At 37.0% G+C, this 72,089-nt stretch overlaps 1 protein-coding gene across 3 annotated transcripts; it reads right to left on the bottom strand.

The window, feature by feature from the left end:
- Nucleotides 1-52,211: 52,211 nt before the first annotated feature.
- Nucleotides 52,212-59,134, bottom strand: LOC105038904 (probable sodium/metabolite cotransporter BASS3, chloroplastic). Of its 3 annotated transcripts, XR_830804.3 has the most exons (6): nt 58,631-59,133; nt 56,813-56,908; nt 56,419-56,725; nt 53,829-54,076; nt 52,478-52,785; nt 52,212-52,405 (listed from the first exon to the last, which is right to left on the bottom strand). XR_830804.3 is itself a non-coding variant. In XM_010914821.3 (5 exons), exons 1-5 carry the CDS (start codon nt 59,008-59,010, stop codon nt 52,890-52,892), a joined length of 1,038 nt encoding a protein of 345 aa, XP_010913123.1. In that variant the 5' UTR covers nt 59,011-59,134; the 3' UTR covers nt 52,212-52,889. The 3 variants fall into 3 exon arrangements, 2 of the variants coding, with proteins under 2 accessions (XP_010913123.1, XP_010913121.1); XM_010914821.3 differs by having other exon boundaries at nt 52,212-52,896; nt 58,631-59,134; XM_010914819.4 differs by having other exon boundaries at nt 52,212-52,785.
- Between the last annotated feature and the right edge of the window lie 12,955 nt (nt 59,135-72,089).

A 72,089-nucleotide genomic window follows, 5' to 3' on the forward strand; every position in this document is an offset into this window, starting at 1 on the left:
CCATCTGATGGATTACCCTGGTCAAGATTTTACTAAATTGAAATACAGCGACTCATTTTTCTCCAACTCTTGGAGTAGTCAATCCCATCTCGATCACACTCTGACTTTGTAAGTACTTGACTGTGCTCAGAAGCCTTCCATCACTGAATTAAAAATTCAGTTAGTCCAGTACCAAAGCACAATGAGTTGCTTGCAAGTCACTGAGATGATCTCAGATCTAAGGGATACTTATACCTATATCCCATTAGAGATATTCTCGATAGCAGAATGCTCTGGAATTGATCACATTCAATGATGATGTACCCTTACATCTCACCTATATACCATACCAGTATCTCCACACTCCTTGGTTAAGAGGACAACTAACCCATATAGCTTACAACAACCTATGCTCGGTAGAAGCTGTCGTCCTTATTAACAGCCCATCATTTGGTCATGAATAGTTTTAAGGACTAATCGATAAATCCTCTCTTTATCGAATCTAAATAGCCCTAAGGACTTCATCACAACAATAGAGTTCATTAGAAGATGAAAACTTATGATGAAAATACCAAAAATATATTTTATTTATTAACAAATTAATTACAATACAAGGTTGCTCAACCGTCAACAGGTTGACGATTGACTTTTAGGACATATATCCCAACAACTCCCACTTGTCCGAAAGCCACCCAGCACAGTATCTAATACCCATCTTTGACTTGTGGTTGTCGAACTCCTTTATCATCAGGACTTTAGTGAAGGAGTTGGTCAGGTTCTTTTTTTCATCGATCTTCTGAAGGTCAACATCACCTCGATCTACGATCTTCTGGACCAGGTGGAAGCAGCATAAAATGTGCTTCATCTGCTGGTGTGCTTTGGATTCCTTCGCCTGAGCAATGGTACCAGTACAGTTGCAGTAGAGCAGGATCGGACCATCGATGGAGGGTGCTACTCTGAGATCGATGATGAATTTTCTCAGTCAAACAGCTTTCTTCACGGCATCCGATGCTACGATGTACTCTGCCTCACAAACAGAGTCTGCCACAGTATGCTGCTTGGAACTCTTCCAGCAGATGACTCCACCATTCAGAGTAAAGATATAACCTGACACGCTTCTGCTGTTATCATGGTCAGATTAAAAGATGGAGTCTGTGAACCCCACAAGTTTCAGATCTGACTCACCATAAACCAACCATTGGTCCTTAGTATTTCTCAAATACTTAAGGATGGCTTTAACCACTTTCCAGTGATTTTCTTTAGGATCAGATTGGTATCTACTCACTACTCCTAGTGAGTATGTCATATCTCATCTTGTACATGTCATGGCGTACATGATAGATCCCACAGTCGAAGCATATGAGACTCTACTCATACGCTCTCTCTCTTCAGGAGTTGTCGAACAATCTTTCTCAGAGAGAAAAATTTCATGGCCTATCGACAGATAGTCCTTCTTAGAATTCTCCATGCTGAACCTCTTCAACACAATGTCTATGTACACGGACTGGGATAACCCAAGCATCCTTTTAGATCTATCCCTATAGATCTTCATCCCTAGGATGTAGGATGCTTCATCTAAGTCCTTCATGGAGAACTACGATGACAACCAAACTTTTATTCCCTATAGTACAGGGATGTTATTTTCGATTAAGAGAATGTCATCCACGTACAAGATAAGGAATACCACAACTGGACCATTTGCCCATATATAAATGCAGGGTTCTTCTCCGTTCTTAATAAAGCCATATATTTTGATCACCTTGTCAAAATGCATGTTCCAACTCTAAGAAGCTTGCTTCAATCCATAAATAGATCTCTGAAGCTTGCATACCTTGGACTCATCTGTGGATGTAAACCCCTCAGGTTGTATCATATACATCTCTTCAGTCAGCTCTCCATTCAGAAAAGCTGCCTTTACATCCATCTACGAGATCTCATAATCCAGATGGGCTGCTATTGCAAGTATTATCCAAATAGATTTGAGCATTGCCACAGGAGAGAACGTCTCGTTATAGCCAATACCATAATGTTGACGATACCCCTTGGCAACCAGATGGACTTATAGGTCTCCACCTTTCCGTCTGTGCCCCTCTTCCTTTTGAAGATCGATTTACACCCAATGAGTTTAACCTCTTCAGGTGGGTCAACCAATGTCCATACATCGTTGACCTTCATGGACTCCATTTTGAATTTTATGGCTTCAAGCTATTTCTCAGAATCAGATCTTTGCATTGCATCCATATAGGTGATCGGATTCTCATCGTTCTCATCGAGTTCGATAGGATTACCGTTTCGGATCAAGAAACCGTAGTATCTATCCGACAGATGCGGTATTCTCTCGGATCATCTTAATGGTGCAGGTACATTAGGCTCTAGATCTGATCTAATCAAATCCGACTAAGGTTCAGCTATTGGTGTCGGTCCTTCTACCTGTTGAACTTCATCAAGTTCAACCTTAGAGACAACGGTTCCTTCATCAAGGAACTTCTTTTCTAAAAAAGTTGCCTTAAGGCTGACGAACACCTTTTGTTCATCAGCATGGTAGAAAAAAAATCCTTTGATCTCTTTGGGGTATCCTATGAATGTGCATTTATCAAATCTAGGTCCAAGTTTATCTGTAACTAATCATTTGACATAGGTCGAGCACCCCCAGACCCTAAGGTGTGAAAGTGCTGGCTTACGTCCTGTCCATATCTCATATGGAGTCTTAATTACAGACTTATTTGGAACCCCATTTAATAGATAACAGATCGATTCGAGTGCATATCTCCAGAAGGATATCAGCAAGCTGGCAAAATCCATCATAGATCGGACCATATCTAACAGAGTCCGATTTCTCCTTTCAGACACACCATTATGCTGTGGTGTTCTTGGAGGAGTTCATTGGGAGAGAATCCTATTCTCTCCTAGATATGTGAGAAACTCACTAGAAAGATTTTCCCTCCTCGATCAGATCGAAGAGTTTTAATGTTCTTTCCAGTTTATTTTTCTACTTCACTACGAAATCGTTTGAATATTTAAAATGAATCCGACTTATGTTTCATCAGATAGACATATCCATATCTGGATAGATCATCCGTGAAAGTGATGAAGTAGAAATATCCACCTCTAGCACTTGTACTCATGGGCCCGCATACATCAGTATGTGCTAGGCCCAAGAGCTCAGTAGCTCTCTCATCTTTTTCAATAAAAGGTGACTTGGTCATTTTATCAAGAAAACAGGATTTACAGGTTGGAAGTGATTCATAATCCCTAACTTTGAGGATTCTCTCTTGAGTCAACCAGTTTATCCTATTCTTATTTGTATGACCTAGCCTACAGTGCTATAAGTAGATATCTGATACACTATCTAATCTAGGGTGCTTGCCTATAGAATAGACTACGTTAACAGGTTGTGATAACATATACACATCATTGTTCAAATGTCCACACAAAATAGTAACATCATTCATAATGATTTACAAACTTGTTTCTTTATTGAAATTTTATAATCATTTTTGGCCAGAAAGCCTACAGAAATAATATTTAAAAAGAAACTAGGACAGAAATGACAATCATTAAGAACAATGGTACGGGACTCAAATACAAGTTTCAAGATTTCGAATGCTAGAATTGGAACTGATCTTCCATCTCCAATGTTAAGGAACCTCTCGCCTTGCTCGAATCTTCTACTGACCTGCAACCCCTACAATGAATTACAAATATGATAAGGGCTACCGGTATCCAATATCTAATCAGTTATGTTGGTGCAAAAATCCGTCGGCATCGAAGAAGCTAGAGTCGAGGGAGTCGCGGTCGCCATCGAGATCTGCAAAGAAAGTCTAAACCAAAGTTGGGGGTGCTCCGACAAGACCCTCCGACGCTCAAGTCAGTTCTCTGTCTCAACAAGAATGGAGTGCTCGAACAAAAACTTTAGCAGAGTTTTGAGATAGAGATTAGAGCTTAGAGAATAACGTATCTGGGGATCCCCTTTTTATAGGCGGAGGGCGTAACAGATTGACAGCGACATCGGTAATCGCCTGGTAGTGGGCCGTTCGGGGTCATGAGGAGTTTGTTACGGAGAGTAGTGGAGTGGAGTCGTGGCCATCGCCGTGGCCTGCCACGTAGAGCCTGTTGTGGAGAGTGGAGTGATATCTGTTATCGTGACTTGCCAGAGCATGATGGAGCCGCGTGGGATCCGTTACAGGAAGTGAAGCAGAGTCGTGGTCATTACTGTGGCCTGCCAGGGAGTCCAGGCCTGTCGGTCGAAGTACGGTTGGGGTGTCTGGTGGAGAGGGATAGCTCTCCATCTAAGAGGAGCTCGGATGTTGCTGGCGAGCCTTCTACCGTTGGGTGCCTTGGGTGCTAGTATTGCAGGCGAAGGTCATCTGCTGTAGAAGCTCGATCAGGGGCTTTCTGTGGACGAAGTTCGGTTTCATGCAGAATTCGGCAGAAGGTCGACCGACAGTGGATGTCGGATGGCGCTGGAGAGGTTCACCCACTGGAGGGGTTCGGCTGCTGGAGCCTGTGTGTCGTAGGAGTTCATCCGAAATCTGTTCGCTACAGAAGTTCAGTCAGAGTCTGATTCCCGTAGAAGTCCGGATGGGGATCATTTGTTGAGGAAGCTCGATCGAAGCCTGCTTGCAATAGAAGTTCGGAAGGAATTTGTTCACAATAGAAGCTCAGGTGGAGGCTTACAGTAGAAATCCGACGTGGACCGCTCGTAGTAGAAATTCGAAGTAGACCGCTTGTAGTGGTAGCTTGGAGTAGATCGCTTGTAGTAAAAGCTCGGAGTAGATCGCTTGCGGTGGGGGCTCGGAGTCCGGCCCTTGTAAGAATTCAGATGAGGTCTAACTGCAATAGGAGTTCGGGGAAGAAGTCCAGCTCCCGTAGGAGCTCGGATGAAATCCAAAAGGCAGTCGACCGTCGTAGAAACTTGGATGGAGTCCATCCGTCATGGAGATCTACTGTTGGGAAAGTTCGGCCACTGACGAACTGACGAAGTTCTGAAAGAAATTTGGATTGCAATCGATCGAATCCTGTTGGAAAAGATCTGGAAGAGGTCTAGAGAATGGTTGACCCTTGTAGGAGGTCGGTCGATAGTAGAATCCAGAGAGCACTTGGAGCAGCCTGATAGACGATCGAAGAAGCTTATCGCTGGAGAAGCCCGGGAGATGCGGCAGGAGTTCGTCTGTCGGGGGAACCCGATCGACACTTGTGGAAGAAGCTGTGGGAGTTTATCCGTCGGCAGAACTTGGGAATATTGTAGAAGCTCGGCCGCTGGAGAGGTTCGAAAAGATGTCGTTCTGGGTTGGACATCGGCAGAGTCCCGGGAGGTTCACTCCTGGTATGAACTTTGGCTGGAGGATATTTTATACCCAACACCAGTCTCCCTACTTCCGAGTTTGAGTTTTGAATGAAGAAAGTATAGAGAAATTTTCACAGCCGAAGTTACTCCCTTGAATTCTGCGCGCGATCGCCCTCAGATATCCTGGCATTTAATGCACACATGCCGAAGTCTTTTCAAATTGGGGCGATCCGAAGAGACTTTTCGAAATTCTCGCTGGAGCGCTGTCTCAAGTGCCACGCAATAATGGCCCCGCCAGCAGTCAACCATACGCCATGGTGAGTGGGACACATGGCGGGCATTGGTCGGCCTAGGAATATCCACCGTCATGACTGTGCCAGGCCCTGTTGCCTATTTAAACCCACTCCTTCCCTCTAGGGACTTCACTCCGCCTGAGAGTCCAGTTGGCGCCTTTCTTCTATCTGAGAGTTCTGCCGCCCATCGACGTCCTTTTCGACCCTAAGCGTTCTTTGCGTCAATCCCCGCCATCTCCGCCGGCTCCCCGCCTATGTCGGGCCAATCTAGGTTGGTCCCAAAACTTCTCTTATCATCGTTGTTGTTCTTTCCTCTTCTTGCTTTGTTTGTTTAGCTTTCGAGAGTTTATTCACAATCTTTCCCGATTTTTCGGGATTTTCTTCTTTCTTTTCTCTTGTTGCAGGCACGGACATAGAAGTTGCCCGGGTGGCCCTCACCGTCGACGTCCCTTACGACGTCAGGCCTTCAGTTCCCCGAGCCCTTTTGAGGAGTTCTCCCGCCAGGGCTTCTGCCCCGGAGGTCCATCTCGAGGGGATGCTACGGATCGAGAGGAGGTGGAGAAGGGAAATGGTGGCCCGCAAGTTCAGCGACTGCCGAGCTGCCACTGAAGGCTCCCACAGCTTCGAAGGGGACTCGAGGGAGAATTTCTTTAACAACAGGGATTTAATAACGAAACTGGCCGGTGAGTGCGTCCTGCCCGAGAATTTTGAAGTAGTTGAACGGGGCAACACCGGTCAAGGGGGTGGAGTTGCCATCATAAGCTGCGACGGGCTTCTTGACGTCGTCGGGGTCGAGGGACCAGAGGCGGTCGGCGCTGATGGCGGAACAGTAGAACTTGTTGCGGGGGCGGTGGAAGTAGCGCATGCTAACCTCGCCGAAGTACCTAGGATGGTAATTGTCAGAGAGAATATGGTCGTGGTGCATGCCTCCGGTGTTATCGTGGCCACCAGGGTACTTTCGGTTCTTCTTGAAGCAGGTCATCGTTGCCGCCGTCGTCGCCGCCGCCTTCCCTTAAGTTCTATCCCACCCTTTTCCCCTTAGGGTTAGGGTTTTGGCAATGGGATGGAACGATGTGAAGGGTGAGAGCCGATGGGTTCATCATACGTACTGAAAAATACTGCTGAGAAAGATGAAACTGGAAGGAGAAGTCGAAAGCTTGAAGCGGTCTCTAATGTATTCTTTTCAGGTCTTGTCGATTGTTCTTCTTTCTTTGGCCTTCAGGGCTTTGTAACGTATACCTTGTTAATCAAAATGAAAAGAAGATTTTTTGTTACCTTGTCCGCACTTTGTGTTAAATTGTCGTCCGTCGAACTTCTTTTATTTTTTTATCTCATTCGATGTCGATGTTGTCTGAAGGTTCCTGGTCGTTGCCACGTTGGTTTGCTTTTCTTGTCATCTTTCTTTTTCGACCTTTAGGGCTTTGTAACGTACACCTTGTTAATCAAAATGAAAAGAAAATTTTCCATTACCTCTTCTACTCATGTGTTGAGTTGTCGTTTGCCGAACTTCTTTCTGTTTTTGCTTTGCTCGATATCGATGTCATTTGAAGGTACCCAATCGTCGTCGCATTGACCTATCCCTTTTGTTTATGACCGTAGATTTGTCCGGGGCCACTTGAGTTTAACACTTCCTTTCGAAGCTCGAGCTCGGGGGTCTGAACTTCTCGTCGCCTTGAGGAAGCCGTCTTATCCTTGGCCTGTGTTGAGTTCCCTCTTAGAGACTGAGGGTTTTTAATGGGGGGTCTCCTTCTTCATTGAGGCGAGGTGCTTTGTGTCTTTGATATAGTTTGGCTTCCATTTTTCACTGGTGTAGTCTGTCACTTTTTCTTCGCATCTCCCTCCTCTTTTTAAGTAATGGTTCTCCCCAACTCTTTACGGGGTCGTGGGAGCGTAGAGGGGCCATCGAGAAGGTTCTCTTTTTTCTTATCAGGTCTTGAACGACTGGATCTTAGTTGGCGTCAGGACGAGGTTCTCCTCCTATTCCTGATGTAGTCGATTTCAGCTCAGATTAGGATGAGGTTCTCCTCCTGTTCTTAACAGGACTGTGGGGGCACATATGGGCGTTGCAGGGCCTCTCTCCCCATCTGGTCTAAAAGTAATCGGGCCTTCGACTTTGCTCATGTTAGGGTGAGGTTCTCCTCCTGTCCCTAACATGGCTGTGGGGGCACATAAGGGCATTGTAGGGCCTCTCCTCCCATCCGATTTAAAAATAACCGGGCCTTCGACTTTGCTCATGTTAGGGCGAGGTTCTCCTCCTGTCCCTATCATGACTGTGGGGGCACATGAGGACGTTGTAGGGCCTCTCCTCCCATCCGGTCTAAGGAGAATCGGGCCTTCGACTTTGCTCATGTTAGGACGAGGTTCTCCTCCTGTCCTTATCATGGCTGCGGGGGCGCATGAGGGCGTTGTAGGGCCTCTCCCCCCATCCAGTCTAAGGAGAATCGGGCCTTCGACTTTGCTCATGTTAGGGCGAGGTTCTCCTCCTGTCCCTAACATGGCTATGGAGGCACATAAGGGCATTGTCGGGCCTCTCCCCCCATCCGGTCTAAGGAGAATCGGGCCTTCGACTTTGCTCATGTTAGGGCGAGGTCCTCCTCCTGTTCCTAACATGGCCGTGGGGGCACATAAGGGCCGTTATATGGGCCTCTCTCCCTGTCCGATCTTAAAATAATCGGACTTCCAACTTTGCTCATGTTAGGATGAGGTTCTCGTCCTGTTCCTAACATGGCTATGAGGGCACATAAGGGCCATTATATGGGCCTCTCCCCCTGTCTGGTCTTAAAATAACCAGACTTCCAACTTTGCTCATGTTAGGATGAGGTTCTCCTCCTATTCCTAACATGGCTTTATTTTTGTTGTCTGAAGGGGTTATCCCCTGTCGTTACGAGTCCATGTCGAAAGGAAAAGATATGCAAATCTGAAAGGAATCTTGATTTAAAGCAAAGTTGTTAGTAATACATTTACAGGTTTTTCAAATCCCATGGTCGTAGAAGGTCTGCACCCCGTCGAGGTCCTCCAGAGATGGAGTTGATGATCCCGATTGGAGGTCGATCTCCGGGCTGCTCTTCCTTCCTCGGCGGCTCAGGTTGCGGTAGGACCCTTGGCCGATCCTCTCTGCCCTCAGATCGATGTCAAATGAACCTGTCGAGCTGACCTCGTCTGATGAGCTCCTCGATCTCATCTCGGAGTTGAATGCATTCCTTTGTGTCGTGGCCGTGGTTGCGATGGTAGAGGTAGAACTTGTTAGGATTGTACTTCTCGGGGTGTGTGCGCATCCTTTCTGGCCTTGGGAGCTGCTTCCTGACCTCCATCAGTACTTGGGTTTTCGATGCATTGAGGGGGGCATAGCTGCGGAATCTTCCTAGGGGAGAGCCCCGCCGAACTCTACGGTCCGGGCTTCTCTGTCTGCATGCTCGGGGAGGAGTCTGGATGCGCTTGTGCCTGGGAGGAGTCTGAGAACGTGGTCGAGCTTCACTCGGCCGTCTTTCAACTGTGGGCCTGCTGGAGTCGCCCACCTGCCGCTCCTTCACGGCCTCCTCGTCTTTCAGCTTGAAGGCTTCCTCCACTCGGGCATATCCTTCGGTCTGAGCTAGCAGATTGGCAAAGTCTCTAGGATACTTCTTTTCCAGGGAGAAGAGGAGGTCATTCTTTTGAAGGCCGTTCTTTAAGGCGGCCATTGCAATCGATTGGTCCAGGTTTCGGACCTCCAGGGCGGCGGTGTTGAAGCGGTTGACATAAGCTTGGATGGATTCTCTCTCCTTTTGCTTGATGTTAATGAGGGACACTGAACCTCGCCAGGGACGTCGGCTGCTGATGAAATGAGCCACGAACTGGTGACTCATCTGGTCAAAGAAGAAGATTGTACCCAGCTTTAGTGTTAAGTACCAGTTCCTTGCTGCTCCCTTCAAGGTAGATGGGGAAGCTCGACACAAGATGGCGTTTGGCGTGCCATGGAGCAGCATCATGGTTCAGAAGGCCTCCAGGTGGTCGACCGGGTCTGAGGTCCCATCGTAGCTCTCAAATTGGGGGAGCTTGAAGTTCGGCGGGATTGGTTTCTGCATGATCATTTGAGAGAAAGGAGGGTCAGTACAGATGTCCTCACCGTAAGTAGTGGGAGCGCGGTGCAGCTCTTCAATCTGCTGGTTCATCTCCTGGAATCTCTGATCCAGGAGGTCCTCTCGATTGCGAGCCTCGAGGGTCTTCTGGTGGAGCGGAGGTAGGGACTCTCTGGGGGTTGAATCATGATCAGACGGAGGACTCTCCGTCTTCTGTTTTTCTTTTCTGGGAAAGATAGGGCGGCTGGCCCATGTGGCCCGCCCGATCGTCGGATTCTGAAACTCCGACGATGCTCTTTCCAGCCGCATCGATGCCTGCGACTGCTGCGGCTGTTGCTGCATGGCCTGCACTGCTTCGATGAGGCGTCTGACCTGTTGAACCAGCAGGTCAAACTGCTCCATGCCGACTGCCGTCGTCGGAGGAAGAGAAGCCTGGAAAATCGGAGATGAGGCCGGGGCTTGCGGAGCTCGCTAAGATCTGGCCGTGGAGGCCGTTGACCGCCTGATGGATGCCCTTCGGGGAGGCATCAGGTGGAGGTCAGGCAGGCAACCGGAGGAGGAGATGTCGGAGAAGATGACCGGAGGTGGTCCCATTGAGCACTCCTTTAAGAACAAGGGTACTGCGAAGACACAGGCTCTTCCTCTAGCGCCAATCCTGTTGGTGCAAAAATCCATCGGCGTCGGAGAAGCTGGAGTCGAGAGAGTCGCGGTCGCCATCGGGACCTGCAAAAAAAGTCTAAACCGGAGTTAGGGGTGCTCCGGCAAGACCCTCCGACGCTCAAGTCAGTTCTCTGCCTCAACAAGAATGGAGTGCTCGAACGGAAACTTTAGCAGAGTTTTGAGATAGAGATTAGAGCTTAGAGAATAACATATCTGGGGGTCCCCTTTTTATAGGCAGAGGGCGTAGTAGATTGACAGCGACGTCGGTAACCACCTGATAGTGGGCCGTTTGGGGCCATGAGGAGTTTATTACGGAGAGTAGTGGAGTAGAGTCGTGGCCATCGCCGTGGCCTGTCACGTGGAGTCTGTTGTGGAGAGTGGAGTGATGTTCATTGTCGTGACTTGCCAGAGCATGATGGAGCCACGTGGGATCCGTTACAGGAAGTGGAGCAGAGTCGTGGCCATTACTGTGGCCTGCCAGGGAGTCCAGGCCTGTCGGTCGAAGCTCGATTGGAGTGTCTGGTGGAGAGGGGTAGCTCTCCATCTGAGAGGAGCTCGGATGTTGCTGGCGAGCCTTCTACCGTTGGGTACCTTGGGTGCTAGTACTGCAGGCGAAGGTCATCTGCTGTAGAAGCTCGGTCAGGGGCTTTTTGTGGACGAAATTCGGTTTCATACAAAATCTGGCAGAAGGTCGACCGGCAGTGGATGTCGGATGGCGCTGGAGAGGTTCACCCACTGGAGGGGTTCGGCTGCTGGAGCCCGTGTGTCGTAGGAGTTCGTCCAGAATCTGTCCGCTACAGAAATTCAGTCAGAGTCTGGTTCCCGTAGAAGTCTGGATGGGGATCATTTGTTGAGGAAGCTCGGTCGAAGCCTGCCTGCAATAGAAGTTCGGAAGGAATTCATTCACAATAGAAGCTCAGGTGGAGGCTTACAGTAGAAATCCGACGTGGACCGCTCGTAGTAGAAATTCGAAGTAGACTGCTTGTAGTGGTAGCTTGGAGTAGATCGCTTGTAGTAGAAGTTCGGAGTAGATCGCTTGCTGTGGGGGCTTGGAGTCTGGCCCTTATAAGAATTCGGATGAGGTCTACCTGCAATAGGAGTTTGGAAAAGAAGTCCGGCTCCCGTAGGAGCTCGGATGAAATCCAGAAGGCAGTTGACCGTCGTAGAAACTTCGATGGAGTCCGTCCGTCGTGGAGATCTATTGTTGGAAAAGTTCGGCCACTAACAAACTGACGAAGTTCTGGAAGAAATTCAGATTGGAGTCGATCGAATCCTGTTGGAAAAGATCTGGAAGAGGTCCGGAGAACGGTTGACCCTTTAGGAGGTCGGTCGATAGTAGAATCCAGAGAGCACTTGGAGCAGCCTGATAGACGACTGAAGAAGCTTATCACTGGAGAAGCCCGGGAGATGCGGCAGGAGTTCATCCGTCGGGGGAACCCGGTCAACACTTGTGGAAGAAGCCGTGGGAGTTTATCCATCGATAGAACTTGAGAATATTGCAGAAGCTCGACCGTCATAGAGGTTCGGAAAGATATCGCCCTGGGTTGGACGTCGGCAGAGTCCCGGAAGGGTCACTCCTGGTACGAACTTCGGCTGGGGGGTATTTTATACCCAACAAGTTATATCACAAATAGAGAAATTGCAATGAGTTATCATATAAATACCTTGCCCAGCAACAGCTTGCTTTTTTCTCTACCTGTTCTGGTCCAGAGAGGCAATGTACTGAGGATAGTTCCTATTCCAGTGCCTCCGCTTCTTGCAAAAGAAGCATTCAGCTTGACTCTTATCGGATTTGATTTTTCTGGTCTGGCCCTGCACTGATGTCCCAGCCTGAACTTGCACCTTTTTCACTTTCTTCTTCTTGTTCTTCTTTCCTTTCTCAAAGGGTCGTGAACCAGAAGATGAACCTCCCACTAAGTTCACCGACTCCTTGTGGAGTTGGTGATCCTTCTCAAAGTTCTGAATCAACCCCAGTAACCCATGGTAGTTTACTTCAGGCTTTGTCATTCTATAATGAGTGAGGAATGGGAGATAAGACTTGGGCAGCGAGTTCAGTATTGCATTTTTTCCAAGCTGCTCATGCAAAGAAAAGCTGAGCTTGCTCAAACGCTCCATCAGCTCGATCATGTACAATACATGATCAATGACAAAGGCACCATCCTGTATTTTGGCATTGAAGATGGCACAACTAGTCTTGTGCCTCTCCACATCATCGGATATGCTAAAGGCATCCTCCAACACTTGAAGCATGTCTTTTGGCTGAGCTGTCTCAAATCTATGACTGAACTCATTGCTCATGACAGCTAGTATGATGCAGCGCACTGTGGTCCAGTCACTGAGCGATTTTTGGTAAGTATCTCTGACTGTTCCACGTGTATTGGTAGCTGGCTCCTCAGGTGCAGGATCCGTTATCATATATAGAATCCGTTCATGCTTCAGGACTATCTTCAACTTTCGATACCAGCTACCAAAGTTGGATCCCACCAAATTATCATTGTCCAACAATGATCGAAGCGATAGAAAAGTGACCATATCTGTACAAAGAAAAATCATAACCTAATTAGTAATTGATTCATTAAACTTAAAGATTTGGACTTTAATCAAAAAGTTTCTCCCACTATTTTATTCGAATTGGTAGCCTCTACCTCTAATTCAAAGAATTACCCTAATTCTTTAGTGGGTACTAGAATCCACTTACACTGCAGACAAGCCCAACTTTGGTTGGCCAACCCATGTACATCTAACGGTAGGTTCATAACCAATTATTTCTCTAAATAATTTTTAATAATTTTAATTTTGCCCCGGTCCCTAATCAGTAGGCTTTGGCCTCCACTGAAAAGGTCTGGTTAGGTCCAACCATTAACATGACTATACTTGGCCTATCTAGCCAATGAATGATCAGGCCCAACTTTGGTTGGCCAACCTAACCACCATTTAGAAAGATGTAGTCAAAAAATCATATTATGAATGACAATTCCATCAGCCGATAAGCACCAGACCTTTGGGCCTCCAATGATTATCCAACTGATGAACCTATTATCATCCACTTAATGGGAGGCTATGATCTAGTTATCACCATAACTATTTCATTTTAAGGACTTAATAATTTTAAAAAAATTAATTAATTTAGAGGAGGAGGTCAGATGAACCAGCTTATCATGATCCTCTCACTGGCTTCACCAAGTCAGCTTAAGGGAGACCATTTAAAAGGACTGGTCTAGGAGCACCTAAATCAATCACACTGATTTACCTAGCTGACATGGGTCAGCTCGAATAGTCAAGTGATCCGATCAAAACATAATTTCACCAAGAGGTCAGGTAAGTTCGATCGGTGGGAGGGTCTGCTAAAGCTTGCCTTAGACACCATCAGAAATGGCCAGGTAAGCGGGCTGCCAATTAAAAATTATCAATCTGGTTTACCTTAGACACCAACTGGTTTAATTAGTTTTGATTAGATCAACCTAACAGTTCGTGCTAGATCGCTTAGCCAAGAATCAAGTCCATTTGGTTCTCGGTAAAGACATGGACTTGACCAACTACAACTATTGTAATTGATCTAGAGAATCCTTGACCTAATCTAAGACAATAATTGATTAGATTTAGTCAATTCTCTAATTAAGTCCATCTTTAATCTAACCTTAGGTCTAACCCAATTAATGGACCTAATTCTCACTAACCCATTAACCTAATATGTTATGGTTTGTCTTAGGTTCTTCAATTCACAATCTTAGAACCTAATCAAACAACTTCTTAATTCTCAATTAAGTTTTGGACTGAGGGTTGGGGTTCGGTTTTTAGAAAATAATTTTTATATTTGTAAAATATTTTTACAACATGGTTATACCAACCAAGTTGCATGTTTGATTCATAATCAAAAGCTTCGATTTTTGCCTAAAAAAAATATGTATTAAATTTTTTAAAAATTATTTATTATTTTGCTGCATAAATTATTCAATTAAGTCAACATCTATTTTTTATAAATATGCTCTAATTTTATATTTTTTTAAAATTATCTATTTTTGCAAGAAAATCTAATTAATTTATGAAATTAGATTTTTTAGAAGATGTTAGCAAAATAAATTATCAAAAATATCTATAATAAATACAAAAATATGCTACTTATCACTTCACTAAGAAGCCTAGGTCTTACCAGAAGTCTAAGTACATAGAGTAGCGATATACACGATTACCTTAAAAAGAAACATATCGAGGTACGAAGAGCAGACTCCACGAACAACGTGGTAGATCCACTAACAAAACAGTTGAGCCAACCCAAGATGGAAGTCTACCTTGAGAAGATGGGACTTAGATTAATGGCTAATTATGAAAGATTATTAGACGTATGTCCTAGAAGCCAATTTGGTTGATATATTATAATAAGTCTTGGGCATAATTTTATACTTAATATATTGATTTGATCAATAAATGGATAAGTTTTATTTTCATTCAAGTATGATGTGTCCTTGAATCATCTATGAAATTAAAATTTCGATACATATTCTCAAGGTGTTGAAAATTAGAGGCATGTATAATTAATTTCAAAATACTTTCGATCATAGTATCATCATGAGGATGGTGATCGATCTGAATAAACCGACATACAGATCGCTTCTTTCGAGGTAGATGAGTCTTTGGTCTATAGTGTAGAGACACTGAGCGATGAGTATTGATAGTTGTTAGAGAACAACTAGTAATGAGCATGACCATATAAGAGATCACTTGGATTTCTATTCAATCGTCAGTAATTGTCCCGATGCTATAGTTGTGTGAATGATCTTTTAATCTGTGATGGTATGACTGCTCATAGTGAGGCTACTAGAGTTTGACTAACAGATAAATATGATCTCAATGAGTCCTTATAGTAGATGTTAGGGATAATTGGTCCACTTTAGAAATAGAGTGCACATCTAGATGGAATCTATCGATCTTGATAGAAAGAAGTAGTCCTATGGAATTTGAGAGACTAAGTTTGAGAGTTTGTGGCCACAGCAATATGATTGGTGGAAAAGAGTTTCCATAAGGATCCCAATTGGACTTGAGCTGATCGAATCTATCATATGACTGATGATGAGGTTTGATGATTTATCTATGACCTGTCATCTAGTCGGGACTCACGATAGAGGGACTGAATCACATGTGAACGATACTTTGAGGTTCTTTTTGATTTTACTAGATTGCTATTATATCTGCTAGATATCACTGATGAATGGTGAGAGCTCATTAAGGTTGCTGAGGATCGACAATCCTTAAGAGTTAGAGTGGAACTATTTCGAATCATTGAAAAGAATTTCAATGATGCTATAATAAAGATCATTGTATATCTCACTAGCAGATAGAATTGAATCTATAGGGTCACACAACAAAAGAATTAGATCTGGAATAACCAATTGAACTTATGAAGTCTCTGGATTTAGAGAAATCCTATTGGGTTCATGATAATCTTGCTAGCACATGGTTGAACTCGATTTTCTCTTTATGTTTGAATTTTTTATTTGTTAAGATTAATTTAAGTTTCATTACCTACTAATAATCTAAATAAATTAGATTCATTGAGCTCCAATTGTTGGATGCCTAGGATTTTGGATCAAATGAATTAAGGGTTCAAACCCTTAATCAATTTTCTTGATAGTTTTGATTGGGCGCCACTTGATTTGATCAAGTTGGATGTGCACACACTAGAGAGGATGTGTGGATCTGATTGGGACATCCCATGGCAGCCATGTGGCATGTGTATTTGTGAGTGCAAGGGCTCCAAAAGTTGGCCCCTAAAGGATCTCCTAAAAGAGCTCAAATAACTAAAGGAATAAGGATTCCTAATGCAAGTAGGATTTGTATTAAGTGGTTGTTTGATTTTGAATAAGATTCAAACCTCATGCCTATTTAAAGAAGCCTTCTCTAAGGCTCCTTAGCTCTGGATTACAACAGCCCACACCTCCCTTAGAAGCTCCCCATGCCCCCTCTCTCTTCTCTCGCTCTTCTCCCCTTGAAGTCCAATGCCCAAGGTGTTGGGCGTCCAACTTCTCAACACCCAAGAGGAGCTTGGGCATCCCTTGCTAAGTTTTTAGTCTTTGATTGCTTCATAATCAAGGAGAGAAAAGAAAGAAAAAAAGAGAAGAAAAGATCAAGAAAAAGATCAAAGAGTTGATCGCGATCCAAGCTTCATTCAGATTCGCAGGCTGATTATTCTTAGAGAAGAAGGATCATCACCAAAGAGAACTGTTTCAGACTGATCCTGAGTAGATATCTATAGAGATTGAGTACTTGTGTAGCTAAGAGAGAACTTACTCTCTTCCAAATTCAGATTTGAAGAAAGAAATTGTGAAACAGATATGTGATTTTATCACATATTCAATTTCAGCATAAAATTCAGCATGTGTTCAATTTCAGCATATGAAGTAGATTCTTGTGTTCTATATTTTATGCATTCATGATTAAGATTAAAAGATATTTTAATCTTGTATTCCACTATATTATTTAGAAAAAAAATTTTGAAACATATATGCATACCTCGATACAAAATTCCAACAAAAATTATCCGATCGCATCGGATGCCAGGAAGAAAATTGATTAGATTAATAATTAAAATTTTTATAATATTTATAAAATCTCACTTTGATTTGTAGTGAAAGATTAAATCAAGATTGATTGATTTTTGAATCGAGTCACTTCGCGAGATCCGGACATCCAGACCCTCTACTTCACTCGCATGCCAACCAATGTAGGAGAGAGGGATGAAGCTCTTCTTCAAAAGGGAAGGAGAGGAGGGCTTTGAGATCAGATCTCAAAGCCTAGGAAGGAGTCCACATGCCATGCCACACCACAAGGGGAGAGAGGATGTCGAAAGCAGAGAGATGCCCAAGAGAAGAGGGGATGCCCAAGGGAGGAGGTCTCCATGCCCAAGCCCTTACTCATGCCTAAATTGATTTTCTCCTTCTCTAAACCCCTCATTAAATAGATAAGAGATTCCATATAAAATCAAATACCTTCATGGATTAGAAATAGGACCCTCCAAGTTTGAATCAAATTTAAACTTCCTAAACCATAAGGTTTCCTAATAGAAGTAGGAGAGGTGCCAATTTGCACCTCCGATCACCATGCCGCATGTCTAAGGGGAGCGAGTTGTTTTCAATGCCCACTCCTCCATCTTGGTTGGCCATATGGGTGAGAGAATATATAAAAAATATGGTCAAATGCACCAAACCTAATTTGGTTCAAATTTGGATTTAATTTGAATCCAATTCAAATTCGATTCGAACCAAATTCGAAAAGACTGCTAATCCTAATTTAATTAGGATTTAGATCTAAGTCCAACTTGGATATTTAACCCAATTTAGACTCAATAAAATTAAGCCTAATTAATTTAGATCTGATCTAAAATAATTAGGACTCGAATCCAATCTCTCATAATTTTTTGAATCATAAATTTGATCAAATTCATCTCTAGAATCAAACTTGTGCCTCATGTATAGTGTTAGCTGCACATAGTCAATATTTAATTTCATATGACCCATAACTTAATTCTTAATTAAGTTAATCTATATGTTCAATCAAGTCTCATACTGTCAAATTGAACATATAAATATATGGTCAATTCTTTCTTGCATTGTTTGACTTTGTGCGTGACTCCATAGGTTCGAACACTCAGTTTGTAGTATAGGAATCCCTTCCTATACTAATCGAAGTGATCATCTAGCAATGATATCCAACATCCAGATAGATCGAATAATTGTAAAGCAACATTCAAGAATCTTGACATATGGTTACCACACAATTCATCCTTTTGACTCTAATGCTCAAGATGACCTAGGATTTTACTGTCAACCCTGGATGAGTCATCCACATTGTATTTCAATCTTTTTCAAATCCTGTGATAGATCATAAGGATTATCTTAGCTAAGGTTTTACTGGATTGAGATATAGTGTAACATCCCAGTTACTTGGGCCTGTAGTCCAGACGGCCCAACAGCACAAAAAAAAAAAAAAAATTAGAGGAGGAGAAAGACTCCTAGCCGAAGTCTTCTTCCTTCACGATTCCGGCAAAATCGGACTCAAAGAGTCCGGCTAGGGTAGGAAACCTCCACTATAAGATCCCCCATCCTTCCTTTAGGAATTTACAATAAAAATTTCGAAGTAAATCAAGGGATTTGAAAGATTTTTCTCAAAGATACCGTGGTGGTTGATTGGAAGAAAAAGGGTCGCCGGAGCTGTTTTTGGCCGTCGGAACAAGGTATGTTCTTCTTCCTTCCTTTCAGTTTAGTCTCTCCGGCCATGGGGTGTTAGGAAGCCGGCGAGGTGCCGGTTTGGGCTCAAACAGGGATACCCTGTTTGTGTGACTTTTCTTCCTTCTCCGCTGCCGGCAACAAGGAAGGTGGCACTGCCGCCGACACAGTAGCATCACCGGTGTCGGGACGTTGCCGGGGAAGGTGGTCGGAGGTGCTCTCTTGGTCGGGATGAAGGGGCACGTTCGAATGGGGTTCGGGTTCCCTGTTTTCAAACGTGGAGAAGAGAAGAAGAAGAAGCCTCTTCTCTCTTCTCTAAATAAATAAAAAAATTAAAAAAAACATATATATATAATATAATTATATATATATATACATACATACATACATATATATATATATATAAAAGGGGGGACATGGGTATGAGTCAGATAACCTCAATAAATATAAAAAAAATTATTTGGTTAAATTAATTTATTTTTGTTTGATAGGAGAACAGTCTAACGATCAGGGAGACAACGAGTAGGGCTTGATTTTCGGACTATAAGGTTGTGAATTTGAATTCTCAATTATCGAGGTAAGAATCATTATACATGATCATCATCACATGTATATATTATTTTACTGATAGTTTTGCATCGTTGGATTTGAAATTAATGAATTTATCATATGTAATGTTGATATTTACTTGTGTGGTTGCGAGCATAAATATGTTTTCATCAAAGCATATGATGGCATGATTATATAGTTATGATATGTTTATTTTGAGGACACTGCAAAAAATTTGAATTGATTAATGAAGACAAATATTATAATTTCATGAAAATAAAAAGAAAGAGAAATATGGTTTGGACTGACCTTGTCATGTGGAATAGCCTGCCAGGAGCTTATGCCTGGGACAGCTCCCACAGGCTTATGTGTGGAAGAATCTGATCCGAGAAAGATCATGAAGAATCTGATCCGAGAAAGATCATGAATGATTTGATCCGAGAAAGATTATGGCAACTTTGATCCGAGAAAGATCATAAATAGTTCGATCCGAGGAAGATCACAGAAATCAATCCGAATAAAAGATCGTCGCATGATCCTGGTTAGTCCAAAGCCAAAAAGGAATAAAAGATTGTCATTCCAAAGATGTGAAGAATAAAACATATAATATGAAATTCAAACAATGAATGAAGATTTCACCTGATGATGTATGATGATATATATGCATATTTGTGACAATATTCCAGTTATTATATACCTATGTATTTTCTCAATTGTATTGGTTTTAGAAATATTAATTTTATCTACTAGTTTGATGTACATGTGCAGTGATTCTTACTGAGCTGGAGAAGCTCATATTTCTTTCTTATTTTTTTTTTCAGACTTACAGGATGCGTAGTTTGGGCGGTTTGGGCGAGAGCAAATAAGAACTGAAGCCTTAGTAATTTAGTTAGTTTAAATTCTCTGATGCCAAAGAACATTTGAATAATTGTATTGAACAAGTTTGTTTTCGATTTGAAGCTGTGAAATCGGTTGATTGTTTTGGTATTTAATTGGTTATTTAAAATTTGAAGTGTTAAAATTTTAGGCCTTACATGATCCTAGGGTGCTGCTCTAGGGTTTGTGTGGCCGTGTCATGTGTCCAACTCAGCTGCTGGGTTTGGGGCGTGACAGAGTGGTATCAGAGCCTAGGTTTAGAAATCCTAAGATTTATTTTAGAGAGAGAGTATATGGGTAGACTTTTAGATGGAAATTGACTAATATGAAATATTATTCTTAAATTCTTGACTAAAGTGAAACTGTGTAGGTTGTCATGGCAAGAGGGACTGAGCGTGGGCGAAATCGGAGACCTACTCATTTTACGGATGGCTCTAGTGCTTGGGAGCCAGCTACACCACAAGAAAATGCTCCACCCTCATCGGATGATGAAGCACCACAACAAGAACATCCTACTGAGCCTGCAGAGGTCACTCCCGAAGAAGAAACTCCAGGAGAACCTGAAATTCAACCTGGGGAACAAATTACTGCAGCTCAGTTAATGCAAGTACTGGTTCAACAACAAGTGGCTGCGAGGGAAGATATGAGGAGGATATTGGAGGTGCAACAGGGACAACAACAGCAGATCATACAACAAATATTTCAGGAGCGACAATTCCAGCAGCAACAAAGAGCTGAAAATCAGTATGAACGTCCGATCAATTTATTAGACTTCAAAAAATATGCACCACCGGCCTTCTCAGGGACCTCAGATCCTATGGAAGCTGAAAGCTGGCTAAAAGCAATAGAAAAAGTTTTCCATACTTTAAGATGTCCTGCGGAAGACAAGGTCACTTTTGCCACATTTATGTTACAAGGTGAGGCAGCCGATTGGTGGGAGATGAAAATTGAAAAGTTAGGGCCAAATGATGTACCTTTTATATGGAAAGAATTTAGAAAAATTTTCTATGAGAAGTATTTTCCCCAGAGTATCCGACTCCAGAAATTTCGAGAGTTTGATCGATTGGTTCAGGGCCACATGACAGTTGCTCAATATGCAGCCAAATTTGAAGAATTATCGAGATATGCCCCTGCATTGATAGCTGAGAAAAATGTTCGAGCCAGAAAATTTGAGAATGGATTAAGGGAGAGAATCCAACAACTGGTGACTGTTTTTGAGCTGCCCACTTATAAAGAAGTCGTAAACAAATGCTTAATAATAGAAAAAGGACTCAATGATGCTCAAGCAGCAAGAGAGAAAAGTATGAAGAAAAGGGATCGAGTAATTGATTCTCAAAGTCAAAGTAGCAGAGCCTTCAAACCAAAGACCCCAAAATCAAGCCAGACTGCCACTAAAGGTAAAATACAACCTCAAGGGAGTCTTATATGTTATAGATGTGGAGGACCTCATTTTAGACGAGATTGTACGTGGCCCGGGGGACAATGTTACAAATGTGGACGAGATGGTCATAAAGCAATTGTTTGCCGCAGTGGAGGAGGAGTACAGAGTCAGCAGATGCCTCAAAATTATCATAATACCCCCACAAATTGGACACCCCAAGATGTACAAGGACAAGATGCGGGACAATAAAAATCAAAGACCTATGGACGAGTCTATGCACTTACACAACAGGATGCAAATGCTTCTAACTCAGTGGTGACAGGTACTGAATCGATCTCCTAAAAGTTTTTTTACATATATGTCATGAAATATTTTATGCTTAGATATATAAGGACATATAGCCCTGAATGATAAATGAATATATGACAGGTATGATCAAAATTGCATCCAACAATGTCTATGCTCTATTTGATCCTGGAGCTACCCACTCTTTTATAGCAACTAGTTTTATTAAGAAGACCAATGAGATGTCTCCTACACCTTTAGAAAATAATCTCGGTGTCTGCACACCAAGTGGAGAGGTGATCTTGGTTAATTCAATTTGCAAAGATTGTGTACTGAGTATTGAGGATAGGGAGATGAAAGCAGACTTATTAGTCTTAGAGATGAAGGACTTTGATCTAATCTTGGAGATGGATTGGTTAGCAGCATATCATGCTACAGTTGACTGCTTCCAAAAGACAATAATGTTTCAAATTCCAAATCAGTCAGAGTTTAGTTTTAAGAGTACTAAACCCTTCTTTCACCAGAAGTTCATCTCAGCTATTCATGCTCAGAAATTTCTTAGAAAAGGATGTGAAGGATTTCTAGCCACTGTATTAGAAACTCAGAATGAGAAACTCAAGTTAGAGAATATCTCTACTGTGAAAGAATTTTCTGATGTTTTTCCAGATGACCTGCCTGGACTACCTCCTGATCGAGAGATTAAATTTTCTATCAATTTGATTCTTGGTATGAGTTCAGTTTCTAAAGCCCCTTATCGAATGGCTCCAGCAGAATTGAAGGAATTACAAAAGCAATTACAAGAGTTGTTGGACAAAGGATTCATTAGACCTAGTGTGTCACCTTGGGGAGCTCCAGTACTTTTTGTAAAGAAGAAAGATGGTAGCCTTCAGCTTTGCATAGATTATCGAGAATTAAACAAGGTAACAGTGCGAAACAAATATCCTTTGCCACGAATCGATGACTTGTTTGATCAGTTGCAAGGGGCTCAGGTTTTCTCAAAAATTGATCTTCGTTCTGGCTACCATCAGTTGAAGATACAGCCTGGAGACATACCAAAAACAGCCTTTCGAACTAGATATGGGCATTATAAATTTTTGGTCATGCCATTTGGTCTGACCAATGCACCGACAGCCTTTATGGATCTTATGAATCGAGTGTTTGCATCATACTTGGATCGATTTGTAGTTGTATTTATTGATGATATTTTAATTTACTCGAAAAGTTTACTCGAACATGAAGAATATCTGAGGACGGTATTACAAACTCTGAGGGAAAAGAAGCTGTATGCAAAGCTACAAAAATGTGAATTTTGGATGAACAGTGTTACTTTTCTCGGGCATGTCATCTCCAAGGAGGGTATCTCAGTTGACCCAAGGAAAGTGGAGGCAGTAGTTGACTGGAGCCGACCTACTAACGTATCAGAGATACGTAGCTTTTTGGGATTAGCTGGCTATTATCGAAGGTTTGTGGAAGGTTTCTCTAGTATTGCCATGCCTCTATCTCGTCTAACACAGAAACAAGTAAAGTTTGAATGGACAGACGAATGTGAGCAAAGCTTCCAAGAGTTAAAAAGATGATTGGTGACTGCTCCAATCTTAACCATTCCATCTGGTACAGAGGGTTTCACTATTTATAGCGATGCTTCTCGTAAAGGTCTCGGTTGTGTTTTGATGCAAAAAGGAAAGGTGATAGCTTATGCTTCTAGACAATTGAAATCTTATGAGCGGAATTATCCTACTCATGACTTAGAATTAGCAGCTGTGGTCTTTGCTTTAAAAATATGGAGGCATTACTTATATGGAGAGCATTGCGAGATTTTCACGGATCATAAAAGCTTAAAATATATCTTTACTCAGAAGGAGTTAAATTTGAGACAAAGAAGGTGGCTGAAACTACTGAAGGACTATGACATGACAATAAACTATCATCCCGGGAAGGCGAATGTTGTAGCCGATGCTCTAAGTAGAAAATTTTCTGATGAATTGGCTGCTCTAATTACCTCACAAAAGTCTATATTGCTGAATTTGGAGAAATCAGGAATTGAAATACGACCACATGATTCTCAAGTTTAGCTTGCAAATCTTGTACTACAGCCTACTTTCATTGAAAAGATTAAAGCAGCTCAAAAGGAGGATTCAGAGTTACAAAAGGTCATAGATGCAGTGAAATCCGGTATACAGACAAAATTTTGGATACATGAGGATGGGTCATTGAGATTTGATAATAGACTATGTGTTCCCAAGATTTCAAGATTAAGAGACGAGATCCTAGAGGAAGCTCACTGTTCGGCTTACACTATGCATCCTGGAAGCACAAAAATATATCAAGATTTGAAAAGAAATTTTTGGTGGTCTGGTATGAAAAGGGATATTGCATAATTTATAGCCCAATGTTTGGTATGTCAACAAGTAAAAGCTGAACATCAAAGATCAGTAGGACCACTGTAGTCTCTTCTTATTCCTCAATGGAAATGGGAGCATATTACTATGGATTTTGTGACTGGATTACCTAAAATGCTTCGAAATAATAATGCTGTATGGGTAATTGTTGATCGATTGACGAAATCAGCATATTTCTTACCCTTTCGGATTGGTCTTTCCTTAGAAAGATTGGCAGGTTTGTATATAGAGCAGATTGTACGACTGCATGGAGTACCAGTTACTATTGTGTCAGATCGAGATAGTAGATTTGTTTCGCAGTTTTGGAAGAGTCTTCATAAAGCTCTTGGAACCAAGTTAAATTTCAGTACAGCTTTTCATCCTCAAACTGACGGACAATCAGAACGAACCATACAGATCCTAGAGGATATGTTAAGAGCTTGTGTCATGGACCTAGGCGGAGCATGGGATAATCACTTATCATTGATTGAGTTCGCTTATAATAATAGCTACCAAGCAAGCATTCAGATGGCTCCTTTCGAGGCATTATATGGAAGAAAATGTAGATCGCCCATTTGTTGGGATGAGGTGGGGGAAAGAAAATTGTTGGGACCAGAAATAGTGCAGCAGACAGTGGAAAAAGTACACATGATTCAGGAACGACTTCGTACAGCTCAGAGCAGGCAAAAGAGTTATGCTGATAATAGAAGAAGGGAGCTAGAATTTTAGGTAGGCGATCATGTTTTTCTGAGAGTTTCTCCCACTAAAGGTGTAATGAGATTTAGAGTTCGTGGTAAGTTGAGTCCAAGGTATATTGGCCCTTTTGAAATTTTAGACAGGATTGGAGAGGTTGCATATCGATTAGCATTACCGCCGGCTTTATCTGGTGTTCATGATGTGTTTCATATATCGATGTTGAGGAAGTATATTTCAGATCCAAGTCATGTGGTGAGTTATGAACCTTTGCGTCTTCAGAAGGATATGACTTATGAAGAATATCCAGTATGGATTGTTGACAAGAAAGATCAGGTGTTACGACATCGAATTATTCCTTATGTGAAGATCCAATGGAGCAATCATAGCGAGAGAGAGGCTACATGGGAACTCGAGACAGAAATGAAGATCAAGTATCCACAACTTTTTGGAAACTCAGGTATGTAAATTTCGAGGATGAAATTTTTTTTTAAGGGGGGGAGATTGTAACAGCCCAGTTACTTGGGCCTGTAGTCCAGACGGCCCAACAGCACAAAAAAAAAAAAAAAAAAATCAGAGGAGGAGGAAGACTCCTAGCCGAAGTCTTCTTCCTTCACGATTCCGGCAAAATCGGACTCAAAGAGTCCGGCTAGGGTAGGAAACCTCCACTATAAGATCCCCCATCCTTCCTTTAGGAATTTATAATAAAAATTTCGAAGTAAATCAAAGGATTTGAGAGATTTTTCTCAAAGATACCGTGGTGGTTGATCGGAAGAAAAGGGGTCGTCGGAGCTATTTTTGGCCGTCGGAACAAGGTATGTTCCTTCTTCCTTCCTTTCAGTTTAGTCTCTCCGGCCATGGGGTGTTAGGAAGCCGGCGAGGTGCCGGTTCGGGCTCAAATAGGGATACCCTGTTTGTGTGACTTTTCTTCCTTCTCCACCGTCGGCAACAAGGAAGGTGGCACTGCCGCCGACACAGTAGCATCACCGACGTCGGGACGTTGCCGGGGAAGGTGGCCAGAGGTGCTCTCTTGTTCGGGATGAAGGGGCACTTTCGAATGGGGTTCGGGTTCCCTGTTTTCAAACGTGGAGAAGAGAAGAAGAAGAAGCCTCTTCTCTCTTCTCTAAATAAATAAAAAAATTAAAAATATATATATATATAATATAATTAAATATATATATATATACATACATACATATATATATATATATATATATATATATATATATATATATATATATATATATATATATATATATAAAAGGGAGGACATGGGTATGAGTCAGATAACCTCAATAAATATAAAAAAAAATTATTTGGTTAAATTAATTTATTTTTATTTGATAGGAGAACAGTCTAACGATCAGGGAGACAATGAGTAGGGCTTGATTTTCAAACTATAAGGTTGTAAATTTGAATTCTCAATTATCGAGGTAAGAATCATTATACATGATCATCATCACATGTATATATTATTTTACTGATAGTTTTGCATCGTTGGATTTGAAATTAATGAATTTATCATATGTAATGTTGATATTTACTTGTGTGGTTGTGAGCATAAATATGTTTTCATCAAAGCATATGATGGCATGATTATATAGTTATGATATGTTTATTTTGAGGACACTGCAAAAAATTTGAATTGATTAATGAAGACAAATATTATAATTTCATGAAAATGAAAAGAAAGAGAAATATGGTTTGGACTGACCTTGTCATTTGGAATAGCCTGCCAGGAGCTTATGCCTGGGATAGCCCCCACAGGCTTATGTGTGGAAGAATCTGATCCGAGAAAGATCATGAAGAATCTGATCCGAGAAAGATCATGAATGATTTGATCCGAGAAAGATCATGGCAACTTTGATCCGAGAAAGATCATAAATAGTTCGATCCGAGGAAGATCACAGAAATCGATCCGAATAAAAGATCGTCGCATGATCCTGGTTAGTCCAAAGCCAAAAAGGAATAAAAGATTGTCATTCCAAAGATGTGAAGAATGAAACATATAATATGAAATTCAAACAATGAATGAAGATTTCACCTGATGATGTATGATGATATATATGCATATTTGTGAATATATTCCAGTTATTATATACCTATGTGTTTTCTCAATTGTATTGGTTTTAGAAATATTAATTTTATCTACTAGTTTGATTTACATGTGCAGTGATTCTTACTGAGCTGGAGAAGCTCATATTTCTTTCTTATTTTTTTTTCAGACTTACAGGATGCATAGTTTGGGCAGTTTGGGCGAGAGCAAATAAGAACTGAAGCCTTAGTAATTTAGTTAGTTTAAATTCTCTGATGCCAAAGAACATTTGAATAATTGTATTGAACAAGTTTGTTTTCGATTTGAAGTTGTGACATCGGTTGATTATTTTGATATTTAATTGGTTATTTAAAATTTGAAGTGTTAAATTTTAGGCCTTACATGATCCTAGGGTGCTGCTCTATGGTTTGTGTGGCCGTGTCATGTGCCCAACTCAGGTGCTGGGTTTGGGGCGTGACATATAGTGATGCATTAACTCCTGTAAACTGGAGAGATCAATCCTATCTTGACTCACACACCGACTTCATAAGTATTTGACTGTACCCAGTAGTCTTCCATCACTATATTAGAAATACAGGTAGTCTGGCACCAAAGTATAATGAGTTGCTTGCAAGTCACCGTGGTGATCTCAGATTGAAGAGACACTTATGCCCATATCCTTTCGAGCTACTCTTGACAGTAGAGTGCTCTGCAGATGAGTCACTATTTGGTGATGATATACTCCTATATCTCATCTGTATACCATATTAGTATCTTCACACTTCTTGATTAAGAGGACAATCTGTTAGATGTGTGCCCTAGATGCCAGATCGGCTGACATATTCCTATACAGATCTAAGGGCAAATTTATAATTTTGACTATAAATGAATAAAAGGGTTATTCTTCTATCACATTGTGTACATTGTGTCTGTGATACATCCTTTGAGTTAGTGGGAATGTAAATTCATATTTTCAAGAGTTAAAAATTTAAGGCATGAATTTACATAACTAACTCATAAATAGCTCCTGACCATAAGATCATCACGAGGATGGTGATCGATCCGAAAGGTTGGTGTACGATCGCTTCTTTAGGATAGATGTGTCTTGAGTCTACGGTGTGGAGACACCGGAGTGAGAGTATAAGTATTCGTTGAGAACAAGAGTATTGAGCGTGACCATTTCGAGCAGTTATAAGGAAGTCTACCTTCTCATCGATGACTAGCTCGATGCTACAGTTGTGTGTCTAGTTCTTTGACCTGAGGTGCATCGATAGTTCACCTTGAGTATGTTATAGTTTGACTACACCATAACTCGATCTCCTAGCCATTCGAAACCTTGAGGTGTATGTTGGCTGTGGCATATTCATTGTAGGAACTAGGTCGCACCAGGATGGGATCTATCAACCTCAATAGATGAGAAGAGTAGTCCTATGATAATTGAAAGATCGAGTCCTTAAGCTCATGGCCATGGTAGAGTGAAATAATGAAAAAGAGTTTTTCATTAAGATTTCACATCGGACTCGGATCGATCGATTAACCCATATGACTGATGTTGGGTTTGATGAGTTCACCTTAACCCTAATTTAGTCGGGACTTATGATAGAGGAACTCAATCACACAGGTAGCTGCACTGAGAGGTTCATCTTCAGTTCTGATAGGTTGCCACCATATACTGTTAGGTGTCACTGGTGAATTTTGGAAGTAATTAGAATGATATTGATGATCGATCATTCTAATTACCTGAATCAGAAGAGTTCTGATCCATCGAAAGGAGTTTCGATGATGTCGATGATGAGATCACGACATGTCTCATTACCATATAGAATTGAACCTAACTGGGTCACACTAACAAGGATTAGGGTTTGGATGTCATCAATTGGACTAACCCAATTGATTTGGATAAGATCCAATTAGGTTCAAAGAAATCGTGCTAGCACATGATTGAGCCTAATTTTCTCCTCGTGTAATCTTTTTTGTCTCTACTGAGCCAAATATAATTTGACTCATCCAGAGAACCTTGAAAAGATTTTTCTCAGTCTAAATGAAGCTTGTCCAGCTCAGAAAAGGCTTGTCTTAATTCATGAGATGAATTTAAGACAACACCTGCTAATTCTTAGCACCTGCCAATTTTATTTTAGGATATCTGTCAAAAATTGACATATGGGTCTTAAACTGAAGAGGGCTCATTGAAGGATTTTTGTGGAGTGTCCACATACCAAAATTCAATTGAATTGGGTGCCATAATCAGATTATGGCATAAGCCCAATTGGATTAAAGTGGATGCCCCAAATGGATAAGAACCAAAGAGTCCTGATAAACATAGACTCTTTGGTGCCACCTTGATTGAGCTTATCCAATGTTGGTGCCAACTTAGGAGAGAGGGTGAGGTTCTCATCTGATGTGATCAGATGACATCACTCTATCAATCAAAATTTTTTCAGAATTTATTGAAATTTTTTGATTGGTTGAATGATATGGCACTGCGCAGCATACAGGGTCTATATAAATCCTGCTGCGCCTAGGATTTCGTGGAAGAAATTATTTTGTGCACAAAACCCAATAGCTGCTGCCCCCTTTCCTCTTCTCCACATCCTTCCTGCTCTCCTTCCTCCCCTCTTCACATCCAAAGAGTTGGACGTCCATCTGGCAAAGATCCAAGGTGTAGTGATGCCTGGAACAGAAGGCTGCAGGACATCTTCGACAGGCTGCTGCTCCAACTTCAGAAGGAGTTCTGAAGTACTTCCAAATCAGATAGAGATCTAATTTTTGAAGCGTAGATTCATGAGGAGAAGATGTTCCAGGTCCTACCTGAGTGGATACTGGTAGAGGTCAGATGCTTGCGTGGCTACATCAGAACCTCGGACTGTGCAGAGATCATCTACAGGGTAATCAGATTACCCTTGAGGTACTTCTTCTTTCATCATAGATTTAGATTTAATTTTAGATTTTAAATATCAGATAATAAAATTAGATCTAGAAAATTAGATCTAAAATATATAGGATAAATTTTTTAAAATTATTCCGTCTCTGATTTGATGAAATCTGAAAGATCCTACGAGGAAAAATAGTTTTTCCCCTCTTCACAATCAATCCATATAGCACACAACGATCTATACTTGATAAATGTTATTATCCTTCTTAATAATATTTTATTTGTTATGAACAAGTTTAAGAACTATTTGATAATTTTTTTTTATCAATTATATTATAATTCTAAGAACTTCATCATAACACAAGAGTTTAAAGGAAGATGTACTTTTATGATGAACTTGTCAAAAATAATTTTTATTCGTTAATAATTTATATATATATTACAAAGTGCTCAATCATCTATAGATAGATAATTAACTTTAGGACTCATTTTTCAATAGTTTGAAGCTAAGTTTTAAACTGAAGAGAGAAGAAAATTCTAATTAGATGTCTGTACTTAATTACTATTTATTCTAGAGACTTTAAAAAATAAATTAAACTCCCACTATTCTCATTGATCTCTCACACTCCCTTGTGGAGATGCAGAAATCTCTATGCATCTAAGGTTTTTAGTGGATACTGTGGTCCCATCGATATGCGCACACCACACCGTGCTCGAAATATTGGTTATCAATATATTGATCAATTCAGTTAAGGTGTTATAATTTTTATTCATATAATAATTTCATAAACTATCCATATGAATCAAAAATTACATGATCAAATCCATTAGCAATTCCTCGTACATGGTCATGTCGAGCTTTTCAAGCTCTTCAATATCTTTGATCATTATCAAATAATGATCGTGAATAAACTGTCCATCATGCATCTCATGCACTATGCAACTTTGATCATCTCACAGCTGTTGCAAATGAATTAACATGTCGTTGACAGTCTATATATCCTCATGCATATATTGGAGTTCATCAACCATGGACTCCAATTTATAGCACCTAACCTAATTGTCAATATCCAACCATTTGTCAAGTATAGCTCGTCGACTATGGCTTGGATAAGCTAATGATATTGGGTTAACCTGATTAAGAACATGGCTTAATTTCTAAAAAGCTAAGAACTATTCTTAGGTTTCTGAGCTAGAATATATAACTGGTTTCGGTTAAATGATTGATATTTAGGATTCGAGCTAGAGAGTTGGAAGCTGACAGAATTAATCACACAGAGTAAAGATTTAATTAGATGATTGTACATATAAAAGTTTGTTCTAGAAACTTTAAAAATAAACAAAGACTTTCACTAATTTTTTCAAGTCTCTCATACTCTTTAAGTGGAGAAACGAAAATCCTAACGTGATGAGTGGTTCTAGTGGATACTACAGTTCCATCGATGTATGGTATCTCATCTAATAATTATTGATAACACGTACACCAATGTGCAAATAATTCTTTGTCCAGATGCTTCTTCAAGCATATTGTAGCGACTTGGAAGTCCTATGGTCTTACCTACTAGTTATTGATATATTTTTTAGTTAAGTCCAATCTACCATTTACCAGCAAGTGCAAAGCTGTCATTGGATTTCTCATCTAATAGTTATTGGGTCTAACCCCATCTTTATTCCAGGGCATCTAATGCTAATAGAGTGGTTGTGCCTTCTCGATGCAATCAAACCACTGTAACCAGCTGAGAATGATCAATATCGAAAAAGGCACTCACATTTCTACAATGATGGAAGATCAGTAGACTTAATATTTAGTGAGAAGATTTAGATTCAGATCTCTTCTAATAGTCACATACAACTGATGTAGATGACTAATCTGGTTTAGATCAGCACATCATCTCATGTCTGACCAATCTAGTCGGCATGGGTGAACTCGAGTCAACAAGTAACCTAATACAAAACATAATCTCTTAAAATGACCAGATAAGTGAAAGTCCTCCAATTGCTTTCCCTAGATACCAACGAATTGGTCAAATCAAATAATGGAACCAATTAAAGTACCATCATCTAAGACTTGCCTTAAACATCAAGTTGGTTGATTAGAATCAACCAGGTTAACTTATAGACCCATGCTCGAACCACTAAGCCAAATTCAATCTTGATTTAATTAATTCACATCACATATGAATCAGTTTGATCAACTACAACTAAACTCAATTTTGAGCCCATTTGACCTAATCCCAATCAATTTTTGATTAGGTCCGATCAACTGTTCAAGATTGGAAAGGGTTTTAACCTAATCTAATCATGGATCATATTGTAGTTTAATCTCTAGACCTAATTGGTTCAACCCATACTCAAGCCCATATTTTATGCAATTAAAATTTAGATCTTAAATTTATAATTTTTAAATCTTTTAATTTTAAATCTTAATTCTTAATTAAGTGTATTATGGACATGGGTTCAGTTTAGATATCAAAATAATTTTTAAACTAAACCCATTAATATTGTATCACATATAATTTTACTGTCCATAGACATGAGTCGACTCACTCTAGATCTCGAGTCAGCTCATCTAAGACAAATAAAAATTGTAAGCCTTGACCTACAGATTTGAGTCGACTCCAACAAGAATGAGTCGACTCGTCAGAGACTCGAGTCGACTTGAGTAGAAATCGAGTCAGCTCGATAGGCATGCCAGCTATAATTTTATATTTTGATATTTTTTTGTATCATTTAAAGTTTTAATTTAGATGAGAAATAATTTTCAAATCTAAGCAACTTTACCATACAACAAAAAATAAAGATCTTATGGTTTTATATCTAGGGTTTGACTGAAAAGTAAGCTTTAGACCATGGGTGTACAAATCATGTGTCATATACATCATTTTTAGATCTCAAACTAATCAAAAATATATATCAATATATACATAAACATCTAGATCTAAAATAAATCAAAATACATATCTAACATATGTATTAAAAGATCTATATTGAAAATATGTCTCACATACATGCAGTTTTAGATCTAAACTACAACCATATATCACACATATATATTAAGTTTCATATCTAAAATCAATAAAATACATATCTCATATGTGTAAAATTAGATCTAAACTAATAATTAAAATACTTTGAAAATATCTTTTTAAAAATCGATTCGCATTGGACTAAGATAATCTTTTCAATATAGAAGGTAAACTATATATCAGGACAATCTTATATCAATCTGATGTAAACTTTTAATCATTCTAATTTTAGATCTAACATGATTAAACACATCTGATTTCAGATCTAAAAGATTGATTTAAAAATTTCAAAAATAATTTTTCCAAAACTATCATCTTATGCTAGGACAACCTTTTCAATATAGGAGGTTAACTCTATATCAGAACAACCTTATATCAGCACAAGATCAATTTTAAATCACTCATACTTTCTGATCTAAATTAAAAATTAGATTATACATATCAAGAAAAATCTGTGGCTTTGACACCACTATCAAAAATTGGGTAGGTTGCATGTATGAATTTCAAAATGATTTTTGATCGTAGTGAAAAACAGATCTAGGTGGAACCCCTTTAACCTCACATGCAACAGATCTAATCTATACTACCCGAGCCTCTGGATCTATGACATGCACATAATTTAAAAAAAAAAATATATATAGAGATTAAATCTCAATACCTTTGTGTGGGTCAATCTACACCGCAGTCGATGATCATAGATCTGAACGAGTTTCTTTAGCCGCATATGCACCCAACCTACACAGATATCCACACAAGGACTCATTCTGATCAGAGGTAGGTGTCTTCACTGGGGTGCTAGCTCCCTTACAGAAGACTTCTCTTTGATGGATAAGATTGTTCTCTCACAAATCTCACAAACTCTCTTAAGAACTAGGGAGAACGGGAGGAGGAAGAAAGAGGGCTAGGGTTTTTCTTATTTTTCTTACTTTTTCTTGAGGCATCCAAGTATTAGACTCTTTTTATAAGAGGGGCTAGGGATAAGGGTTTGGAGGAGGGGGCACCACACCTTCTTGCATGCCAACCAATTTGGACGTCCAAAAAATGTTGCCAAGAAATATGGAACGGCGTAAGAAATCAGATATGATTTCTCACGCTTTTCCTTTCTCAATACACAAAAGGAGAGGTTGTTAGGTGCCACCAAAAGTTTTCATAAAATTTTTGATTAATTTTTTTCTTATCTCCTTATCTAGATTTGAATCAAATTCAAAACAAGAAGGAGATAAGGATCATGACTTATCAAGAAACACCCTGCCTTATCCTTTTGATTTGAATCATATTCATATTAGGAAAGGACAAGGATCATGACTCATCATGAAACCACCTACCCTATCTATGCCCTTCTATCTATGCCCACCTCTCATTCACGCTGATATCCTTTACACAAAAAATGTTTTCCTATGAGAAACATCACCATGAAGAATATGGGGTGTGCGCAAGGGAGGAATCCAAAGGTTTTGGGATTCTAGATTTCTTATTTTGTATCAAAACAAATCTTATCTGGTTTGGATCCAAGGAGAGAAGGGAACCTAACCAAATTAGAAGCTCAATTTTTTCAATTAAATCTCAATCTAATCAAGAATTAACTGAACCCAGGTCTTGATCAAATTAAGAATTAATCTCTCTCACAATTAAACTTGATCCAATCAAATCTAATCCAATCAAACTGAATCCAATTCAATTAGACCTAATCCGAACCTCAATGCTCAATCTAATTGAGCCAATTAGCAATTTAATTGTTAATTAATCTTCCTATGATTCACTAATAATTAGTGAATTACCTAATTATAATATTTGCATAAAGTTAATTATTAATCATATTAATAATTTTATCCTTCAATGATTCATAATCATCGATCAACCATCTAATCGGATAAGAACCTCTTTTGTGTATGATCTCATAGATTTTATTCTATCTGATAGTGAGATATATTGTGATCTCTATCACAATATCATCGAAACTTCTTTCAATAGGTTAAAAAATTCTAACTCTACCCTTCGAGGGTCATCGATCATCAAGACGACATTCGATGAGTCTCACAATCCACCAGTGATATCTAGCAGTATGTAGTGACAATCCAACAAAATAAAAGTATGAACCTCTAAGTATAGTTACCGTGTGATTCAGTCCTTCTATCATGAGTTCTGACTTGATAGAGATTATGAAAAATTCATCAAACTCCATCGTCAGTCATATGCAAGATTGGCTCGACTCAAGTTCATTTGTGAATCCTATGAAAACTCTTTTTTAGTATTCACTCTTGCTCTGACTAGAGACTTTCTTAACTCAGTCTTACGAATCGTATAAGACTATTTCTTTTCTACCAAAGTCGATAGATTCCATCTAGGTGCATTCTACTCCAAATAGTGAACTTGAACCTACAATAGCCAACATACACAGCAATGACCTGAATGGTTAGGGATCAAGAGAATGTGCAGTCAAACTAAGTAGCCTCACTGCAAGTAGCCAACACACCACAGGTCAAAAAATCAGTCACACCACTGCAGTATCGAAAAAATCACTGACGAGTAAGTAGACATCCAAGTAGTTTTTCGTGTTGGTCATGCTCAATGCAAGTTGTTCTCTAACAATCACCTGCACTCTCACTCCAGTATCTCTATACTGCAGACTCAAGATCTATCTATCCAGAAGAAAGGTGATCCATGCATCGATCTTAAATAAATTGATCACTATCCTTCATGACGATCCTATGATTGGAAGTATTTAGAAATTAACTACTAATGATGTATGTCTCAAATTTTCAACATCTTGAGAATATACAAAATAATCTTAGTTAATTTTTAGGATAAATTATGGACACATATAACATGATTGGTAACAAAAAAATTATCCGATAAGTACAAAAATATGTCTTAGAGAAATATATGCATCGATCAAGATTGACTTCTAGGGCACACATCTAACACTGCTATAGTTTGACTACACAAATACTTGATTATCTAGTTATTCGAAATCTTGCGGTGTATGTTGACTATAATAGGTTCGTTATAGGAGTAGGATATGTACCTAAAAAGAATCTATCGATCATGATAGAAAAAGAGTTGTTCTATGTTATTCATGAGATTGAGTTCGGAGATCTATAGCCATGGTAGTATGAATGATGGAAAGGAGTTTCCATAAGTTTTCACATATAAACTCAAGTCGATTGAATATTACATATGACAAGTGATGAGATTTGATGAGTTATCCATAACCTCTGTCTTATCGAAACTCATGATAGAAGTATCAAATCACACCATAACTATACCAGAGGTTTATTATTTAGTTCTACTAGGTTGCCACTATATACTGCTAGGTGTCACTAGGAGATTATGAGACTAATAAGAATTATTTTGATGATTGAATACTTCTTAATTGGCTGAATTAAAATTATTCCAATCCATTGAAAGATGTTTCAATAATATTAATGATGGAGATCATAATATATTTCACTATCAGATAAAATTAAACCTATAGGATCACACAAACAAGGGATTTGATTTAGGATTGATTAATTGAGCCTGTATAATCCCAATTGGGTTTGGATTAGGTGAAATTCAATTGAGTTTAAAAAATCATGCTAGCATATGGTTAAACTCAATTTCTCTTTAGACTTTGACTCCTTATTAAATAAAAATTTTGATCAAGTCAATTGCATGCACTTTTGAATAAGGATGAGGACTCATCCTTGACTTATTGGACATGGAATACATGGTAAGAAAGAAACCTTTGAGCGTGGAGCTCTTGGAGAGAAGGGGTGCCAATAGTTGGTGCCCCATCTATTTTTTCCATGAAAAAAAGCGAGGGGGCATGCGCCCCCTTCTGGATGAGATCCAGCAATGCATGCCCATCTGGATAAGCCTTGATGTCACTAGGGTTTTGGAGGGATGAGGGGCACCCCAAGAGTTGGAGCACTTAGGGTTTCTTGTGGTGATAATTCGGAGCACACACCCCAACTTATTTTGGCATGAAAACTTTGTGAGGAGGCACCAGAAGCAGAGTCCTTCTATTTTAAGTCTTTGACAATTCAAAGGCTTAAAGCCCTAGAACTCCTTAGTTATTTAAATCCCTATGAGACGAGGACTCCTTAGTTATTTAAATCCCTATGAGATGAGATCTCCTAGTGATTTGAAAAATTCCCCATGCCATGACATGAGATATCACATGCCAAATATTTTGGAGCGCCCCCTCTTGTGATCCACGCTTCCTTATCTCACGCTAATGGAGATTGGCATGCTTTCTCTCTCATGCCCCCTTAGTTTCCACACCCTCCTCTCTCTCTCTCTCACTTTGTCTCTTACACACCCAAGAGTTGGGCATATCTGGTTCTCATGTCCAAGAGTTGAGCATCCTCTAATCTATATCTCAAAGACTGAGGGCTGATCTACATCTTGATGTAGATCTATGCCATGGAAGAAGAGATCCAGATCTAAGCAAGGAAAGAGAGAAATCAGATCTAGGATTAAGTGTTGATCCATGATCTAGGATCAAGAGTTGATCCAGATGATCAGGATCAAGAGTTGATCATTGATCAAAGTGCATGTAGATCCAACATGGAGATGAAGGATCAAATTGAAGAGGACAGTCCCAGATCGATTTCGAGTGGATATCTATAGAGGTCGGACACATATGCGGCTGATCGACGAACCTCAAGATTTACCACGATCATCAATTACGATGAATAGCTACCCATTCAAAGGTGAAGATACAATCTTCATCATTATATTATTTTTTGTATTTATGTTTTATTTTTTGATCTTAAAATCATGATCTCGATCTAGATGTATGAGATGCGATCTCATACACGCATGTGTCAGATCAATCCTTTCTACTATAATAATTTTTGATCGGGATTTGATGCATGTGGTGAAAAAGTTCCTTCAGTCTGGTAACCGATGGCGGCTCAAGCAATGGAAAATCATAGACAAACATGAAAATAGGGGGTTCATAAAAGAGTAATTTTTAGGGGTTTTTGGTAGAAAAATTTTAGCAAAATTCATGTTTAGGACTTATAGAAGATTAAGAAGGAGATGTGGGAGGGATTTACCTGCTTCTTGGCTAAGATTAATTGGATTATGGACAACCAAAGTAAAGATGAACTGTCGATAAATAGGAAGAAATTAGAAAAATTGACAATGATTTTTGTGTGGAAAAACCTAAGAGATTGAGGTATTTAACCAAAGTAAAGATGAACTGTCGATAAATAGGAAGAAATTAGAAAAATTGACAATGATTTTTGTGTGGAAAAACCTAAGAGATTGAGGTATTTAAATAGACCACTAATGGGGAGGAATTAGATTTCATTTTGAATTAGGATTTCAAATAGGTTTAGGATTTTGATTAGAGAAGGAGCTCCTTCGAGAGTTCCTCGCATTCTTCCCTTGTTCCACGATAATTATTCTTCCCAACGTATCCCTCCCCTTTTTTTTGGTTGGTTTATGCTTTAAAATCCTACTGGATTATGATTTAGAGTATCACATTCTCTTCTTCTAAAAAGAAATTTCATCATTAAAATTTTTCTTACCTTTCTCAAAAATCTAAGATTTCTTTTACCTCAAATCATATCATTTCCTAATTTCAAAATCAAATTTTTCATCAGAATATCTTTCAGATCAAATTACTGTTCTAATCAATTTGAAAACAATTAAGACCACTATGTTCTACTATATTTCTATTGCATATTTTGATTCAAATCCACCAATATACTTGTGTCAAATCTAATTTTTAAGTTTCTACTTTCAATATAAATTATCATCCCAATATCCCTAACATTTATCCACCTATACTCATGTTTGATTCTGTACCCCATAGTTTGTTCACTTATGCTCTAATATATACTAATTATCATACCTTTGATCTGAGATCATGAGCCAAAAGTCATGGTAACTACCATATACTTATAAAGAACTCTCTCCATAAGCATACAAGGCATTTTAAATAGATATTAAAATAATATAGTGATATTTATTAAAATATTAAAATCAAAATTTATATTTATTAACCAAACCAAATAGTGTTCAAATTCAAGTATCTTACATCAAATAAAGTTCCACTAAAAATATGAAAATATATCTAAATTTAATGAAGCTGATAGTGCTAAGTCTCACCTTTAAAAGCTTTCTCCCAAAAATAATATCTACATTTGAAATTAATTATTTGAATCTAAAAAAATAAAAAAAAGAGGTGATGAGCTCGACAGCCTAGTAAGTAATGAAATCTCAACTATATATTTCAGATATTATCATAAGATATGATATTCAAAAATAATACTATAAATGAACATAAAATATATTTCAAATTTACTTAAATAAAATAAATATTTTTAAATATTCATGTGTGTGTGTGTGTGTGTGTGTGTGTGTGTATATATATATATATATATATATATGTATGTATGTATGTATGTATGTATGCATGTAATCATAAACCTGATTCGAACAAAATATAAATACAACATAACAATCTTTGACTATGACCAACATTTAACTTCTATTGGCTGGGTCCACTGAATATCAATGCACGACCCCCACTGACAAGGTCTACTAAATACCAATACACCCCCCACAGATAGGATCTACTGAATACCAATGTATAACCCTCATTGGTAGGATCTACTGAGTACCAATGTATAATCTCTATTGGTAATGCCCACTAAAATATAATTAGACTGAAAGCACAAATTTGATCCATATCAAAATACTTTTACAATATAACATATAGACATCATAATTCTACTGAACATATGCATCTTTTCTAATAAATCAATAAGCCATGATATTTCAAAAATCTTAAATTCTTAAATCACTTTTCGATTTAAAATATAATTTCATAGATCATGCATAATTCAAAAGCTAATTATTTAATGTCATAATAAATTATAAAATATCTTGAAAAAATGGTTCATTACTTATTTCTCACAGAACACTGGACGAACGGATCGATTAACTTTGAGAGGATTATTCAGAATCTATTATTTAAAATTTTATTTTATATTAAATCTAATTCAAAACTAAATCATAATAAAATTTCAAATCAAAATCCCACTTAAGATCATATTAGAGATTAGGTGTATTTTTTTTGAATTAGATTTCTTAGGTAAAATCAAACTAATCATGGAAGATAGATCTCTAGTTTCATAAATCTAAGAAAAAAGAAAAAAAATATTGAAGAGAGAGAAACAATCTAGAGAGAGTAAGTAGAGATAAAAGAGATAGAAAGTAGATAGAAGAAAGATTTTTTTCATTTTTCATTTTTTCGCTCTTTCTTTCTTTCTTTTTTTCGCGGAAGAGAGGATCTGTGTCTTCTTCTTCTCTTCTTTCATGGAACTGTGAGGCTTGGCCCAAGCAACGAATCCAAAGCCCAAAACAAAAAAAAAAAGGAAGAAAAACAGGGGAGAAGACTCCCGAACGGAGTCTTCTTCCTCCTCTCGCCGGCTCCCAATCGGAGTCAGAAACGATCCCCCTCCGGTCCTATTTAAGGAGGAGATCCCTCCTCTCTCTTTTCCACCGAAAATCCTAAGCTCAAACGGCGGCAATCGTCGGAGATTCCTCACGGAGACCCGTCGCTGTGCCGTCCAATTTCTCGCCAGAAAAACCTCGCCGGCGTCGGAGGTAAGCTTCCTCCCCTTCCTCTCTCCTCCCCCTTCCTTCCCGTGTCGATGTGCACGCTCGCCGGCGACCGAAGTCGCCGGATTTTATTGTGAAAAAATCTTCTTTTTTTGCCATTTTTCCGTCGCCGGTGGTCACCGTCGACCACCGGTTTGGCCTCCTCTTACCGCGGATCGCCTCTCCTCCTGCCGACGGCAGTCTCACGCCGACCACGCCGCCGGCCGGCCGCCCAACGAGGGGACCTTAAGGTCCCCTGTTTCAGCCCAAAAGAAGCCCACGGGAGAAGAAGAAAAGAAGAAGAAGAAGAAGGAAAAGAAAAAGAAAAAGAAAAGAAGAAGAAGGAAAAGAAAAGAAAAAGAAGAAAAAGAAAAGAAAAAGAAAGAAGAAAAATAAAATAATAATAATATAATAATAATAAATAGGATTTTCTCTCCTCTCTCTTCCATGAAGAAAAAGAAAAAAAAAGAGAGAAAGAAAGAAAAGAAGAAAGAGAAAAATAAAATTAATTAATAAATAATGAGATAAATAATAAAATATGAGAAAGAGAGTTTCTCTCTCTTTCCTCTCTCTCTTCAGCTTGAATTAGTATTTTTCTCTCTCTAGAATTGGATTTTCTCTCTCTACTTTCTCTCTCTAGAATCCTCTCTCTAGATTATTTCTCTCTCCTAAGATTTTTAGAATTTTGAGAAGAATGATGATGAATTTAAATGATTCTCGTAATAGATTTTTGATCTGTGATCGTCGGACGATACACCGACATCCACTTTGATCAGATCAGGTATTTTTAGATTTTATTTCTCATGATCTTATTGAATTATCCACATGATAATTTTAGCATGATTTGATCTGATCAATCAAAATTTATTGAATCATATTGTCTGAAGAATTCAAGATGAGTTTTCTCTCTCTAGAATTTTCTCTCTCTAAAATATTTTCTCTCTTGATTGATTCTCTCTCTAAAAAAAAGGTTAGTGAATGAAGAAATTTGTTTTAATAAGTCTGATCTGATTCTAATGAAGAACCCTGATCCATGATTTTCAAACAACGTATTGGCACCCACCTTAATCAGACCATGAATCTTTAGATTTGATCATCCATGATTTCGATCTAGCCATGACTTGATTTGATCATGATTGATTTCACCAATTGAGATATTGGACCAATCGTAATGTTGGATTGTGTCACTTGATCAATTCGAATTGTACCTCATGAATTCTCTCTCCTCTGATTTTCTCTCTCCATTTGATTTTATGAAATCGATGAAGAAACCTCGATCCTATCACTTCGAATCTGATTTGATCTGATAGTCAAACTTTGGATCATTTAGGTCCTAATTAGATTTTGATTAGATAAAATTAGATGATCGGACCCAATCTAAACCGTTGAAATATGGTATTCGTATTCTTTCTAATTATTGAAATTGAATCTGTATAGGATTGTGGATATTTGATCATGGGATATCGCGATATGATCTATGAACAGAATTTTTGGAAGAAAATTTATAGAATTATGTGGATTTATTGGAATACATTTGAAGTAAGTAGTGTTTACTTTTACTGAATTTATCTGATAAATTATGAATTAAATAAATTTATGCATGCTTGTGATTGTAATTATTTATTGAAATAATTCTTAAAAATTATTTATGATGAAAGTTAATTGTAGAAAATTATTTATGATTGAAGTTATTTGCTGAGCAATTATTATGATGATATATGATCTCAAAGAATGTTATAATTGATTTGACTCGAATATCAATTAATTTTATTATCTTGAAAATAATATATGAATTGGAAGACAATATGAAATTGACAACCTGACTGTGTTGAGGACCCCGCCAATGGGGGCATATACGTTGGCAATTGACTGTTTTGAGGATTTATGTCGCCAGTGAGACCAGCGACATGTCGCCAGATAGACCAGCGACAAAACCGCCAGCTAGACCAGCGATTCCAAAGGACTTGGCTGCCAGATGATTCATAGCCCACCGCAAGCAGATACGCGGTATTATGACCCTGCCACAGGGATAATGTGGTCATAGTCATGGTTGGTAAGAAGAATTTAAGAAATTGATGAATTTAAGAAGAAAAGCATAATTGGAAATTATGATGAATTGACTTTTATATATGATTGACAGTATGATTATGATTTCATGAAATTACATATTGATTTGTTATGCATAGTATTATTTGCCTGATTATTCAGTTAAAGGTATACACTGTTTACTGGGCTATTTAGCTCATGATAAGTTTTATGTTTTTCTTACAGATCCAGAAAATTAGCATGATGTGGGATTTCGGTTGGGAGAGCGATTAGAGATGGAGTTAACTCATTGATTTAGAATTTTTTTCAGAATTGATTCAAGACTTTTAGTTTTGTTTTAGTGTTGACTTTGTCAGACAGTTACTTTCTTTTGAACACTTAGTTTTGATTTGTTATTTGAACCAAGGTTTGATTATTGAATAAAGAAAAATTTATTTAACTGTTTGTGAAGATATCATGATGAGATGCCTTGCATGCTTATGGAAAAAGTATTCTATAAGTATGCGGCGGTTGCCATGACCCTCGATTCACAATCTCGGGTCGGGGGCGTGACAATTATAGTGGTATCAGAGCATAAGTGAATGAATTATGAAACATAGAATTAGATATAGAATGGGTATAAGTGGATAGACACTAGGGACATTATAGTGTAGATCTTTGATGATTGTAGTGGGAGAAATATTTAAAATTTTTGATTAAATATTGAGATTATGTATAAAAGGATCGCAAGAGATTATGACATATGGAGTTTGAAATATGATGGATGATCTATAGATCATGATATGATTAGTTAGATCTTGATCGAAAGTAATTACAAAAGGATTGATATAAAATTTTATTGTGCATTATGGTTATTAATTTGATCATTGGTTATTCAAGTGAATCGTAAGTTCAAATTCGATGTGAGAATAATACTATGATATTACTTCTAGTTGAGAAGTTGACTATTATTAGCAAGATAAAGATTTGATAATAAAATATTATTCCAGAATGGGCTAAGAAAAATCTTTTATGATGCTTGATTGGAATATTTATCGAAATTGAATTTGGTATGTGGATTATATATAAAGTGGCATATTATGATGAATACATATTTGAGGATATTGCAAAGAAACCTATGTCTTATTGATGAAATTGATTTTGAGATTATAGGATATTCATCATACTGGAAGCTTTAATCATCATCCTTAGATCTAAATAATGGATCTTATTATGTCTCTTGGAGACTACATGATGTGTATGAAATTTTAATTTAAAGACTTCGTATCTAAGTTGATCAAGAGATTTTCTGATATTATTGTTGAGATTGTTAATGAAAAATTGATATCTTCAGATTAAGATAAAAGATCTGATTTATATTTATATTTCAGATTAAGAGATCCATGTGAATTTACAATTTAGAAAATTGGGATTTAGGAATTGATATGGAGTTCCTTTGCTTTTGTTAATGAGGTCCCTAATTGAATCTACTATTAAATAGAGATTTGATTTTTTTGAAGCTTGTATGATTGTTATGAAAGGATATTTAATAGATATTGAAGATCCTAATGATAGAAATTTTAGAAAAAAAAAATAATGATTTGAAATCCATATATATTCTGATTATGTCCAAATTTGGTGGAGCATCGAAGGATTTTTCTCATTGATTTGACTTATAAAGATTTTTGGTTTGAAAATTATCGAATTGAAGTGATATGAGAATTAAGATTTGATTCATATTGATTATAGTAAATCTATATGATGGTTTAAATATGATATTGGACTCAAGGGTTAATCAAGATTATTGTACACCAGTAAAAGTATGAATGAGAATCGAAAGTTAATCTTTGACTTCAATTGAAATTTAAAATTTTAGATCTTTTCTATTGATAAGATAAAGAAATAATTTGATCAAAAATTTTTTTTGGTGAAGCTAAGAAATTTTGATTGTTAGATCAGAGTGCGCAGCGGAAGCATGGTAATCTGGACTACTTTGAGTAAGTCAGGAATGTTGACCCTTTGAGTTAAAGAATTATGATGGATGATATGGTTTGATACAAGAAATTTATTGATATTAGAAAGAATAATATTTTAAAATTTTAAATTATTTTAGATATCCTAATGTGACTTTTTAAAAGTAGTGATTCCATCTACTATGCTACAAAAATAATTAGCATCCTAATTCTAGGATGAGTGGACCTTTGATTTTAGATTTAGAATATTTAGAGATAAATTTTTTCTATCCTAAAATTAAATTTTATAATTTTCTAATTACTAGGAAGAACTTGAGATTGTTTATCGAATGATGATTTTGATCTTAGATTATTATACTCAAATATTTATCTCCAGGGTATAATGAAATTTGAAGTTAGAATTCTTTTGATCATTATTATTTCTCTGACTGAATGGAAAAGATTGAGGTTATCTATTGATATTGACGATTGTTCTACAAAAGATGGATTGGAGTTATTTATAATTTAATTTGATAATGAATCGATTAATTAAGAGTTGTTAATGTTTAGATAAAGAAAATTGATATACTTACTTAGAATAGAGATATTGAAAAATATAGTTTTGATTTAGATCAAATTTTGAGTTATTGATTTTTATTATGGAATGACTTAATGATAAAATTTGCTTCAAGAATTAGAATATTTAAGAGTTTGAGGGTTTGAGTAAGAAAATTTCGATGACTAGAAATAGTGATATTGATTCAATCAACAATGATGATATTGATCTTTATGAAATAACTTAATGATGAAGTTGTATCGAGAATTAAAATATCAAAAGCTCGAGAATGAGATTGAAATGATAAATCTTCAACTTTTGAAAGTACGAATAAGAGAAAATATTTTTGAATTTTGATTGGTTAGGATGTCATCATATGATTCATAAGAAGTATGTTTTTCTTATTTTATGATGGGTTGAAATTAAGAGTGGTTAATATTTTGAAAAAAAAAATGAATGATGATGATGAATGAAGTTCTTATGCAAGAATAGAGACATTGACCTTCTTCTATTCACAAGAGATAGATTTGATTTGAGTCATGAGATATTGAACATTATTTTACAGAAAATGAGATCATAATTTTAAAATCTTGAAATATTGAAAATTTTTGAGATGTTGATCTTGATAAATAAGAAAATGGATGGTTCCGTTCAGATCGATATTTGATGTACCGATTTTTTTCTTATGAAATGATTTAAGAATGAATTTATATCAAGAATTAAAATATTTGTGGATGAGATTCAAATAAGAAACTATGAAGACTCAAGCAAAGAAAAATTTTGAGGACGAAATTTCTTTTAGAGGGGAAGAATGTGAGGCCTGGCCCAAGCAACGAATCCAAAGCCCAAAACAAAAAAAAAAAAGGAAGGAAAACAGGGGAGAAGACTCCCGAACGGAGTCTTCTTCCTCCTCTCGCCGGCTCCCAATCGGAGTCGGAAACGATCTCCCTCCGGTCCTATTTAAGGAGGAGATCCCTCCTCTCTCTTTTCCACCGAAAATCCTAAGCTCAAACGGCGGCAATCGTCGGAGATTCCTCACGGAGACCCGTCGCTGTGCCGTCCAATTTCTCGCCGAAAAAACCTCACCGGCGTCGGAGGTAAGCTTCCTCCCCTTCCTCTCTCCTCTCCCTTCCTTTCCGTGCCGATGTGCACGCTCGCCGGCGACCGAAGTCGCCGGATTTTATTGCGGAAAAATCTTCTTTTTTTGCCATTTTTCCATCGTCGGTGGTCACCGTCGACCACCGGTTTGGCCTCCTCTTACCGCGGATCGCCTCTCCTCCTGCCGACGGCAGTCTCACGCCGACCACCCCGCCGGCCGGCCGCCCAACGAGGGGACCTTAAGGTCCCCTGTTTCAGCCCAAAAGAAGCCCACGAGAGAAGAAGAAAAGAAGAAGAAGAAGAAGAAGGAAAAGAAAAAGAAAAAGAAAAGAAGAAGAAGGAAAAGAAAAGAAAAAGAAGAAAAAGAAAAGGGAAAAGGAAAAAAAAAAGAAAGAAGAAAAATAAAATAATAATAATATAATAATAATAAATAGGATTTTCTCTCCTCTCTCTTCCATGAAGAAAAAGAAAAAAAAAAGAGAGAAAGAAAGAAAAGAAGAAAGAGAAAAATAAAATTAATTAATAAATAATGAGATAAATAATAAAATATGAGAAAGAGAGTTTCTCTCTCTTCCCTCTCTCTCTTCAACTTGAATTAGTATTTTTCTCTCTCTAGAATTGGATTTTCTCTCTCTACTTTCTCTCTCTAGAATCCTCTCTCTAGATTATTTCTCTCTCCTAAGATTTTTAGAATTTTGAGAAGAATGATGATGAATTTAAATGATTCTCGTAATGGATTTTTGATCTGTGATCGTCGGACGATACACCGACATCCACTTTGATCAGATCAGGTATTTTTAGATTTTATTTCTCATGATCTTATTGAATTATCCACATGATAATTTTAGCATGATTTGATCTGATCGATCAGAATTTGTTGAATCATATTGTCTGAAGAATTCAAGATGAGTTTTCTCTCTCTAGAATTTTCTCTCTCTAAAATATTTTCTCTCTTGATTGATTCTCTCTCTAAAAAAAAAGGTTAGTGAATGAAGAAATTTTTTTTAATAAGTCTGATCTGATTCTAATGAAGAACCCTGATCCATGATTTTCAGACAACGTATTGGCACCCACCTTAATCAGATCATGAATCTTTAGATTTGATCATCCATGATTTCGATCTAGCCATGACTTGATTTGATCATGATTGATTTCACCAATTGAGATATTGGACCAATCGTAATGTTGGATTGTGTCACTTGATCAATTCGAATTGTACCTCATGAATTCTCTCTCCTCTGATTTTCTCTCTCCACTTGATTTTATGAAATCGATGAAGAAACCTCGATCCTATCACTTCGAATCTGATTTGATCTGATAGTCAAACTTTGGATCATTTAGGTCCTAATTAGATTTTGATTAGATAAAATTAGATGATCGGACCCAATCTAAACCGTTGAAATATGGTATTCGTATTCTTTCTAATTATTGAAATTGATTCTGTATAGGATTGTGGATGTTTGATTATGGGATATCGCGATATGATCTATGAACAGAATTTTTGGAAGAAAATTTATAGAATTATGTGGATTTATTGGAATACATTTGAGGTAAGTAGTGTTTACTTTTACTGAATTTATCTGATAAATTATGAATTAAATAAATTTATGCATGCTTGTGATTGTAATTATTTATTGAAATAATTGTTGAAAATTATTTATGATGAAAGTTAATTGTAGAAAATTATTTATGATTGAAGTTATTTGCTGAGCAATTATTATGATGATATATGATCTCAAAGAATGTTATAATTGATTTGACTCGAATATCAATTAATTTTATTATCTTGAAAATAATATATGAATTGGAAGACAATATGAAATTGACAACCTGACTGTGTTGAGGACTCCGCCAATGGGGGCATATACGTTGGCAATTGACTGTCCTGAGGATTTATGTCGCCAGTGAGACCAGCGACATGTCGCCAGATAGACCAGCGACAAAACCGCCAGCTAGACCAGCGGTTCCAAAGGACTTGGCTGCCAGATGATTCGCAGCCCACCGCAAGCAGATACGCGGTATTATGACCCTGCCACAGGGATAATGTGGTCATAGTCATGGTTGGTAAGAAGAATTTAAGAAATTGATGAATTTAAGAAGAAAAGCATAATTGGAAATTATGATGAATTGACTTTTATATATGATTGACAGTATGATTATGATTTCATGAAATTACATATTGATTTGTTATGCATAGTATTATTTGCCTGATTATTCAGTTAAAGGTATACACTGTTTACTGGGCTATTTAGCTCATGATAAGTTTTATGTTTTTCTTACAGATCCAGAAAATTAGCATGATGTGGGATTTCGGTTGGGAGAGCGATTAGAGATGGAGTTAACTTATTGATTTAGGATTTTTCTCAGAATTGATTCAAGACTTTTAGTTTTGTTTTAGTGTTGACTTTGTCAGACAGTTATTTTCTTTTGAACACTTAGTTTTGATTTGTTATTTGAACCAAGGTTTGATTATTGAATAAAGAAAAATTTATTTAACTGTTTGTGAAGATATCATGATGAGATGCCTTGCATGCTTATGGAAAAAGTATTCTATAAGTATGCGGTGGTTGCCATGACCCTCGATTCACAATCTCGGATCGGGGGCGTGACAGGAACATGGGGAGGTTTCCTTCCCTTTGTTTCCGAAGCTGACAGATCCTCCTCCTAGCTGACAACCCCTGTGACTAGAGGAGCAGTCCCTGATGGCAACAACCGACTTGGTCCAGTGACCGGCGGCGGCTCAAGTGATGAAAAATCACAAATGAATATGAAAATTGGGGATCCGAAAAATAGCAATTTTCAAGGATTTTTGGCAGCTAAATTTTGGCAAAATTCATGCTTAGGACATACAGAAGATTAAGAAGGTGATGTGGGAGGGATTTACTTGCTTCTTGGCTAAGATTAATCAGATTATTAACGGCCAAAGTAAAGATGAACTACCAATAAACAAGAAGAAATTAGAAAATTTGATGGTGATTTTTGTGAGAAAAAAATCCAAGAGATTGAGGTCTTTAAATAGATCTCTAATAGGGAGCAATTTGATTTCGTTTTCAATTAAGATTTCGAATAGGTTTAGGATTTTGATCGGAAGAGGAACTCCTCCAAGAGTTCCTCGCGTTCTTCTCTAGTTCCACAGTAATTCCTCTTCCCAGCTCGTTTTCCAGCGCATACAATGCACGTGCTGGCTTATCCCTTCCCTTTTTTTTTTTTTGATTTATGCTTTAAAATCCATGCACCTGCTGGATTATGGTTTGGGGTATCACATTAGTCATCCTTATAAAACGAAAAATTACGAATAAAAGGTGGGCATTGCTATGGACATCCAATTGTCTCATAGCCGGATCCAGTCAGGCCAAATAGGGTTCCAACATTAAGGCTATAAGTAGCAAAACGAGGCCTAAAATATGGAGTTAGATGCTTCTGTTTTTGTTATGGATGATTCAATATATGTATCTTAATTGTAGATCAAGATGGCAGGAAGAAAGGCAATGCCCCTAAAGAGCCAATCCGTAGTATTTGTCATAGAGACCACCTTTCTTATGGGATTTGTTGGAAGAACAGTGGGTACCATTTTGTGGATCCCCTGGTGCTTCGTAGCTACATCTTGGTGCTTCAGGCAATGGTCCGTTTGATCTTAAGTCTAGTTGTACTTTCTTATTTTATTTAGTTGTATTATTTTACTATGCATAAAACATGGAAAGATTCTACATCTTTATCATGCAGCACATTTTTCCTCCGCTAACAAAGTTGCATATATATGATCTTTCTGCATTAGATGTTTGTATTTGTTAGTACAATGCCAACACTCTGCATAACTTTTCTTAACGGAGTTTCTGAACCTTAGCTACATTTGGTTGCAGGCTTGCAACATATGATATTTCCTAGATTCTATTGTGTTATTACATTTACTTGGAGAATTGTTGCTCATTTGTGGTGTATTAGAATTGGCTTTCTACCATGTTGCTTGATCTTATAAAAATTTGATTAAACTATTGGTACTGGAACTTGTATGCATTTTTGTTGACATCCCACGTTCCTTTTATACATTTTGTATGTCGATTCTTGCTTAGCTGATTCCTTTGGTTCATGGTTGCTTCCTTTGGATGTTTGGGCCACAGAATTTACAATCCCTTCTTTTGTTTCTCTTGAGATTCATCATCTCTCTTAAAATTTTGCCACGTTATATAGCCGATCATTGCAACAGTACCAGGAAGCGCTTCCCCAAGTTTCTAGGGATGACTCAGTTCTCTCTCTGGTCCCTTCTTTAGTTTCAATAACTATTGATAATTATTAAAAATAATTGTCATGTTGGGTTGGTGAACATTATATGAGCACCCATACCCTGCATCATGAATTCTTGTTGGTTAGCAAATGTAGCTATGGACCTGTCTTGGACTTAATCCGGATCTGAATATTTTAGGTTGCCACCAGATCATATACGACCTTAACTTGACTAGATCCTTAAAAAAAAAAAAGAAAAAAAAAGAAAAAAAGAAAAAGAAGAAGAAGAAGAAGAAGAGAGAGAAGAGAAGAAGTGAAGAAGACTATTGATCATGCATGCCCAGGTTCGACTGGATGTTTACAGCATTACTTGTAACTTCAAATAAATATCTACATAACAGACCCCACCCTGACTTGAATGACCCGTTGCGTCTTTAAAAAAAAAAAAAATTGAGACCCGACCTGTCCTAACCTAAAATCATCTATTGAGCTGTGCCGAAGTCCAATATCAAGATCTGAACATGCATGCCCATGTTCAACAGGCCGTTTGCAGCACTCCTCGTAACTTCGTACAAAAATCTATGAAAATTTTTTTATGCACCGTAGATGATGCAAAAAATTTAATATAAAATATATCACATTATTTAATTGATCTACGTAATCATCATTTTTCAATACATATTTAATATCAAAAGATCGATTTTTTCATTTAAAAAATTTATATAACAAAAATATCTTTATTTTTAAAAAAAAAAATTGACGTCTTATGACGTATTATAGTCCAGAATGTCATAATATGATCCAAAATATCATAATATAAAAAGAATATTTTTGTCCAACCACTTTTCAACATATTTTTAATGACAATTAATCGAATTTTTCATTTGAAAATTTTAAATGACGAAAATACCTCTATTTTTTAAAAAAATTTGTAACATCCTCTACATATTATAACATCATGTATTATATTATGACATCCTATAGATAAAAAATTATGACTTTCTGAATACAGGATATCATGATATGAACATAAGATGTTATAATTTTACCAAATAATAAGAATATTTTTGTCATATAAAATTTTTAAACGAAAAAACCGATCTTCATGCATAAAATGCATGTTGGAAGATGATGACTACGTGGACCAATCAGACAAAGCTGTGCACTCCATATCGGATTTTCTACACCACCCGCAGTGCACAAAGAATTTGCCAAAATCTATATAATCCGAAGCCATGTTGGGCCACCCCAACAAAAATATCTACCAGCTTGAGATATTCTGTGCACCGCAGGCATTATAGAAAATCCGACATGAAATGCACCACCTCATCCGATTGATCCACGTAGTCATCACTTTCCAATGCGTATTTAATGCATGCAGATAAATTTTTTTCTTTTAAAAATTTTATATGATGAAAATACTCGTCTTTCGAAAAAAAAATTATGACATCCTATGACGTAATATAGCCCAGAATGTCATAATATGGCCTAGGATATCATAATACAAAAAAAACATATTTGTCCAATCACTCTCTAATGTCCATTTAATATCTGTAAATCAATTTTTTCATTTAAAAATTTTAAATAACGAAAATATCTTTGTTCTTTAAAAAAAATATGACATCCTATGCACATTATGGAAGCAGGATGCCATAATATGGACATAAAATATCATAATTTTTTTCAAAGATATAAATATTTTTATTATATAAAATTTTTAAATGAAAAAACTGACTTGCAGATATTACAAATGTATTAAAAAGTGATGACTACGTGAAACAATCAAATGAGACAATGCACTCCACATTGGATTTTCTATACCGCCCACGGTGCACAAAAAATTTCTCCTGCCAGCTTTTAGGCGTGGACTGGTTGGCAGGCCAGATAACTTTGCACAGGCCTGCTCCAAACTAGGCAAGGCATGGCCCGCTTATTTTCCAAAGATCTGGCATCTGGTTGAGTTGCTCCATAATTGGAGTGATGACATAGCCTTTGAATCCAGCCTTAAAGCTTACAAGTAAAAAGCAAGACAAAAACTACTATTTAACAAAGAATAACTATAAAACCTGAGTTCTGGTTTCTTTCCTCCTACCTGCAGATCTTGCTGCACATGTGAGATCTCAAACTATGCCATGACAAGTTGACAAGAAACCACATACCAAACAGCAATTAAAAGACAAGTGGACTCTCATTTTTAGATATAAAGCATGCCTTTATTTCTGACTTAGCAATAAAGCATATACAGAGGACATTGAGGTAAAACTGTTGAACCTGCATGCTTCCTCCCCGAGAGCATCCAAACTAAGAGCAAGCTGTGCCAACATCAACTTGACCGTCCCACTGCTGCCATACATCGATCAGACCTGAAAATAGATTTTCCAAAGCTATTGAAATACTAAGACAAAATTCGTATAGATACTGCTTCGTTTTCAGACCTAGGTGTAGAGTCAGCACTCAAGACCAAGCCATCATTCACAACTTCAGGAATGCTCTTCCGAGACTTTCTCAAGAGTCGACATCAGAACAAGCACGAGGCAAATGCATCAAGCTGATGTCTCTGATTCGTGATCCATTACCCCAAAAGGATGCAAGACATAAACCCATAATGGCCATCGCGACAACTGATAGTGCTGCAGGAACTGCTTGGCTGCTTCCCAGGAACTGTGTAGCTAGAAGGCCAGCTAGGGTAGAGCTCTGCATCCCAGTGCATAGAGAAATTGTCCTACAAACTGGCTCCTCTTGCCTGGGAAAACCCTCAAAAATATTAACTTGGTGACAGTTGAACCAAACATATACTGCCACCATTGAAGAAAAGCTCAATACATCAACACACTTGCTGCTATCTCACTACAAACTGCCTCAAAATGAAAAAACCACCAATTATATTAATCTTTTTTTCTTCCAATTTGTCAAATAAAGATTACATCGTACTATGATATGTCAAATGAGTCTAATAGCAAGTGCAGAGAGGATTCAAGCAAAGAAGAATGAGGGGATCAGAAATACGATAAACTTCTTGTTGGTTGCAGTTCAAAGCATTGTGAAGAATGTTGTTATTTATTAATTACCAGTCTTGATTATTGAACACAACAACACAATAACCCCTTCTCCTCCAATCTTAACTCCATAAGAATGCTTTTAACTACTTTCTGAGAAATTATTTGCCTTGTGAATGGACGAGAAAACAGATCGACCTAACTGAGGACATGATGGAGAACAGTGGTTTGCCAAGCATGGATCATGCAACAGTCCAAGCAAGACCATCTTTGAGTTCTAAATACAATTTGGAATTACCCGTGGCTTCTGGAGAACAATGGAAAACAATGAACCAAGTTGCATTAGATATTCTAAACAGGAGGGAAAAAAACTGTGGACCAAAAGTATAAGCTAGTTATTAAAAGAAAAACACACTAGGGAAATTGACACTCTTAATTTTAATGATGGTTGCTGAAATGGTAAAAGAAATCTATAAACTTAACCTGCTTTGTGCATGTTCTAAGTTTAAAGATGCAAGTATTATGAAGGAAAAATTAATTATTTGAAATTTTGTATGTTAGAAAATACCAGGCCTCTGTGGAAAGATACTGAAGACCATATTTATGTGGATTAAATCATGCCAAAGGTTCTAACTAATTTAACAAAAAAAGTCAATTAGAGTTATCTTTGCAAGAGCTATGAGATAGTGAAAAGGGAAGGTTAGAAGAAGTAATGTTGAGTAATCATGCAAAAATATGAAAAGCCAAAAGAGAAAAGAGTCAAGATAATATTTGAATATTTCTGAAGTACCTCAGAAGTGGCAATTTGGGAAACCAGTAGCCCAATATGAAGGCAACAAGATGAAATGTTAATATGGGAAAAAGCAACAGGAGACCCTCTGAGGATAGTATCTGGCTCTGGTTAATAGCAAGAGGGCTTCCAATACACAGTGACGTACAGAACATAGCAACAATGGGCATTATTGGTTGTATAACATTCACCACAGCTTTTGCATAAGTGTTGAGAAAAAGACCCAATGCTACAGGAAGAAGCACCACCTAACAAAGTTTAAATTCATTAGTCCAACAGGAAGGTGATATATCAAGACTAATAATGCAAATATATGATGTTAAGAAGCTATCAAATTAATGACAACAGATCTACAAGTCAACATCTTCATGCCAGTTACAATTATATGCCTGAAGCTTTTATTTGTGCATTATCTCTCAGATAATTAATACAGCAAAATACAGCAAGACAACAAGCAAGACCACTACAGGGAACATCAAATCAACCAAAGAGAGAAACAGAAAATTGTTGAACACAATTGATCAAAGATATGTTTAATTACAGAATAAGAGGAAACATTTATGCCTCAAGAATAAGACAAGTTCATTGGTTTTAGAGATTCCAAATGCACTATTAGACCTTCAGTCCAATGTGTAGATTAGAAAAAAGCATTACTACATGATGGAGGCATATATGGTAAAGTATAAAGAATAAACACATCAACTAATTGAAACTGTACCAATGGCTGAAGTTGAAAACCAACAGAATCGGTTAACCTTCTGTAAGGCACAACCATTTCACCAAAATGAAGATGCTTTCTGGAAAGCAGTTTAGGTACTCTAATCAAGTCGCAAGTTTTAGTAAGGTTGGTTATGGATAGAAGAAGTCATAGTTTATGAACGGATTCCTCTTTTTTCTTTTTGATTTTGCTCAATCTCGACCTTTTATCTTGATTTGTAATTCAATACACAGATCAATGAGGGAGCATTTACTCACAATACAATGCCAGACATACCATGGTTTTAACAGATTTTAAATTAATAACAACGATAAGATTTTCTTTTCTTTTGATTGTGAGATTTTTGAGATTTTGATCAGAATTGTACTTATATACACAGCATTTTAAACTATTTAGACAAAACGTAAGCTTTATATTTTCCTTTGGTTCTTTCCTGTACTCACTTTTGTCCAACAGAAGCACAAAATAAAATTCCAGGATACAGAAACTACTTCATATCTCCTTTCCAACCTTCTGGGCCGAATGATAATCTTATAATATCTTCAGACAGCCTACAACATTAATCAACATATAAGTTCTCCAACTCTGTCTATCATGTCCAATCAACCCAACACCTGGTCATTGTCTTTTTCCATCCAGATTCTCCAGAACCTCAATTCATGTTGGGCACATCCACAATCCATTGCTCATTCCTTGAACACTCCGAATGCTTACTCAGATAAGGTGAAGAGGCAAATGATAAAAGGCAAATGATAAAAGACGACTTTGACTTTAAGGGCCCATTCTTCTGAGGATAAAAAGCTTATCCAGGAATCTATAATTTTCTGGATAAGTATCCCCCAAGCAACATTTAAACAGGAAAATAATTTCTCCATGTTCTTTTATGCATTGAAAAATGGCTCGGTAATCTATTACCTATGTTTTGTTGCATTACTAATTTTCTGGATAAGTTGCTAAGATCTATCCATATTCCCATAGTACCCTTTATTCTATAAATATTATTATATATAACAATATAGTATAATATATTATATTTTGTATGTTATAATATATAATGTTATATATTATATATTCATAAATATAGATAATGTATTTTATATATAATATAATTAAATATAATAAATTATATTATATTTAATAATATAAAATATAAATTATAATATACTACATAATATTAATATATATTAAAATAATATATTACATTACATTATATTTTATTATAATAATATAAGATATTAATATTTTGTTATAATAATAATATTATTATTATCCGATAATAATATTATATTATATTATATATAAGATAGTGTCATATATTATTTTATTATTATTATAGGGTTAAAGGTATATTAAGAATGAAATAAAAATGTTATTTTTCTGGTTTATCAAAAAATAACTTACCCACCTCTTAGGTGGACAAGACTTTTTCCCATTTCATGAGTAAATACTATCCATGAGAAAATAATTTACCTACCTAGAGAAGCGTGAGAACATGGGTAAATTGGTCAATGAAAAAGTTGGCCAACTTTTCGATGATATTTATCCACCAAAAAACAGACCTTAAGATGGAGCAACTAGATAGTCTTTCTCTAGTGAGTTGAATATGTACTATAAAGTTAGCTAAGTTTCTTTTTCGTTCACTAATCTACCAATTACAATTTCAAAAGAAAAATTTTAGTTCGATCTCAACTATGAGCAAAAAGATCCAATATTGCTTTCTTAAAGTACATCTTTTTGATATGCTGAAAAAATTTCTTTCAAAAACAATAATACACAACCCAACTTTCTCATATGGTTTGTAAGTTCAACTTCTTAAATGGTAAAACACAATGATTAAATCTATCCTCATGTTTTACAATTTCATCACTTCACCTGCAAAATAGACTTAGACATTGCTACTCCATCAACAGGGATCACCGAGCCAATCAGCAGACCAGTAAGAAGAGGCGTAACAAAAACTGAAGAGATTGTTGTTGAGCTGGTTAGTAGAATACTCAAAGCAACATCTCCTTTGCTCAAGAAACTAGCATAACTTGAGAGCTGTGCACCCGCAACACAAGAAGTAAGAAGAAAACCAGTGAAGAACGTTGAAGGCATTCTGAATAACTTTGCAATCACCAGGCCCAATAGTGGCTTAAGCACATATTGTGCGATATATCCAACAGATAGTGGTAAAGGTCTGCAGCAGATAAGCCATATTAGAACAAGAATTTATAAGCTCGGATCAATGGGTGTTCTATAACAAAGAAAGGGAAGAGACAAGAACCTTCGAAAGGCAAGGGCAAAATCATCAAAGGATAGCCTGATGCCTATGGATAGCATGATCCCTCCAAGGGCAGGAGCATAATATTCTTTTGAAACCCTAGCAAAAGTCAGAAAGAAAACATTTGAATTCCTAGCCACATATTTGAATAATTGTAAAGCCCTGTGTTGCATGAGAACCATAATTTCTTTGCTTATGTATCACAACAGTTTTACTGAAGATACAAAACAAAAAAATACAAAATTACTTTGCACAGTTCTATATAGTGTGGTCATATTTTCAGCTTATGACCAACTGTATATTTATTTCTATTGTGAAAACATGCCATCAGTGCGTTTGAAAAACCGAGCTTTCTTTAGCTTGCACTTGCCACCTCATTTACTTCCATGACTCCAAGATTATCATAGAAATAAAATGTACCAAAAGCTCTATATGAAACTTTGCAGGGATAAGATTTTTACATTGATTTCATAAGCTATAGTCTTTTTTAGTAAAAAACAAGTGCCATAATAAACCAAACCAGTAATAAATGGAAAATTATGCAATTAAAATCGCCTAATCTTTGCTTGAAGAATGATACTTTCATTACTTAAAATTCAGCACAGTTCAAATTAACTCCATATATGTGAAATATAGGAATGTCTATTTACTCCATGACCCACAGCACAACCTCTTTGCTTCCATTTCATTGCAAAACATTCAATCACTCCATAAAGCTTCACCATACTAAGTTTGGAAACTCTCCACTGCACAACCCACAATATTACTCCTTCAGGTTTATATTAGAAAAGTTTCCTGCACGGCTGGTTGCTTCCCTAATCATAGCAAAACATATGCAGCATGAGCCAGAGTCTTTTGATTTCATGTTCATCACACAAACAAAAGAAAAGTCCATACAACTCCAAAGCATTCTCTCCTGAATTCAGGCTTCAGAACCATGTTCTATTTACATCAATATTATCTCAAAAAACACTCCATCAGTGCATAAAACTTCAAATTACTTCCATTCAATCTTCACTTTTTATGATCAAGACTAGCTACAAAGATTGCTCTCAGATTTTGCATCACGAACAGCAACTCCTTTTTTCTTTGATTACATGATTAAAAAAATTCAAGCAATTCATCAAACTTTATCTTACTAAATTTCCCTGAATATTTACTTTATGATAAATAATTTCCAACCTATTACCAAGAGAGATACAAGCCAATTCAGCCTCTAGCTCACAAGCAAAAATTTCTTTTTTTAGTTCAATTCCATTTCACAAGTAATGCGTGCAAGACCAAACTACCAATTTCCGCTCATTCTTCACTTCTCCCCAATAATTAATCACCTACACTTCAAAACATTAACTTTTCTTCAATCTTTAATTCATGCCCCACAATTCTAAGTATTTCCCATATATCACATGTTCCTTCATTCTCTAATTCACAATCCAAAAGTTCTTTGAACTTCAATTAACCACCACACAAATGTTCATACCATGCGTGCAACTCCCAACTATCAACTTTTGCACACTTCTCGCTGCAATAAACCAAATTTCCTTATATCTTCCCCATTCCACTTCAAATTCTAACTCCCCTTCAATTTTCGTCAACATCAATTTCTAGAACACAACCCAAAGTCCTCTCGACTTCAGTTTCATCATACAAAAACTCAAATTCACATGCAATTCCAAGCTACTAATTTCTTTTAAACGTTCACTTCATCAACCCACAATTCCTCATATTCTCCACTTAAAACATTAAAAACACCAAAAAAGTACCTTCAGAATAGCTCCATTAAAACCAGAAAGAAAAGCTCGGAAAGAAGCATCAACGCACCAGGAGAAGGTCGACGGGTTCACCAGAGCCGCGACGGCAGTGGCCGCGACGACAAAGGGGAGCATGGCGGAGATGACCTGCGAGGGGTCGCCGCCAGCCCTCTCGCCGCCGGCGTACCCGCCAGGGGGCCCCTCTCCAAAGGAGAGAAGCGAGGCGTTGCCCTCCCGCCGCGGCCACCCCACCCTCCCCACCCTTGGGAACGAGGTCGAGCACGCCGACGCCCAACCCCTCGCCCCCCACCTCGCGGTCCTCGGAGTACGGACCCTGCTTGGTCCGGTCACCGCCAGGGACACGAGCGGCGTCCTTCTGGGCGGTTCCCGGAAGCCGGCACCAGCGGACGGGAGCCTCGCGAAGGAGCAGGCGCACGGAAGCGTGGCCATCCGGTTGATGGCCGACGAGAGGCTGGGATTTTTTTTTCGAAAAAAGATATTTTAGATATCCTAGTTTAAAATCTAATTTTAAATTCCAAAAATAAAAACAAGAGGCTGAAGTAGCGAAAGAGAGCTTGGGGAGAAACGGAAGAGGGCCCATAAAAAGGATTCCAGTGGCTGTTGGGTAGTCCGAGGGGACATGTTAAAGTCAAATGCTACGCTGTCGTGGCAGAACTACCTTATGAATTCAGTTTTTAATGGTCTCTAACGAGTGTCCCATAGTAGGTCTAGATTTGTCGCTTTAGAGCACTGAAACAGTTGCTCCCGTGGCTGCTCATATTTTGGCTCATAGTTGGATATCCCTTGGGTTACCGACGAGGAGCGCACGGAACAAATATCTTATACGGCGGGTACAGCACCGACTTCCTATTTTAACATATTTTTTAAAAAAAATCTAAAAAATTAAAAATCTCATACGAAATCAACAGTTTATAATTAAAAAATTAAAAAAAATAAATATAAATTTATTTTTATTTTCAAAACATATTTTTTACTGATACATACTATGTGATGTGATATATATCAAGTGAATCAATCAGCTATTAAGTCACTGGATATATCTCTACATAAATCGATATACAGATTTCAGAATATAGTATTTATCAATATATGATATACGATCAACTAATACACAATTAACAAATTAGTCATCTAGCATATAATATACGTATCTAAGTAAACTAATATATAGTTTCTAAAATAATATGTTTACTAATACATATTATATAATCAGATGATATATATTTATTGAATTCTTAATATCTACTGCAAGTTTCTTTGATATACATCCAACAGTAATGTAATATATATCTTTAAGGAGATCAATATATATTTTTTAGCAGTATATGCTATTGGATTTCGATCATGAAATGAAAAATAAATTTTAAAAATTTTAAAATATGTATATCGAAAGCTTTAACAATTAAAACTATCGAACCGAAATCCAAACCCTAAAATTATCTTGTAAATGTCGTACAAAATAAAAATAAGCATGCAAAGAAATAGAATTTTATACTTCCTCCAATGAGCAGTATGGTAAGTAGGTGATCTCCATGAAACTCTAAAATAGAAGCTCTCTAATGGTGATCCACACAGAAGTTGGCCAAGGTCCTTCCTAACCGATGTGCTGTCGCAACCTTTTCTTCATAAGAATACTACCGGCTTCGAACTCGAAGGATGATCGCACCAATACTCAGTTGCCTTCGATTTTGCCACTAGAATCATGCCAAGATAATTCTCTTCAGAAATCTTACAACCTAAGATTTGATTTTATGCTCCAACATATGAAAAAATTAAACCTTAGGACAAATTAGCAATAATATCTAATTTTCTCACTACCCTTTTTACAACTTTTTTTCTCAATTTTTTCTTTATCTTTTTTCTTATATTTTTTTTAGAATTTTTCTCCCTTATCACACATCAATTAGCTCTGATTTTCATCCAAAATCTAGCCGTTAGCCCATATGGGACGCTCCATATAAATAGGCCAAGAGGGGATGTGAAGATAGACCAAGGGGCGCCAACTCTTGGCACTCCAAGTCTTCACATGGAGAATAAATTCTCCGTGTCTTTATTTGGTGCAGAAGAGCTTTCACACAGAATGACTCCTCTTCTACGCCCCATAAATCCCATCTAAAAAATCAACATGCAATAATTAAAGAATATGGAGGAAAACAAGGAGATGGATAAGAGTCTTCATGAAGAAGGACTCTTCCACTTCTCAACGCAATTAAGGTGGGGCGGCATTTATTTTTGGACATAAAACCTGATAGGCACAGAGGACTCCTTCCACACTTGAAACACTTTCAAGTTAGATAAGAACCAAATTAAAGTAGACTCAGTCCAATTAGGTCAAAGGCGACAGGTCTAGTTTAGCTCAAATACTTTGAATTGAACTAAATTAAAAACTTGGGTTAACACAATGTGCTAGCATATCAAATTAACCCTTAAGATTTATATTAAATCCTAATTAAATCAGATCAAGATCAAATCTCAAAGTATGTGATCTATTGGGTTCCAAATCTAGTCAGCAGTGGATGCAGATTCTTGATGTAACCCTAATCCGATCAAATTATGTCAGCTCAAGAGTCCCAATCAACTAGGACTCTTCCTAATTAATTATCAAATTAAAATCTTTTAATTCTGATGAGTCTACAAATCAAGATTGACGTCTAGCAACATGTCATAACTATCTGAAAGATTTAAAATTTTGATAAAAAATTATCAAAATATCCTTCAGTGGTAGGTTACCGTGTAATTCAATCCTTCAGTCAAACAACATCTCAGATGAGCTGTGGACACGAAATCATGTCAAATCCAATTGCTTATCTATATATATCTCGATCAAAAAGCGATAATTCAGTTGATGATATATTAATTTTTTTTTTTAATTATCATCCTGTTTTGACCAAAAATTTTCAAAATCATCGACCTATGAGATCACATAGGATATTTACTCTCCTTATTAAGAGTGACTGATCCCTTATTGATCACTCATAATTTTCATACATACTTCACTACATTTAGAACACCTTACACAAAGATCAGAGAACTAAGTTAGAAAGTGAACCAAAACATAGATTTATGTACATAAGGTACCATGGTGATCTCAAGTCAAAGGATCACTTACACAACTCTCATTAGAGAATCATCAGCGACATGTAAATAAGACTTCATCAGATATTCTCTCATAGGTCTATTCAGTAAACTCATTCTCTAATGAGCACCCATATTCTTGTATTAGTGTCACTATACAAGTGGTTGTGAGATCAACCACTTTTATCACTGAGCATACATAGGACATGCCAGTCTTACCGGTATTATTAATCTCCAACTCAATGAACCAATGATTGAAAATATTTTAGATCATGGCTATCAAAGATTTAAGTCTCACTGGTGTAATCTCATCATGGCCCTAAAACTATTGTCCAGACCTATGGGGTTCATTATAATCTTAAAAATAATAATAAGATGCAGCATATAATGAATCAAGATGCTTATTTTATTAAATAACAATATCAATTATATGAGTTTGAAAGATAAATTATAGAAAATATCTGATCGCATCCCATATACGATTGATTTGTAGGATATTATTTTTTTAATTTCTCACTTACACTAAAGTCAATCGCCTTTATACTTGATGCCTATGCAATCAAGGTGGCGGTCAAACTACTGCAATGATAAAGCCTTAGTGAACGGATCTGCTATATTATTCTTGGTATCAACTCGCTCTACTATTACATCGTATTTTTCGATCATCTTCTGAAGGAGGTGGAACCATCTTAGGATGTGCTTGATTTATGATGAGACCTCGATTCCTGAGCTTGAGCAACTGCCTCAGTATTGTCACAATAAAGGGGCACTAGTTTTTCAATCCCTGAAATCGTATCAAATTCTGAGATAAACTTTTTCATCCAGATGGCCTCCTTAGCAGCCTCACTAGCAGCAATATATTCAGTCTCAATGACTGAGTCAGCAATAATTTACTGTTTGAAACTCTTCTAACTTACTGCTCCACCATACAGGGTAAACACATATCCAGATATGGATTTGCTATCATCCAAATTAGATTAAAAATTAAAATTAGTATAACTTTTTAGTTTTAAATCAGATCCACCATATATGAAAAAATATCTCTAGTCTTTTTTAAGTACTTGAGTATATTTTTCACAGCTTTTCAATGATCCTTTCTGGGATTAGCCTAAAATCTATTTACAATGCCCAAGGCATAAGCTACGTTAGGCCTGGTACACAGCATAGTATATATTTTTGATCCTACAGTCGAAGCATAAGAAATAGAACCCCTTCTATTTCTCTCTTCAGGTATCTTAGGAGACATCTTCTTAGAGAGTTGTATGCTATGACCTATAGGCAAATAACCCCTTTTATTTCCCTTCATATTGAACCTCTTCAACACAAGATCTATGTACCTAGACTGGGACAAGCCAAGCATCCTCTTTGATCTATCCCTATAGATCTTTATACCAAGTATATAGGATGCTTCACCCAAGTCTTTCATAGAAAACTTTTATGATAGTCATGTCTTGACCGATTGCAACATAGGGATATCATTCCCAATGAGCAGTATATCGTCTACATACAAGATCAAGAATACTATTCCCATTAGTTTTTTTGTACACATAAGGTTCATCCATATTTTTGATAAAGCCAAGTGATTTGACTGTCTCATCAAAATGGATGTTTCAGCTCCTCGATGCTTGTTGTAATCCATAAATAGATCTATTCAGTTGCATACTTGATTTGCTCTCTTACTAGAGAGAAATCCCTCTGACTGAATTATATAGACTTCTTTTTCAAAATTTTCATTGAGGAAGGCAGTCTTAACATCCATTTGTCAGATCTCATAGTTATGATATGCAGCAATATCAAGCATAATTCGAATAGACTTGAGCATGGCTACAGACGAAAAGATTTCTTCATAATCAACATCTTATTTTTGTCTGAAACCTTTTGCCACCAGCCTAACCTTATAGGTCTCTACCTGGCCATCTGCTCCAATCTTCTTCTTGAAGATCCATTTGCAGCCTATTGGGGTCACACCCTCAAGTGCATCAACCAAAGTCCAAGCTTGGTTGATATATATGGAGTCTATTTCGGATTTCATGATATTGAATCATTTGTCAGAGTCACTACTCATGATAGTTTTCGATTAGATCATACGATCATCATTCTCAATGATGTGAGATGTATTGTCATTCTCAATGACAAATCCATACCTGAGTGGTATATTATATACTCTACTTGACCTTCGGAGATGAGGTGTGTGTGTGGCTGTGCCTCAACAATGGGCACATCTGGTTGAGAATCAGCTTGTGAATTCTGGATAGGTTGTAGGTTTTGAACTTCCTCAAGTTCAACAGACCTCCCATTGTTTTCTTCTTGGATGAACTCTTTCTTCAAAAAAATGGCATGCTTACCAACAAACACCTTTTGTTGAGTAGAATGGTAGAAGTAGTATTCTATACTCTCCTTCGGATAACCCACAAATTTGTATTTTTCTGATCTAGCACTAAGCTTGTGTCTATCAATATTTTTCATATAAGCAGGGTAATTCTAAATCTTAAGATGTTTAAGACTGGACTTCTTTTCTTTCCATATATCATATGGAGTGTTAGAGACAGATTTGGATGATACTTTGTTCAAAACATATACTACGGTCTCGAGAGCATATCTCCAAAAGAAGATCAAAAGATTCATGAAATATATCATGGACCACAACATATCTAATAATGTGCGATTCTTCCTTTCCGCAATACTATTTAATTGTGGAGTGCAAGGAGGTGTCCACTGAGAGAGTATATTATTTTATTTTAAATGATCGAGGAATTCACTAGTCAAGTATTCTCCTCCTCGATCAGATCGAAGAGCTTTAATATTTTTATCAGTTTATTTTTCAACCATTCTTTGATACTTTTTAAATTTATCAAAAGCTTCAAATTTATATTTTATTAAATACACATATCCAAATTTAGACATATCATCAGTAAATGTGATGAGGAGTATCCACCTCTAGCTTGAGTCGATATTGGATTATAAACATCAGTATATACAAGGTCCAAAATATCACTCGCTCTTTCTCCATATCCAGTAAATGAAATCATAAGTATTTTATCCATGAGACAAGATTCACAAGTTTCATATGATTCAAAATCATAAGGATCAAAGAATTTATCTTTGTATAATTTATTAATTCTTGATTCATTTATATGACCAAGTCGGCAGTGCTAGAGCTATGTGACATTCACATTCTCTCTCTTTTTTTTCTTTATATTATCAACATGAAGTACATTATCATTAAGTGAGTGGCCAATTGATTTTAGTCTAAATAGAAGATTGTTAGATGTATGTCTAAGAAGCCAATATGACTAACATATTGTAATAAGTTTAAGGCATAATTTTATACTTAATACATTGATTTGATCAATAAAAGGATAAGTTTCACTTTCATTCAAGAGTAATATGTCCTTGAATTATCCATGAAATTAATACTTCGATACATATTCTCAAAGATATTGAGAATTAGAGACATATATAATTAATTCTTAAATACTCTTAATCATAGTTTCATCATGAGGATAGTGATCGATCCGGATAGACCAGCACATAGATCGCTTCCTTCGAAGTAGATGAGTCTCTAGTCTACAGTGTAGAGATATTGAGCGATAAGTACGGATAGTTGTTAGAGAATAATTAGTACTGAGTGTGATCATACGAGAGATCACTTAGATTTTTAATCAATCATCAGTAATTATCTCGATGCTGTAGTTGTGTGAATGATCTTTTGACCTACGATGGTATGATTGCTTGTAGTGTGGCTGCTAAAGTTTGACTGACACATAAACATGATTTCAATGAGTCTTTATAGTAGATGTTGGTGATAGTTAGTCCACTATAGAAGTATGATATGCATCTAGATAAAATCTATCGATTTTGATAGAGAGAAGTAGTCCTATACGATTTGAGAGGCTAAGTCCTTGAGCCTGTAGCCACAGCAGTGTGATTGATGAAAAAAATTTTTTAGGAGAATCATAATTAGATTTGAGTTGCTCGAATCTGTCATATGACTGATGATGAGGTTTGATGATTTATCTATGACTTACCATCTAGTCAGGACTCACGGTAGAGGGATTGAATCACATGTGAACTATACCTTGAATTTTTTTTCAGTCTACTGAGTTGCCACTAAATGCTGTTAGGTGTCATTGGTGGATTGTGAGAGCTCACTAAGATTGTGCAGGATCAACAATCTTTGATGAGTTAGAGTGGAATCATTCCGATCTATTGAAAAGAGTTTCAATGATACTATGATAAAGATCATTGTATATTTCACTATCAGATAGAATTGAACCTATGAGGTTACACAATAAAGAGATTAGATCTGAAATAAGCAATTAAACTTATGAAGTCTCAATTAGATTTAGAAAAATTCCATTAGATTCAGGATAATCTTACTAGTATATGATTGGACTTAATTTTCTCTTTGTGTTTGAATTACTTATTTGATAAGATTAATTCAAATTAATTATCTATTAATAACCTAAATAAATTAAATTCATTGGGCTCCAATTATTAGGTGCCTAATATTTTGGATCATATGAATTAAGGGATCAAACTCTTAATCAATTTTCTTGATTGTTTGCATGAGACGACACTTGATTTGATCAAATTGGGCTTGCCCACCTAAAAGAGAGTATATAGGACCAGCATGGGGTATCCCCTAGGTCCCATGTGGCATGTGAAAAAGTGGGTGCAAAAGCTTCAATGGTTGGCACCTAATAGATCTCCTAAAGGGGGTCAAATATCTAAGGCTACAATGATTCATAATGCAAGTGGGACTTGTATTAAGGGGCTATTTGATTTTGAATAGGATTCAAATATTTTGCCTATTTAAAAGAGCCTTCTCTAAGGCTCTTTAGATTAGAATTCCAGCAGCCCCTATGCCTCCTAAGAGTCCCCACGCCTCTCCCTCTCTTCTCCCTTTGGATCCAATGCCCAAAGTGTTGGGCATCCTCCATCTCCACGCCCAAGAGAAGCTTGGGTGTCCCCTCTTTCTTGCTGGTTTTCAGACCTTGATTGCTTCATAATCAAGGGAAGAAGAGCAAGAGAAGAAGAGAAGAAAGAGATCAAGGAAAGGATCAAAGAGTTGATCATGATCCAGATTTCGTTCAGATTCATAGGGTGATCATTCTTATAGAAGAAAGATCAACACCAAACAGAGCTATTCTAGACTGATCCTGAGTAGATACCCATAGAGACCAGGTACTTACGTGGTTAAGAGAGAACCTATTCTCTTTCAGATCTAGATTTGAAAAAAAAATTTATAAAATAGATATGAGATTCGATCATATATTTAATTTCAGCATAAAATTTAGTATTTGTTCAATTTCAGCATATGAAATAGATCCTTGTATTCTATATTTTATACATATATGATTCAGATTAAAAGATATTTTAATCTTCTATTCTATTATATTATTCAGAAAAGAATTTTTGAAATATACAAGCATGTTCCGACACGAAATTCCAACGAGGAGCCTTATGTCTATAAGAAGGTCAGTGGGAGCACTATCACATTTTTCATACTGTACATGGATGACATCTTCCTTATTGAGAAAGACATTTCTATACTGACCTCGGTCAAAAGATGGTTGTCCAAAAAATTTTTCATGAAAGATCTAAGAAAAGTATCATATATTCTAGGAATAAAGATCTATAGAGATAAATCTAAAAGGATGCTTGGCCTATCACAGAAAATATACATAGAAAAAGTACTGAAGAGGTTCAACATCAAAAATTCTAAAAGAAGACTTCTACCCCTTAGGCATGGTATCACTCTCTCTAAGAAAATGTGTCCAAGCACATATGAGAAAATTGAGCATATGAATAAGATCCCTTATGCTTCGACTAGAGGGAGTCTCACTTATGCCATACTGTGTAATCAACCTGATATTGTCCTTGTTGTGAGTGTCACGAGCAAGTATCAGTCAAATCCAGATGAAAAATATTGGATAGCTATGAAGAATATCCTTAAGTACTTGAGAAGAACTAAAGATCTGCTCTTGATCTTTGATCGAAGATCGAAGCTACGAGTTGAAAGATACACTGATTTAGACTTCATGTCTAATCTTGATGATAGAAGGTCTACATCAGGTTATATGTTCATATGCAATAGTAGAGCTACTAGTTAGAAGAGTTTCAAGCAATCTATCATTGCAGATTCGACGATGGAGGTAGAGTAGTCGCTACTTCAGATGCTGCAAAATAAGCCTTTAGGTATAAGAAATTTATCATAAAATTTGGCATAATAACATCAGATGCCATCGCTCTGTATTACGATAACAATGGTGTCATAGTACTCGCTAAGGAGCTCAGATCTCATCAGAAGTCTAAACATATCGAGCGATGATTGTTAGATGTATGTCCTAGAAGTCAATATGGCTGACACATTGTAGTAATTCTAGGGCACAATTTTATACCTAATATATTGATATGATCAATAAAAGGATATTTTTTTTTTCATTCAAGTATGATGTATCTTTGAATCATCCATAAAATTAGTTTCGATACATATTCTCAAGGTATTGAGAATTAGAGACATGTATTTAGTTCCTAAATACTCCCGATCATAGGATCATCATGAGGATAGTGATTGATCTGGATAGACTGGCACACAAATCATTTTCTTCAAAATAGATGAGTCTCTGATCTACTGTGTAGAGATATAGGATGATAAATATAGATAGTTGTTAGAGAACAACTAGTATTGAATATGATCATACGAGAGATCACTTGGATTTCTATTCTATCGTCAGTGATTATCTCGATACTATAGTTGTATGACTGATCTTTTGACTAGAGATGGTACTGCTGCTCGCAATAAGGTTGCTGAAGTTTGACTGACACATAAACATGGATCTCAATGAGTCCTTGTAGTAGATGTTGGTGATAATTGATCCATTGTAGGAGTGAAGTGTGCATCAAGATAGGATCTATCGACCTTGATAGAGAGGAGTAGTTCTATAAGATTTGAAAGACTAAGTTCAAGAATCTATGACCATAGTAGTGTGATTGATGGAAAAAAGTTTTCATAGAAGTCACAACTGGATTTGAGCTAATCGAATCTATCATATGATTGATGTTGAGGTTTGACGATTTATCCATGACCTGTTGGGATGCGTAGACGATTTCATGCATATATTTTGAAACTTTTTTGAAAAAATTATAGCAGAAGATAACTAGATTAATTAAATTAATCTAACATATATATGATCTAATCATCAATCAACCTACTTTAGGATTTATGACATATTATGTTGCATATAAAATTTGAAATAATTTGAAGATAAAATTAGCATGCATGCATATGAGCAGTAGATCATATCTACTTCTAATTTGAGTTTAGAACTCCATACCTGATCATGGGTCGATAATCTCTGCTGCTGAGAGATATGGTAGAGAAGATCTTTGCTAGCTGCTCGCAGCTGCACATGCATCTGGCCTCTATGGAAAATCCACTTGAAGCCCCGATCTAATTTGTCTTCTCGGGAGTGCTAGCTCACACGAAGTCCTTCTTCTTAGCTGATCTGAATCTTTTCTTCAAATTTTTGAAATCTTTTCAGAGATTGAAGATGGACTTCTGGAAGAGATGAAGAGATAGAAATAAGATAAAGAAGAAAATAATTTTTCTCTAATTTATTCTCTCTTTCCAAATCTTTAGAACCAAAAATCTGAAATTCAGATTTTTGTGCACACACCAAGAGAGAGGACTCTCCTCTTAATTTTTCACACTGTGAATCATGCCCAAACTTCTCTCATATGAAGACCTCTCTTTTAGTATCTTACACATATAAAAACAATCACAAAAGCCCCTTTTATAGGCATGTAAAGAGGTAGGGTGAAGAGTCTTAGTGATCCTAGACTCTTACAGGATGCCACCTCCCTTCACAATTTCACATCCCAAAACATGCTAAAAAAAATATGGGATGTCTCTTTCCATATTTTTTTCATAGTAAATAGGTTCTCTATCTAATCTCTCATAAAAAATATCCTCAAAATGTTATACATATAAGGAGAAAAAAATTTATTGGCATGGAGAGATTGATCTGGATGAGAATAAATTCTCCTGATAAGGAATATTTTAAAATCTAATGTTAGAATCTTTCTTTTATCAAAACTAAATCAAATTTGGATGTGAGATAGAGAAAGAAAAGAACTCTTTGGTATGAAAAAATTTTATACAAAACAATTTTGTACATGGAGATATATGGTGTGCAAACTGGATTGATGCAGGGAGAAGAGTCCTATTCCAATAAGGACTCTTAATTTCTTTATTTAGATCCAAACCAAATCATATCTGGTTTAGCCCAAATAAAATATATAAAATCTAATATAATTAGACTTATAAATTTTTAATCAAATTTTAATCAAATTAAAAATTGATTGAATCAAAGTTCTGATCAAATCAGGGATAATTCTCCCTTAGCGATTAGGTCATCTCATAACCTAATCGGGTCAAACCTAATTGAATCTAATTCAATTAGATTTTATTTAATCCTCTTTGCTCAATCAAATTGAACTAATCAATAATTTAATTACTAATTAATTTTTTATTAATTCACTAATACTTAGTGAATTAATTTATTATAATTTTTACATAAGGTTAACCATCAATCAAATTGATGATTAAGTCTTTGAATAATTTTCAATCGTTGATCAGCTACATAATCAGTCAGAAACTTCTTTTGAGTGTGACCCCATAGGTTGGAACCTAAGCTGGTAGTACAGAAATACCTTCTTGAATCAATAGATGTAACCATCTAGCAATGATGACCCGATGTCTGGATAGGTCGAATGAAGGTGAAGCAACATTCAAGAACCTATTGACGTATGGTTACCGTATAATTCATCTCTTTGACCCTAATGCTCAATGATGATCTAAGATTTAACTGTCAATCCTAAATAAGTCATCCATATTATATTTCAATCTTTTTCAAGTCCATCACATAGATTATAAGGGCTCAAATTTTGTTAAATTGAAATACACTGATGCATATCTCCTAATAAATCAGAGGGGTCAATCCCATCTTGACTCCGCATTGACTTGACAAGTATTTGACTACACCTAAAAATCTTCTATCACTGAATTAGAAATTTGTTAGTCTGACATCAAAGTACAGTGAGTTACTTGCAAGTCACCATGGTGATCTCAGATGGGAGGGACACTTATACCCATACCTTTCGCGAGCTATCCTTGATAGCAGAGTGCTCCATAGTTGGTCACGTTTAGTGACGATGTACTCCTATATCTCACTTGTATGCCATACTAGTATTTCCATACTATTTAGTTACAAGAACAATCAATGCATATAGCACACAATGATCTATACTTGATATCGCTATCGTTTGGTCGCGAACCAGTTTAAGGACTATGTGATAAATCCTCCTTTATCGATCAAAGTAGTCCTAAGGACTTCATTATAACATAGGAGTTTGTTAAAAGATGTAATCTTGTGATGAAATATGTCAAATAATTTTTATTATTTATCAACTCATATACATTTATAATTAGCACAATCGTCACATGATTGGCTTTAGGATATATTTCTCAATAACTCCTACTTGAACTAAAGCCAATCAGTATAGTATCATATATCCATCTTCAATTTATCATCTTAAAACTCCTAGATACCGAGACTTTAGTAAATGGATTGGTCACATTCTCCTTTCCATCGATCTTCTAAAGATTTATATCACCTTAACAGATTTTTCGAATAAAGTGATAGCGATGCAAAATACTTGGTAAGCTAATGCGACTTCAACTTCTTGGCATGAGCTATGGCTCCGATGTTGTACAATACAGCAGGACCATCATCGGAGGGTGTCACTCCTAGCTTGTCAGTGAACCTGTACAATCACATAGCTTCCTTATAAGTATCGAATGCTGCAATGCATTCTGTCTCGCAATTTGAATTTGGCTATATTGCTCTGCTTGGAACCATTCCAGCAGATTGCTCCATTATTTAGGATAAAGATGTATTCTGATACATTCTTGCTATTATTATGTCCAACTAAAAATTAGAATCAAATTCTACAAGTTTTAAGTCAGATTCTCCATAACCAAATCACCGGTCCTTAGTATTTCTCAAATACTTAAGGATGACCTTCTAGTGATTCTAATCCGGATCTTGCAAGTATCCACTCACTACTTTAGTGAATATACCATATCTGATCTTATACATAGTGTAATGATAGAATAAATTCTACTCATAAACACCTTATGTATATTGGACTGAAAAAACTTAAGCAGCTTCTTAGATCTATCTCTATAGATCTTCATCTCTAGAATGTGAGATGCTTTTTCCAAATCCTTTATGGAGAATAATGATAATAGCGAAATTTTTATTTCCTGCTATGTAAGGAATGTCATTTCCGATTAAGAGAATTTCATTCACATACAAGATAAGAAATACACTCATAGAACTATTAATCCATTTGTATTTGTAGGA

Source organism: Elaeis guineensis, chromosome 1 (assembly GCF_000442705.2).
Source record: "Elaeis guineensis isolate ETL-2024a chromosome 1, EG11, whole genome shotgun sequence".
Classification (NCBI taxonomy): Eukaryota; Viridiplantae; Streptophyta; class Magnoliopsida; order Arecales; family Arecaceae; genus Elaeis; species Elaeis guineensis.

Coding starts and splice junctions, on each gene's coding strand:
- LOC105038904 (XM_010914819.4), bottom strand. CDS start 59,010: ATGGCCACGCTTCCGTGCGCCTGCTCCTTCGCGAGGCTCCCGTCCGCT. Junction 56,726..56,812: donor TTTGCCCTTGCCTTTCGAAG/GTTCTTGTCTCT, acceptor TATCTGCTGCAG/ACCTTTACCACTATCTGTTG. Junction 52,786..53,828: donor CCCAAATTGCCACTTCTGAG/GTACTTCAGAAA, acceptor GGGTTTTCCCAG/GCAAGAGGAGCCAGTTTGTA.